At 30.4% G+C, this 66,763-nt stretch overlaps 2 protein-coding genes and 1 pseudogene across 2 annotated transcripts; 2 read left to right on the top strand and 1 right to left on the bottom strand.

Annotated features, from left to right (window-relative positions):
- Window positions 1-18,296: 18,296 nt before the first annotated feature.
- LOC112707200 (uncharacterized) lies at window positions 18,297-19,498 on the top strand (annotated as a pseudogene).
- A 281-nt stretch (window positions 19,499-19,779) lies between these two features.
- Window positions 19,780-23,186, top strand: LOC112707199 (trihelix transcription factor ENAP2). Its single transcript, XM_025758839.3, has 2 exons — window positions 19,780-21,347; window positions 22,889-23,186. The coding sequence occupies exons 1-2, from the start codon at window positions 20,432-20,434 to the stop codon at window positions 22,900-22,902; spliced, it is 930 nt and encodes a 309-aa protein (XP_025614624.1). The 5' UTR covers window positions 19,780-20,431; the 3' UTR covers window positions 22,903-23,186.
- Window positions 23,187-42,672: 19,486 nt separating this feature from the next.
- Window positions 42,673-47,390, bottom strand: LOC112707198 (protein LIGHT-DEPENDENT SHORT HYPOCOTYLS 10-like). The gene is made up of 2 exons (XM_072201225.1): window positions 46,610-47,390; window positions 42,673-42,988 (listed from the first exon to the last, which is right to left on the bottom strand). The coding sequence occupies exon 1, from the start codon at window positions 47,187-47,189 to the stop codon at window positions 46,647-46,649; it is 543 nt and encodes a 180-aa protein (XP_072057326.1). The 5' UTR covers window positions 47,190-47,390; the 3' UTR covers window positions 42,673-42,988; window positions 46,610-46,646.
- Window positions 47,391-66,763: the final 19,373 nt, after the last annotated feature.

Genomic DNA, 66,763 nt, shown 5'->3' with positions numbered 1-66,763 from the left:
CTTTTATTATTATTTAATTTTTGAGTTTGGATTTTGATAAGATCATATGTATTTGGTTGATAATATTTTATGTAGTGTTTTAAATTTTGAAGATATTTTAAGATTTATATCAGACTATAATTATATTTTAGAATGTATATTTATAATTTATTTATTATTCTATTCTAAAACGGTTTTTTGTTGAACCACCGGTTGAACCGGTTAGACTAATAAATCAGTGAACCAATAACTACAACATTGATGACCGGTCCAGTTTTCTGAACCTTGATAATAATAATAATAATAATAATAATAATAATAATAATAATAATAATAATAATAATAATAATAATAATAATAATAATAATATGTGTTTAATATTTATAAAAAATTACTTTGTTAAAAAGATATGTTCATGTAGTATTTTTATTAAACGAATTTAATTCCTTTTTTTATTTTTTTGATATTTTAATCTCTCCATCGTACCATTATTTAGAAAACTCAATATTATCTTGTCAAATTTTATAAAACGTTAAAAATTAATTTATTCATTTATTTTATAAAAAAATAATTTGTTTAATAATTTAAAAGATTATAGACCAACAATGATTAGGGATGGAGCATCACTCTTATAGTCTTACTCTATTACTAAAATCATAACTATGCTTTTATAAAAGAGATTCAAAGAGAAACAACCATTTTTTTCAGGATGTTTGAAAATCTCTTAAAATTCAATTCTTATACATAGTAATAGATTCAAAAAGTTTTAATAGTAGAGACAAAATAATGAAATATATATAACATAATAATAATTTGGGTTTAGTTAATATGTACTATAAACACATATAACAAGTTTTTTATTAGTAAAATTTTTTATAATTTTTTCATTTAATAACTATAAAATAAATATATTGAAAACTTAAATTTTTTGTATTTTCAATAAAAATATTTTTAATTTGTAATCTTAATATGTTCTTTAAGATATAAGATAGATAAATTTTAATAATTTTTAATAATAAAAATATTATATATGTATAAAAATTTTTAGCTATCAAATTATTCATTAACTATTATATATTTGTGTATAAATATATTTATTATTTAATTTATTTTCAATATGTAGTTTTTATTTCAATATATATTTTATATGGATAGTTATTTTTTATGTACATATAACATAATTATTGTTATAATTATATTTTGTTATTGTAAAATATGTAGTCTTCAAAATATATAATTTATAAATTAAAATACTAAAATAGTCATTTAAATAATAATATATAATTTAAAATTTTATTTTTTAGGTTTTATATTTTTAAAAAAAATAAGTAATCTTTTTTTTAACAATACAATTGAAATGTGTCTTTTTCTATATATATATATATCATTAAATTAAATAATTATTTAAAAATTCACTTTTCATATAATTAAAAGTCAACTCTCAGTGATATTCATAGTTATTTTTTTAATTGATATAGTTGCTATAGAAAAAAACTAAAACTAAAAAGATAAATAATATCTTTTGAGTTCATTTCTAAGAAAGAACACAACTAAGCTCATTTAAATTGAGAATTGATTATTCTAATAAACATCTAATATGAAATTCTTAAATTTACTATTAAATACCAAAAGTTGAATAAAAAATTATTGTGAGGTCAAATTTAATAATTTAATGAGGGCAAATAAATATTATCATCATATACTACTCAAAAAAATTTCAAATTGTAGTGGAATACTACAATGTGCATAAATCTGTCCCTGCCTATAGATATTGAATTTAATTCCAGTATTTGAAACAAAAATAATTAATTTAGTTTAGATAGAATTCAATTTAATTCTATTATTTTCTCTCAAAATAAATTCTGACAAATTTAAAATTCCATTCTAATGAGATTTCACTTAAAATTTAAAATGTCTAAACTATCTTTAAAATTTAATTACTTCTTCATAATTTTTGTCACTCACATTTTCTCGACGCCTCCCATCTTTTAACATACATTCTCTCTTTTTTTACCACTTTCATTCTCTTCCCTTCTTTTTTCTTTCCTTCCATTCACTTAATATAATATATCATTTTTTTAAAGGTCTACTATATATGTAGATCTAAAAAAATCATCCACACATATGAATTTTATGTGTTTAACTTATATTAATAACACCAAACAATTGCTAATACGTCTGAACATTTTAAGTGAAGTTGTATCAATGATGACACTAACAAAAAATGGTATAATTTCATTCCAGTTTAATAACATGAATTAATTGCTATAATTTATTATTAATAACTAGTTTTGTTTTGTTATATCATTAGACCACTCAACAAATTGGTTATTGATAATTCATGTTTATTTTTTGTTATTGGTTTATCGTTAAAATTAAATATGAAGAACTATTTAATTTTTTAATTAATAATAATATTTTTTAAATTTAATATTGTTAGATTAATCTAATTTTTTTTAAAGAAGTGAACAAATTTTAGTTAAAAAATATAATTTTTTAATTATTTTATATAATTTAATATATAAATATATTTATTATTTAAATATGATGTTATATTAATAAAAGATAAAATTATCTATTATAAAATTTTAATTTATTTAATAAATATTTTAAATACTAAAATTTAATTTAATCCTATAATTTTACTAATTTATTTTAAATATTAAAATTCAATTCAATTCTAACTAAAATTTAATTTTGATATAATTCAATTTAATTTTATACTATAAAAATTTTTCGAACAAGCGGTTAATGTTCAAAACTTCAAATAGTTTTGAAATAAGAAGATATTTCAAATTAGCAAAATTTAGTCGTTAGTCCAGCTGCTTGTAGTTTGTTTTTCAGCAAAAGCTTATTATTTAGGTAGCTCAAAACCCTGGCAGAGTTCATATTCTCTTTGGCATAGATAAATTTTTTTTGCAGGCTAAAGATTAATCTGTCACACTCAATATTTATTTAAATAATTTTTTTACAGTATCTTTCAATTCATTTAAAAATTTATTATTGACCAATAAATTATTATTGCTTAAATAAACTAATGAATTATTCACTAAACTGATCAAAACTTAGTTGCATAGACAAATTTTATAATGTTAAAAATTTGACTCGGACCACGTTTCTGTCTGATGCCTTATTTGGGCCAAAATGGCCCATCACTCTCTGGATATTATTTATATTATTAAGATAGAGGTTAACATAAACAGTGACAAAATAAAAAAATAAAAAATATTTTGTTATAATCGAATTTTAATTTAATCTTTAAAATTTTAATTTTTTAATTATGTAAGTTCTTGCGATAATTTTTATTACAGAATAAATTAAAAAATGTAGAAATTAAACTAAGATAATTAATAAAATTTGAAAAACTAAATTGAAGTTCAAATGTAACTTAAAAAATTATAGTACTTTCTTAAAAGAAATTATTAGAAAAGGAAGTAAGACCTGCAAAGTTGGAGAAATGAAATTGGTATTTTTTTATAAATATTTTTATTCTAGATTAATTATTTTTAATATAAAAAGAGTATACAGTATACACAAATTCAAATAACATTTGTCTTCAAAATTGTATGTAGCAATTAGCAAAACCGAAACCCTATCAGCTAAGAAGCTAATATGCTATACCAATCATTCTTATTATTATTCAATTCTGACGAATCCAAAGAAACAGAAAACTAAAACCTATGCATTGTATCTAACTAACTGGAACGAGAACTGCAGAATTAACCAAAAATGGCTGTTGAAAAACTCACGAGAAAATTAAAATGGAAGAAAAAATAAAACTGCTTCAGAAGAAAAAGGGATCGGCGTAGTTGAAGTTAAACGGCGCCTTATTATTATTATTACTGGAGGTGCAGTTGGAGTTGGAGGAGAGAAGAAACTCCGGCGAATCGGGCCCAAACAGCGGCGGCGGCAATGTATTGAAGTAACTAGGCATCATCGTCATTGGCTCCATCAACGGCGGCGGCGGAGGAGGAGGTGGAGGCGGAGGAGGCGCAACACACGAGTTTATATACTCCTCCGTCAAAAGCGGCGGCGACGACGACGACGTAGTTTCATCCTCCAGATCTTCCTCCACCACCACCGGTTGCTCTTCCTGCTCCTTCCGTTTGTCGCGAGGGAGGCCGGTAAGCTTCTGAACCAATTGCATGAAATCGCGAGGGTTTGTCTCAATAACCCTAGGAGAATGCGTATAAATTATCACGGGTTGCCGTTGCTGTTGCTGCTTGTTCTGATTCTGATTCTGATTTTGATTCTTGCTGATGCAATGAGATTCCTTATTGATTTTCAGATGAGTGGTGGGGGTTTTGTTCTTCATCGCCGCCATGGCGGTGCCACCGCTTTCTCTCTTCGAGTACAAGTGCAATGGCGGAGGGGCCATTCTTGATTATTCTTCCCAAATTCTCAAACAATAACAATGAATGTTTATAGAGAGAGTGGTTTATGCAGTGTTCGTTGTTTTATCTTAATTAATTTGTTAATTGTGTTTAGAGTGGGAGATTATATTGTCAAAGCTGGAAGATTAATAATGCTAATAGGGGAAGAAGGTTAATTAATTAATTAATTAAATAATTAGTTAGTTAGTTGGAGTTTGTTTGCGAAGCAAACTCTTTCCGTTCCTATGCCGATGCAATGCTATCACTCACCAAATTATCCCTAACTTTTCGCCATTACGTGGGATTCGATCCAAATCTTTTGTCACTTCTTTCTGTTATGCCTTTCTTTTTTATTTAGTGAATACTAAATAATCTTTTTGTTATTATGTGCAGTACTTATAATAACCAATTACAAGGGATTAGTAGTAGTTGGTAAACACAAACAACCAAAAAAGAAATAGCAATAAGAGCTACTAAAGTAATCAAGTATTTTCCGAAGAGAGAATATTAAATAGGAAAAGTATAGATAGATAATGGAAATATTAAATAATATAAATAATAGATGTATTAGATGTTTATTTTATTAGATGTGTGGAATTGTAGATAGTTATTCTAATATTAAAATTTAGATGAATAATTTAGAGGTGTAGTGTGTTTTTATTTGATTGGTGATTATTCATATTATTCAAAAAAGTTATTGGTTAGAAACAAAGTATTTATTACAATTTAAAATATCATAACATTAAACACTACAAAAAAATTACGGAAGTAGCAATCGATTTTGATCATCATTAAAATTTTGGTCGGTAATTTAAAAATAAAAATGTTTGGTAATCAAAGAAAATCAACAAAAAAAATTATAAATTGTCTTATTTAGCATTTATTAATTGTTATGATAATTAATTAATGCTAAATTAATTAACGACTAATTTTCAATTAATGTTACTAAATTAATACTAAATGATATTGATCGTTAATAAAATCAATCGCAAAATAGTGACCACTTTTTTTGTCGCTAAATCTATCACCGAAAAAATCAGTCATTGCTGTCTAATTTAAAATAATATCTAAGTACTTTATTTAGTTTTTATAAAAGTGTATCTAGAGATATATTTAAATAAAATATTTTAATTTTAATTAAAAAAAGAAATTTTAACATTTAACTTTCAATTAAAATAATTTTTATATTTAGTAATTGTTAAAAAAAAAGAATGAACACGTAATTTTGACGGTGCAATTATCTGATAAAATAATTTATAGATATCTTGGCAACAAATTATCGTAAAAATAGCTTACAACTATTTTATAACATTATTAGTCAAAATAATTTTTCCAAAAGACTATTTTATTGGCAATTTATTGATAATTGTTTTTATTGGTAAATAAAAAATAAAATTTACATAAATAAAATGATATCAACTATATTTAGGAGTTTTAGTTTTTAATAAAATGTACAAACTCATTAGTTTCAACTATATTACTTTTCTCTTCTCTTTTTTGGTTTTGTATGGTATCTACAGTTTAATAGATATTGTTAATTAATAAATTATTACATACATAATAGTAGTCATTATTTATTGCTCGTATATCTGAAAATGGAAATGCCTAATATGGACTATTATTGAGACACTGAAAGAAAAGCTTATAAATTAAATTTCTTATCTAAAAGATGGTATCGAAGAGAATTGATGAAACAATGGTTATAGTTACAACGGCAACTGAGTATCTCTGCTGGTTGTTATTTCCAGAGTGAGCTTGAACATTCTGATGGTGATTATGAAGACAGTGATTGGGATTTCGAAGAAACTTATGGTATTGTGTGGAGAGTGAAAAGTGTTCAAGATAGCAATAATCCATTCTTGCAAGTATGATTAAATAAAAAATATTATTCATATATTAAAATCAGTTATTAAAATAATCACTAATATATTTATATATAAATAATATATGTGTCGTTTAATTTATTTTTAATGTGTATTTATATTTTAATATGCATTTTATTCTAATAGTTGACTTTGATGACTAATTTTAGTATACACGTAACGTAGTCATCATTAAATTAATGCAGAAGTCGTTCTCACCACAAAAATTTATCGTTCTATTGAGGCAGGATTAGAAGGGATGTATGCAAGGCCGTGAGAAGTTTCTTTAGTAGCAGCAGCACTCTAAAGAGGTTTAACGACATCCAAATTTGTTTGATACCTAAAGTGACTCAAGCTACTTCTATGAATCAAATTCGACCAATTAATCTCAGCACAGTCTTCTACAAAATTATCTCAAAGGTTCTAGTTCATCGACTTCAGCCTTTTATGAGTATGTTAATAAGCGACAATCAGAGTGCTTTTATTCGAGGAAGACTCATTAGTAACAATATTCTTGTGGCTCATGAATGCATGCATTTTCTAAAGAATAAAATCCATGGGGGAAACGACATGGCGATAAAGGTTGATATGAGTAAGACATATGATAGAGTGGAATGGAGTTTTGTGTGGTTTATTATGGAGAAATCGGATTTTTGCTCAAAGTGGATTGAATGGATGAAGGCTTGTGTCTCTACTATATCCTATTCTGTTATTGTGGATGGTACACCAACTGATTTTTCAAACCAAGTAAGGGTCTCAGGCAAGGAGACCCACTCTCACCATATCTATTTCTTTTCCGTGCCGAAGGTATATCCTATCTGCTCCACAAAGGAGAATAGAATAACCTCTTTCAAAAACTGCGATTGAACAGAAGATATCCGACTATTCATCATCTCCTCTTTACCGACAATTCACTCTTATTTTGTAAAGCTACCCAATACAACTGTTATAATCTATCCCAAATTCTCCAACTATATGGCAGACTAAGTGGACAACAAATTAATTTCTTCAAGTCTGCTGTGTTTTTCAGCAAAAACACCCTTTTACCCATCAGAACTGAACTAGCGGCATCTTTAAAAGTCTCAAATATTGGGACGCAAGATAAATATTTGGAGCTACCCTTCATAGTACATAAATTCAAAAAAGAAACATTTACTTTTATAAAAGAGAAGGTGGCGAAAAACTTTCGCATTGGAAGAAATCATTTCTATTTGCTAGTGGAAGGGAGGTGTTAATCAAAGCAGTGGGTTCAGCTATACCAGTTTATACTCTAGGTTGTTTCAAACTCCTAGATACCCTCTTGGATGAACTGCACCGAATGATGATGCAATTTTGGTGGGGACAGAAACAGAATAAAAAGAAGATGCAATGGATCAGTTGGGATACTATGACCAGAGAAAATAATTTCGAGAGTACGAAGTTTAAGGACCTAAAGGCATTCAACCTAGCCATGTTAGCTAAACAAGGATGGAGGTTGATGACTAAACTACATTCTTTTTTCTACAAAACCTTCAAGAATAAGTACTTCAGATACAGTTCCTATCTAGAAGCCAAACCATGTCAATGGCCTAAGCGTACAATGTGTACAATGAACTAAATCTTTTGGAGGGAAGAAAAATTTTGGAGAAAGGAGTTAAGTGCAAAGTTTCAATTCAAGGATCTATAAGAATCAGAGAAGACCCATGGTTTGGAGACCAACCACCATTTTGCATTGCAGTTAATGAATGTAGAGATGAATCGCTTACCTGGGTTAGACAGCTAATTACAACCGAGGAAGAATGGAATCACCAACTCCTTATGGAAGCCTTCCCACTAGACACACAGCTCAGTAAATTCAACAAATTCCTATCAGAAGAGGAAGACTCGATTATATGGTGCAACAACCACTCAGGAGAGTACTCGGTAAAATCTGGATATAGTATAGCATACCAATTCTTTTACCCTCCAGTAAATTCACTCCATCCCTAATATGCAGACTAAAAATGTGAAAGCTTATGGAAAATGAGAGTAACACCAAAGGTCAGATTATTTGCTTGGAGATTAGTCCATAAAGGCATTGTAGTTAAAGCAAAATTAAATGAGAGATTACCATAAGTTAGCAGCCTTTGTCCCCGCTGTCAATCGGCGCTAGAGACACCGATGCATGCCATTATTTTCTGCCCAAAAGTTCTTCAAATTTGGAACAGCTTCCTTAATATGCAGATTTTGTTGGCGCATAATGCTTTAGTCTTTAAAGACCAACGCCAAGAACCTGGGACTAACTAGCGCTTTGAAACTTCTTTCTCTCTTAATTGTTTTCTTTCTCTTCATTACCCATTAGATAATGTTTCTTTAACATCCATAATGTACTCCAGGTGTAAATTCACCTGAGTTTGAACTGGCACTCCTGAAATGTTAACAAACTTGTAACCACCAGGCCAACATGACTTTTGAGATTATGTATGCCTTTTTATAAATATATAATAACTTATTAGACATATCATAATTAACAACTTTATCTTATTAACACTTTTACTCATGTAAAATTTAAAATTTCCTTATACTTTTGTCGTTTTATTCTAATGAGTAATTTTATATTTAATTTTTTATTTTATATTTACTCACTTAAATTAATTATTTTTTAATTTTACGTAATTATTAAAAATATTAAATATTGTTAAATATTCTTTAAATTAAAAAGATAAATAAAAATATTTTTATTAATCTTACCATAATTTTATTATTGATAATTATATAATATTATTAATATTAACTTTTTTCAACATATATTTGATTAATATAATTAATTAATAAATTATTGAAATATTAAATTAAATTAATTTTGTATAAAAAATTTAATTATAAAAAAATTAAATTTTATATAATTATTTAATTATAACCGAATCAACCGGTTTAATCAGTGACCTAACAGTTAAATCAGTGACCCAGTAATCCAGTAGTCTCACCGGATTGATTACCGGTTCAATTCTGATATTTATTATTACAACAATAAAAAAAAGAGAGTTGACATAATCAATAGAAATAGCAAAGCGCTGAATTCAAAGGCATGTGTTAAGAAAAGGAACCTGAAAAAGAGCTTTGGTTAACGTAGGGTTCTAGATGGCGATCTGTCTGGCTTGTTGGTTCTGTTTGATGAGATTCTTCATCTCAGATATGATATCATAGAAATGGTTTTTCAATATTTCGGCCATTAAATCCTCACCGCCGATCCATTTTTTCGACATTTCTGAACATGGCAGCATTGATTAGTCCAACACGAAAATAAAAGTTTTGGCCTTTAGTGATAGACCGTTCAAGAAAAGTTGTGAGAACCAAATGAATCATAAAATTGAGTTATCAGGTCACTTATTTAATTGGTAGATTATTAGTTGAATTACTGACTTCGTTATAATTAAAATATAAATCATATCATCTAATAAACTAGCTAATTTATTATTTGAATCTTTTGGCCTTTGATGATAAAATCTTTAAGTGTTGTTTATCATACTTAATTTTTACACTATATGATATAAATACAAAAAATAGAATTTACACTTTTTTTTCTCTTACCTTTTAAATAAATTAGACACCAATTTTTCAAGTATCATAAAATTTTCCAATACAAATCTTTAAGTATCGTGTAAAAAAGTGATGTGAGTAAGTTTATTTGTAATATCTAAATTTAAAAGTTATTTAATTTATTTTACCCAAAAAAAGTTACTTTAATTTGGTATGACAAAAAAATAACTAATTTGATTTGGATAATTAGGTTGATAATTAGTTTTATTTTGGTATAATACTAAAATAAATTTAAAAAATATTGTTTTAATTATTAAAAAAATACTAATAATAAAACAATGTTTATCATAAAATGTATATACGTAGTAAAATTGAATAAATCTAATTAAATAATTAAAAATAACTCTTTGATCGTCTTAAAATCTCAATTACGTTATCTTATCACTAGAACTGCTACACTGATACTATAATATTCTATGTACAATGTACACAATGAAATAAAAATTAATTTTAAACTAATTTTAAAATTCAGATTTTTAAAAAATAAAAAAAACTCATCGTATAAACAAAATTTGTTCTATCTATTTAGTAGCCAATTCCTCTCCCTCAAAAACCCCTAATGCCACGCCGCCTTACTCCTAATAATCCGACCGCCACAGCCATTACCATTGATGCAGGAGGGGGCGCGAAGGCCATGCCATCGTTCAACGACCACTCGCCCTTCCGCCGTGACAGAATCAGCCGCAGCCATTGTCATTCACGAACGCTCATGCCCTCCCAGTCGCGATTCGCAGAGCCACCACCACTGCGTCGTCCTTTCACTCGCAATTCGCAGTCACCACTGTAGCCCCCTCTCCTCGCAGTTCGCAGATCACCGTCGTAGTCTTCCTCCCCTCGCGATTGTATCTTCGTCAATCACTACCACATTCAAAAAGGTTGTCGTTTCTCCCTTTTTTTTCAAAAGAATAAGAAGTTTTCAAGTTTAATTCTAACAAACAACTTTTCTAAGATGAGTATAGAATTTAATTCAGATTCAAACTATTTTTCAATATATTCAAATCCTTGTAATGAACAACGAAAACTTGTTTCTCAAGAACACATCAATGCATAAATCAAAAATAGAAAAGCAATAATATTAATCCATAAGAATCAACAGAGCTCCTAATCTGAACAGAGGAGATTAGTTACTCATTATGCAAAACACAAAATCAAGATTCAAGAGTGTATGGGATAAGTTAGGTCCTTAATTCAAGGTTTTCTACTTATTCTTTGAGTTCAGTGCTTCTCTGTTTTTGCCTTTGTTATTATGAAAATCTTCAATAATCTCCTGCAAAACATATAAAGCAAAGTACTCAAAGTATCTTGATGAAAAGACAAGAAAAATTACGAAATTAACCTAATTAACTAGGAAAATATTAAATGATGCTCATGCATCACCTATTAGCGTTGCCTATTAGAGGTTTTAAAAATAGGACGTTTTGGGTTGAAGAAAATAAGCACGTCAGTATAATGTTTGATGTGCATAGTCGACTAATGCCGCAACATGTGATGGGAGTTGTATGCGGAGGTTCGTGACGTGGTTGGTAGTTTTGGGTCATCTTCTTCAATACCCCATGCAATCCAGCGGGATAGTGTAGAGCTAAAGTTGAATGACTCTAATTTAGATTATATTGTCAACTCCGGATCGTCCAACGGTAGTGAGTCGTCTGGAAAGTATGTGTCGAATACTCCATTTGGTAGAGGTGTTCAATTTCTTCTTCCTCCTCCGTTGCTTGTTCTACAGTTATCAGAAGTTCCCAACCATTATCATACTCTTAATTTGGATGCAATGCAACTATAAGACCCTTTCAATCTTGGTGACAATGAGGATTATAACACGGATGGAGGGGTAGAATTTTGAATGGGTCACGGGTTTAGGAGTAGAGATGTTGTTCTCTTGGCATCGAAGAATTACAGCATTCGAAGAAATGCCGAGTATAGGGTGCTGGAGTCGGATAGATTGAAATATTATTGTCGATGCAAGCAATCCTCCACTGGTTGTCCATGGAGTCTACGTGCAGCACTTCGATAGAATCTGAATTACTAGTAAATGTTGTATTTAACAGTTTGTAGAATTAAATTACTGTACATTAATTTTTATCTTAGATGTTGGAATTTATGAGTTCTCTTGTAGGGAGGTGCGGAGGTTAGAGGGGGCATACTTGTTTGGCTCCAACTATATCTCAAGATGATGCTCAGTTAGACAGTAGTCTGATTTGCACCGTTATCCTACCAATTAACATGCTGATCCATCTGTATCCATCCTAGTGTTGCAAAATTTAGTGCAAAAAAGTTATCGTTTCAAGCCATCATATCGAAAGGTGTGGATCAAAAAGGAGAAGGCAATTGCTCAAATTTATGGCGATTGGAAAGAGTCGTACAACAAGATTCCTATTCTGTTACAAGCTTACTGTCTTCTTGGTACCATACATAGTTGTGTTGCAGTTCCACACTACAACAGAAACATGATTGATAGAGATTTTAGCCAGCTTATCATAAGGTGTTCTGGGCCTTTCCGCTGTGTATCGAATCTTTTAAGCACTACAAACCATTTGTTTTGGTTGACGGGATGCATTTGTATGGTACATACGGGAGTGCGCTGCTAATTGTGGTTGTCCAAGATGGAAACAACAACATTCTTCCCATCACCTTTGCACTAGTGGAATCCGAGTCTACTAAGTCACGGTCTTTTTTCCTGAAAAACCTTAGCCAACATGTTACTTCACAGCATAGCCTACTTCTCATATCTAATAGATCTCAAGCCATTCGCACTGCTCTTAATGCTGCCAATAGTGGTTGGCATCCTACTACAGCTTGCCATGCTTGTTGTATACGTCATATGGCTTCCAACTTCAATACCCCAGTTTAATCTACTGTGGGAAAGCAGTATCTTGTAAATGCAGTTTATAGTCCAGTAAGAAGGGATGTGATTAGTACTTGGACGCATTAAAGGGGGTTATCAAGGGATATGCTTGATTGGACACTAAGGAAGGCATGGTACCTCCAGTACTGTGATGAAGGTCGTCGAATTGGTCACATGACAATGAATCTTTCTAAGTATATCAACGTTGTTCTAAAAGAAACGAGAAACCTTCCTGTGACTACTATTGTGAAGAAAACTTATGAGCGGTTGCAACAATTGTTTGTGCATAAGGGTCTGAGCCTTTGGAGGGATGGTTCCAAATTTCATATTGTGTTAGGTTCAACATGCGGCAGTATGACTATGGAGTTTTCCAAGCCTTGCACTATCCTTATCATCATGCTTTAGCTGCATGATTTGCAGCGAGTGTTGAGTGGGACGCATTTGTTGATCTAGTATACCGGATGTGTTCAGTGTTTAAAGTTTATGAGATGGAGTTTCCTCCTAAACCATACGAGAAGATGTGGGCCCTGCGGTATGGTGCAAGGCTCAAGCTGAATCCATGCATGTGCGGGAAAGCAAAAGGATGACCAGTATCAATATGACTGCGTTATGAGATGGATGTAGTTGAGAAATCTGAGAAGGGGTGCGGTCTTTATCGTCAGGAAGGTCACACGAGGCGAGGATGTCCTAATGCTCCAACATCAGATAAGTGATATAGTATTTTAATATCAATGTAGTCTTATTTTATGTCAACTTCAAAAAGTTTATGTAATTTTAACGTTTGTGTCTAAGTCTTTAATCATTTGAATAAAAGGCGTTGTTTCCATCATTATGTTGAGTTTTTATGTTTTCAAATAGAGCATTCGGATAAATAATATAACATACATATCGAAGATAAGCAACTACTACATAATTCATCTAGTAACAAGAGTTCTAAAGGCTATAAATACCTAAAAACAAATACATGATATAAGGCACTATAAAAGAGATATAGTGAAGGAACTACAACTGTCGAGGATGGTGATCAAGTCGATGACCCGTCCCACATGCAGGTTGACGTGTTTCTCACTAAGGTCGAGTGGGTCGGTGAACAGAATGACCGATGACCAGATGGCGGGCATAACTGATAACCTGGAGGTAGAGGAGGTGGCAAAATAGTCTGGTACACCCTTGTGGGTGGTACAGGAGGATATATGAGAGCTGCATGTGTAGCCTCATACGTTGGGAATCCCTAAGCATAGTCCTACTGTGTAGGAGTCTGTTGCTGAATGATAGGGATTGCCATGTGCATAGGTCGATAAGTGGTGGCCCCAGATGTGGAAGGCTTGCCTACCTGATGAACCGACTTATCTCTCTACCATGATATCTACCTGCCAGGTCGTCCATGACATTTGGGGGCGTACACATGGGGTCATACAACTCAGGTAAGTCAATCTGACACATGAATTCGGAAATGCCATATTGTTGTGCTCCTGTGAATGATAAATCATATTACAGTGCTATTGTGGATGGATTTGACATGAATTTTTGAGCAATATCCGCCTCATGTTTAGAAAATAACGTTAGTGATGGGACATCCAGCTGGGTAGAAACCAGAAGGCCTTTCGGGATCTCCTCTTTGCGTGCATACTTTGTCTCCTCATCTGACAAATAAGCATCCTACTGGGCTGGCACCCTTCCATGAGCTCGGGCCTTCCGAGCTGGCTTACGGATATCATCTCTAACGTGTCTCCTAGCTCGTCGCCTACGACCTGGACCATCTGGTGAAAGGTCTAACACATCTTCCTGAATAAGAACTTATCGACATTGACCGGGTCCTCTGGCCGATGCTGTTGACCACCAAGTTGTCTCTTTACCTTGTCCACATGATGAAACTCCACAAAATAAAATCACACCAGTGCTCCTAATCCAGCCGGGTGTTATCTGCAGTAGTTAGGGGTCATTATACGATGTCCACCGGAACTGAAAACACGCATAATACTGTCAAAGAACTAGAAGAGTAATTTGTGTATAACATATGAAGATTCCAGATGTCGTACCTCGTCAAACCTCAGATCATCCATCCTACAACGCAATCTAAGGCCTATTTCATGATGGTTGTCCCGAGTCTACTGTCCAAGCTCTGCCAACCTAATTATTGGAAAAAAGATCTGTTAGTTTTTAATAATGCACATTCTTATTATTACAACAAAGATTCAGGAATCTATGGTAGATCCATGACATGACTAAGAGCACGCACCCAGCAATGTCCATCACATCACGCCAGACCACGCTGCACAATGAATAATAGGTGTGAGATAGCATCCCACAGCCTCATGACAACCGTCTACAACTATTAAAGACCTCCAGGAGCGGCAGCCATCTGAGGGGGCACAAGGTTGGATGACTGGTGTGTAAATGAAAATCTCCGATCAACATAAATAAGTAATATCTGGCATACTGGCAAAGAGTAGCCTTATCAGCCCCTGGTGGAATGTGGGCCACTCTGTTCATGAGCCACATCATCTTCAACCCGAAATTCTGCTTCTTGTCCTTGGGCTGGTGTGGAGGCCTCACACCGAGCAAATCCGCAACCCACTGCCATGTGGGGTTTCCCATGAAACGGTTGGAAATCTGTTATGCAACTGCCTATCAGGTCACTATCTGTGCGTAATCCAAGATAGTATGCCATATCTTGGATTGTGATGGTGACCTCGCCCTATGGAAGATGAAAAGTACGGGTCTTTGGTCTCCACCGCTCCACAAATACATAGAATAAAGTATTGTTGAAGATAAAATCTCTTAACTCCACTACATATCCGAATCCATCCTCCCAAATATAAGGTAGTAGCAACTCAGGCGGCGAAAACTCCAGAATCACAGGACATGCCAAAAGCTACCGAGGTGATTGTACAACTACTATTCATTAGTCTTCTGAAACTTATTGCCTATTGCGTTTAATATTGTTTTACAATAAAATAATTACAAAAACCAACTTGGGTTGGTCGAGTGGTCTTCTCACTCGTTCGTTTAAGCAAGTGTCTGGAGTTCGAATCCCGCCTTGTGCATCCAGCAACCTATTACTCAACGGCATACCCTTAAATGGAGTTCCGATCTACGACAAATCTGAAAAATACCGTAAACAACAAAAAAATTAAAAATAAAATAATTATGAATATAACTTAATTAAATATGATTTACTTAATAATATAATTTAATTAAACAAGCTAATGTATATGATTGTATAACTATACATAAGAGAATGCATTATTTACTTAAATTTAAGCATGATTCATTAACTAATTTAATGAACAAGAGAATATATTATTTAATTAAAAATAACCAATAAAAAATTATAATTATTTCATAATAGACTAATACAAATAAAAATTATTTTGTATCATTAACTAATTTAATGCATGAGAATATATTATTTAATTAAAAATAAGAAATAAAAATTATAATTATTTCATAATAAACTAATATGAGAAATGAAAATTATTTCATATCATTAACTAATTTAATGCACAACAGAATATATTATTTAATGAAAAATAATAAATAAATGTTGAGTTAAGAAATTAATTAAATTAATTAATGATGACAAACATTATTTTATTGGGCCAATTATCCAATTAATGTTAATTATTTGTGATTAAGTGTTACATGCCAAAATTCATTGTTGCAGCAGTCCAATACAGAACAAGCTGAACCTATTCTTGTGGGCAACAATTTCAAACAAAGCCCAATTGCATATATCAAAGAAATCAAACGGGATGAATGAATCATAACCAACCCAAGCTCGAATTGATCACTCAAAGTTGATCCCTCCAAAGTGCATTCCCCAAAGGTAACGTTCACTTTTTCCTCTTCGGTCAGAACTCTGAGAAAGAGAGAGAAAGCTTAGTTTCTAAGCTGTTCACCAAAAAAGAAAGAAAGAGAAGGATTAAGCAAGAAAGGCAAAGGTCTAATCACCCACATAAAACCATATCAAGATAAATCAGAAGTTAAAGGTGATTCATTTCCTTCTACATGCATTTTATTTTCTTCTCTTCATCTCAAACTTTCTACCAATCCAATTTGGGATACATAAAAAAGGTGATATCTGATGAACACTGCTGTGAATCAAAGGCCAAAATTATTTCTTGTGGACCAAGCAGTATCTCAAGGGTTCAGATCTGGGTTTACCATTGAAAATATTTTTTTGTTGTCCTGAAGCTTTCGGTCAAGAAAGAAGGTCAGAACCAAAGTTTCTAATTTGATGATTAATGGAAGAAAGTGAAAAAGTAAGTTGGTGAAGCACAAAGCTCGAGGATTGACTTGAAAGAGCAACTCAACATCATGCAAGGAGATACAAAAGAAGATTTTTCATCCTTTATAAATTAAGGAGAGAGAACCAGTATTTTGAAGTTTATGTTTTGAGAAGAGTTCTCTGAAGAAATTTATCAACTTGGACAGTGCTTTCTAGTCAAAGGAACATTCCGCCAGAATGAGGAACTAAATCAGAGGTAAGCAAATCTGGTTTATCACATAGCAAATAGGCTGTTGAAACTTCAATCTCCTTCATGTTTTACAGATTGTAATTTTTTTAATGTTTATCTTTCTGTAATTTCTTGAGGAAAAATGCAGAATGAGAGAGTTCAAGTAAAAGTCTAAGAGTGAAAAGAGGCGGAGAGAAACACTTGAGTGAAAAGCCTAGAGTGATTTCAGATTCCTTTAGGTTGATTATGTGTCTTGTATCTTGTACCAGTGAGGTACCCATTTCTTAGTTAGGTGAGTACTAAGAGTGAATAGTTAGGTATTAACATAACCAAGTAAAGTTAGGTTAGAACTTGAGAGTGAAAGGATTGTGTCAATCCTGTGAAATTGGTGTATGTAATATTTTAACTATAGTGAAAATTCTACCACTGTTGTGGTGGAAACTGGATATAGGTTGCATTGCACAAGGTAACCGAACCAGGATACATGATGGTGTCAGCTTCTCTCTTCCATTCTCTGTTCTGTTTTCTGAAATTCATGAGACAAAATGAAATTGTCTCATAATTTCTCCGCTACCGAGTTCAACCAGAATCAGACTAAAAGTTTGTTTTAAAAGGTTATTTCATTAACATTAAAGAATGTCATAGATTCAATCCTCCATTCTCTAAGCCTTTTAAAACCTTCGATCAAAATTATATCATATATGCCTAATCAAATTCTAATTATCTACTCTTTCAACAATTCTCATCCAAATAAATTCTAAATATCTAATTAACTAATTAATTACTAAATAAATCAAAACATATCAATTAATTCTATATTAAAAATAATAGATATATAAACTGATCGTGCGTGTGTTTTTTTTTCTTTCACCGAAAATAAGAAGACTCAAATTTACAACCTTTTAAATGAGTATATTTTAAATGAGTATATGACTGTTAATCGATAAACATAAATATACTATAGATTACACATCTCCTTAAATATTATATTTAAATAATTTAAATAAAAAAAATCCTTCCCTCAAATATGTGTTCCATATTTCCATTTTGTCATTTTATCTCCTCTTCCTTTTAGAGAATCTTAAAGGACATTAGTTTCTCTAATTTGAATGTCAACTCTCCCACTCAAATTCGGCTCCTCTTAAAAAACCCTAAAACCTTCTAACTTTTAAAACTATGCTGAATGCTTTGGCCATCTTTTTCGTCTTAAATCTTATTCAGTGCATTGTAGCTGCTCCTTTTGTGAATCTTTGAAGCTTTGCATCAGTGAGTTGATTCAACCATGTGTGGAGGTGGAGGATCAAATTAGCACTCAGAAGAACAGCCATAGCTGAACCTCAGCTTCCACCACCATGCAAAGAAATGATGCCCAATTTTCTCATTTCAAGGTTAGCTTCTTCCTTTAAAACCCTAAACCTCAACAACCCCAAATCCCAATTGAATCTTCTTCAACAGCATAAATGGCATCTCCTTTTCTTCAATTCACTCGCAACCAAAGATACCAAACGCCCAAAAGATCGCAACTTTACAATCTCCTACCTAATCGCCACATGCGGATTCTCTCCCGAAACCGCCGTGCTTTTGTCACAAAAGGTTCACTTCAAAACCCCTGAAAAGCCAAACGCGGTCTTAGCCCTCCTCAGAAAATATGGATTCTCCGAAACCCAGATCGCTAATTACATTCAGAAGCGACCCATGTTGCTCCTCACTGATGCAGAAAAGATCATTAAGCCCAAGCTCAAGTTTTTCTCCTCCATTGGGATTTTTTCAAGCGTTGACCTTCCAAAACTCGTGATTGAGAACCAAACCCTGTTAGCTAGGAGCCTAGGAGCTTGGAGAAGTGCCTGATTCCGCGCTATGAGGTCCTGAAGAGTGTTGTTCGAAGTGAGAAAGAAGTTATTAGTTCATTGAAGCGTGGTGCAATGGCTTTTGTGTTGTGTGATGTGATAAAGAATTTGATTCCCAACACAAAGATTTTGAGAGATTTGGGTGTGCCTCAGAGTTCTATAATCTATCTCAATGTTGGTTATGTTTCACCCGAGCGAGGCGTTTATGAATCATGGGTTGTTAAAGGTGTGAAGATGGCAAAGGAAATGGGGTTTGATCCTAACAAGTGCAGTTTCATATTCTCATACACGTGCTCTTGCATATAGAAAGTTCCCTGCTTTTATGTCATATTCGCCGGAGAGGATCGGGCCAGCAATGAGATTCTTGGTGGAGGATATGGGTTGGTCTTCCGAGGAGATTGCCAGGTTCCCCACAACTCTAGGATACAGCTTTGGAGAAGAGGGTTATCCCTAGATGCCATGTGATTAAACTAGTTCCTTTTTCCACTATGTATGTATTGACGACATAATACCCTGTCATAAACCAAAGCAGAGTAGCGATGCAATTAAGGTGTGACATTGACATGAGAGAGAAGGAAGGCTGTGATAAAAAATGTGTTTGGAAGCTTCTTTAAAAAAAAAAAAAAAAGAATAGAGTAAAATTAGCTATTAGAGAACTCCAAGATCCTCTCTTTTTTTTCTTTCCTGTATTACTGACCATTATTATTTATCCTCTAAAACTTATATAATCAATGAACTATTTTATAAAATATGTATTAAAATATAAATACATATTAAAAATATATAAAATAAAATAAGACATATAAATATACATAAAATGCATGATTATAAGACCTCTACATAGATAAGGAAACTGTCATTTAAGTTATAATTCGTTAGCATAATTTAACTAATCCTCATTTTAAAAGACATTTAATTGTTTATATTTTTGGTCGCTGTGGTGTTAACATCATAAATAAAGCCCCCTCCAAAACAACCAAAATTACAACTTCCAAATTCTAATAGACCTCTAATCCAACAACAGCTTTTCCATATTCTTTTGTTTTTTTGCTAAATCTTTTTGGTTTTTGGTCATGTATTTTCTTTTTTTGGACTTAGATTGTTTAGACCATATCATTGAAAATAGTAGGCCCAAATATCGCTAATCCATCCTTCGATGTCCATAGACCTCGATCTGTTTTTGGTTCAGAATCAAAAGCAGTTTTTTTATTATACAATGTTTAACTAATTTAACCCTAACATCCGTATTAAAGGCCCATAAAGAGTGCATAACTCGAACCCAGTTCTGTCCAAAGGGGCCTTCCTTCCTAGCAAAGGCCCAAAAAGAAATTCCAACGAAAAAACAAAAAGCAGTGTTTCCCGCACGTTAATGGCCTAACGAAGTACATTGCCAAAGCTTTGTCTCTCAGGCGAACCAACCAACCGTAATTTCTCTCTGCCGAACCCACCGCCACCGCCACCACACCGTTACGCCTTCCAAATACCGCAACCCGCGCCTCACCTTTTCCCCATGGGATCCCCCGCCGAAGCACCATCTCCTGATGCCGCACCCGCATCATCTCCTCCTCCTCCTCCGCCGCCGACGACGACTCGGCCCTCACCGTTCCCCGGACGGGAAGACTGCTGGTCGGAGGAGGCCACCTCCACCCTCATCGACGCATGGGGTTCCCGTTACCTCTCCCTCAGCCGCGGCAGTCTCCGCCAAAATCACTGGCAGGAAGTCGCCGCTGCCGTCAACGCCGCCCACGGCCACGACCCGAGACACCGCCGCACCGATGTCCAGTGCAAGAACCGCATCGATACCCTCAAAAAGAAGTACAAGGTCGAGAGGGCTAGGGTTTCCGATTCCACCGCCGGCGACGATGACGGCGACGGACGCGTATACTCCGGCACATGGTCTTTCTTCCACCGCATCGATTCTCTCATCGGAGACACGTATCCTTTGAAAAAGCAGTCCCCGCCGGTGAAATCCTCCCCTCGCCTTAAATCCCCTCCGGCGGCGAAGCCTTCGCCGCCGCCGTGGACGGTGACTCCGGTAGGTCCCCGATCCGGAACAAAGAAGCGACCTGCGCCGATGAGTTCCGATGACACTTATTTTCGCCGGAAGTTCTCGGCTTTTGCGGCCGCCGCGGTGGCGGCGGCTGCGGCTGAGAGTGAAGATTCAAAGGGGAGCAGCGAGAAGAGGAGAAGGGTAACAAAAAACGATGAAGAATGGGAAATTGGGTACCGAGAATTGGCACATGCTATTGAGAAAGTTGGTGAGATATATGAGAGAGTTGAAGCGGCGAAGAGGAAGCAAATGGTTGAGTTGGAGAAACAAAGGATGCAGTTTGCTAAGGATTTGGAGTGTCAGAGGTTGAAGCTGTTCATGGAGACTCAGCTTCACATACACAAGATCAATAATCACTCTTCTAATGATGCTGCTGGTGAGCTTTAATTACTTATTTTTTTGCATAGTTTTGTTTTTGCTTTTGTGTCTTTGCATCTCTCTTTGAATTGAAATGCTGCCTTTGGTTTTTAACTTTTTATTGGTGGTAACTGGTAATGTAAGATTGTAAGGTAATGTGTCGGTTGTTTTGTATCTTTAGAATTAGACATAGAATTATATATTTCTAACTCCCCATGTAACATGGAATATAAATATATGATTGAAGAAGTAGCTTTTTTATACATATTGTGCCTAAAGATATTAGAACACTTAATGTTTACTAAAAATCTTAAAGGTAATATTTTTGTTCTGTTTTGGAAATTAGAATTGTAACAGCATCATTGCTGGATGTTTGTTTTACTTCCCAGTTATATGTAATTTTTATGTGCTTGTCACTTGGCTTTGTCATTTGGATGTGAATAGCAAGGTCCACTTGTGCTGCCAAACTTTCTAGAAAAGCAAAAGGGTTGACTAAGTATTTAGTTTTTATCCGATTTTTGCTATCTGATATGAAATAATACTGTAGAATTTTATATTCTGTTTATCTTATAATAATTATACTAAAACCACAAAGCTTACAGAATATCTAAGTTCAGATGTCTGATATTTGCTATTTGTTTTATTAAATGTTGGTGATATTAAGGTAAACAATGTGATAAATTTAGTTGAGGGTTTGGGTTGCATGGTGCATGCTATGATTCATTGTTGCAATGTTTACTTATTGAGTCATTGTATACTCATCCATACAATTATAGCAAATTAAAATAAAGTAAAAGAAATACTGACAAATTCAAATTCCATGATACCAAGTCTGGGCAATAAAAGCCCAACAAAGTTTGCTAGGATAAACAATTAAAGCACAAAGATCAAGGAGAAAATAAAAATTAATGAGATAGGAAGAAAAAAAATTATTGAGATAGAGTTGAGGGGGTTGGGAACTTGTGATGTAAAGTAATAGTGTTGCTAAAGGAAAACAGTTTTCTATTTTATTTGTATACGAATTGGTCAAGCCATCCATGCCCAATTTTTCTGGCTCAGTCCCTCACCAAATTAGAGGTATCAAAATTTAAAACCTTTTTTATTTGGATTATAGGTTTAGTTGGGACCACCAGAATGGAAGGAAATTAGTGTTGGACTTTGTTTAATACAGATTGAGATCACTAAATATCAAATGTTGTTTATATAATACAACTAATAGTAATCATGATACTGAGTAAATAAAGTTTGTGCACTGCATGAATTTATACAAAAACTTTTTATGGTTTATGCAATACATGATTCATGTCTTGATTGTTCATCATCAATAAAATTATTTATTAATTATTGTTATAAATAATTTAAAATCTTATTCATTGTCTGAAAAAACAAGTGATTTTATCCAAATAATATTATAAATTTCTTTAATTATGTTTTATAAATGTCTACTAGTGTTAACATTCATGGCATGACCTTGGATAATTGTGTCTTCTGCTGTTCATTTTTTTTTTCTCTCTCTCATTAGTGGGATCAGAGATCTGATATTTCTTTCTCCTCTAACAGATAGTTTCTCATAGCAACTAGTAATGCACTGATGATGGACGAAAACTCCAATGGGTAAATTAGATAGATGTTACGTTTGGTCATGGAAGCATATTTGCCCCCTTTTTTTTAACTAAAAAAAATAAAAAAATGTCTTAGTAAGAATTTAGGTTGGCTTGTATTTATTTATAGTTATAATGCTATACTGTCCTTTGTGAAGAGAATTTACTCTATCTATCAATTTCTTAAACATGAACAAGCTGATTGTGGATAATGTAATCAATTAGAAATTGTTCTAATTCACTATTTCCAACCTTAATCTCTTTTATCAAACCTTGATTAATTAAATATGAAAGGGAATAGTTTAAATATTATATGAAAAAATTGAGTATATCATCATTTGATTAAAATATAACCTATATATATATATATATATATATATATATATATATATATATATATTAAGGAGGAAATATAAGTTAGGTTAAAAAAAAACTGAAAACAAAATGGAATTTATGTACATTTAAAACTATAAATTGATTTTGTAATTTTTTTTTTTGGTCAAGGGATTTTGTAATTTTAATGAATGAGAAACTTTGGATTATTTAGTCAACATCAACGAACACTACATGACTATATCACAACGTTTGTGTTTTTGGTTTGTTATTATAATGGACTTTAAATGTGCATACTTTTTGGTCATATGATAGAAGTGTTTGAAGCCCATAGCTACAAAACGTGACCCATATGTCCCTTTCTACCTGAATAGGTGGTTTTTTTAGGTATACCTGAATAGCTGATTTTGTAGCTTGACAAAGGTGAATTTTTCGGCTTAGGCCCAAAGAAAGAGCAAAAACCAAGTTTGTTTGAAAATGGTTTTCAAAATAGAGAATGAAAGTGACCATCAAAAACATTTTCACAAAGCACGCAAAGCGAGTTAAGTCCAGCGACCCCTGAAATTGATGGTTTGTACCAAAAAAAGTTCAATTTGTTACAACAAAGATGGATAAGGATGGATGACCATTTATGAGCGGATCAGTTTTTTCTATGTTGAACGGAGCAAGTTTTTGTGACAAAGCACAATTAATGAAATTTAAAAAGTAGAATTTGTTTGTCTATAAAAGCATGAATGTGACAAAAAGATTATACACACAATTACAAATACTCCCCTTTCTCTCTCTCTTTAGAGTAATAAAATTATCTTCTCTCTTTATACACTACTAATAGTTTTTCTCTCTATCTTTACGTTACTGCATATAAATATATAAATTATTTTATTGAGTTAATTATATTAATATTAGAGTCTTCTATTTACATATCTTTATTTAATATTTAAAACATCTTTCTTGTATTTATTTCACAACACGTTATCAATAGGAGACTCTGATCAAATTTTAGGAAAACTCATGCAACAAATTTTTATTATGTCGAAACTCTCTCATCTTGAATTTAATGCTCTTGATATATCTGAAAACAATTATTTATCATGGATATTAGCATCTTGATTCAATGGATCTTGGAGATACTATTAAGGCTGAAAATAATGCATCCCAAAAGGATAAAGCCAAAGCCATTATTTTTTTTGTCGTCATCTGATGAAGGATTGAAAAATGAATATCTCACATTAAAGATCCTGCAGATCTTTGGAAAGACCTTGAAGAAAAGTATAATCATCAAAAGACTGTGATACTTCCTCAATTCCGATATGAATAGACGCACTTGCGTCTACAGGATTTTATAAATCCATAAATGAATATAATTCTGTAATGTTTCGAATCACCTCACAAATGAAATTATGTGAAAAAAGATATCTGATAATGATATGTTAGAGAAAACATTCTCAACCTTCCATGCCTCGAATGTGCTTCTGCAGCAGCAGTATCGAGAAAAGGAATTTAAAAATATTCTGAGCTAATTTCTTGCCTTCTTGTTACTGAACGCAACAATGAGTTGCTCTTAAAGAATCACGAAGTGCGCCTAGCTGGCGCCGCCCTATTTCTTGAAGTAAATGCGGCAAATCATTACCCCAGAAGAGGTAAATGGCAAGGTTTTGGTAACAAAAAAAATTATGGAAGAAAAATGAATTATGTTCAAAAGAAAGGATCTCACCAGAAGTGGGATACAGAAAGAAATATTAGGCAAAATAAATGAACAGAGGATAAGTGTTTCCGTTATGGTGGAAAGGGCCATTGGTCGCGTACCTGTCGTACACCAAGGCACCTAGTCGATCTTTATCAAACATCTTTGAAAAATGATGACAAAGGAAAGGAAACGAATTTCGTTTCAAATGATGCTGGAAATTCTACCACTCATTATGATGCATCTGATTTCTTTGAGAATCCTGAAGGAAATATTGGTTATTTGATCAATGATGGAATAGTTTAATATGTGGGATTGTTAAGTATTCATGTAAATAAATAATGTAAGAAACTTATTGTTAAGTTTTATTTTCTATATATTTAAGTTTCAAATATGATATATATAAATAATAAAATATTAATGTTTATATTTAAAAATTTTGAAATCACTAAATGTGTCAAATTTTAAATAATAATAATAGTGATAATAATAAAATTTTAGTATATGACATCATGTATAGTGTTTCTAAGAAAAATAATTTCAATCAAGAATTTTATTTGACTATGCATGTATTACTACTCATTTTATTATTATTTATCTTTGAAGAAAATGGCAATGATATATAATGAAGATGTATGCCTTGCAGATAGTGCAAGTTCGCACACCATTCTCAAAACTGATATATATTTTACCCATCTTGTGCCAAAAGAAGAATATGTTAATACTATTATTGGCTCAGGCAATGTGGTAGAAGACTCCGAAAGAGCTATAATTTATTTTCCGAAGGAACAAAATTCATAATAAATAACGCACTATTATCTACCAAGTCTTTGAGGAACTTGTTGAATTTCAAAGATATTCACCGAAATGGATATCATATTGAAACTATGAATGAGGGGAATCATGAGTACTTATGTATCACAACTCATGATTCAAATAAGAAGATTATACTAGAAAAGTTATCATCACTTTCATCTGAGTTATATTATATCAAAATTAGTGCAATTGAATCACATGCCATTATAAACCAGAAGTTTACTAGCCCAAATGAATTCATAACTTGGCACGACCAATTGGGTCATCCGAGAACAACCACGATACGGAGAATTATTGAAAACTCCCATGGACATTCACTAAAGAACTAGAAGATTCTTACATCTGGTGAATTTTGTTGTGTTGCATGTTCTCAGGAAAAGTTAATTTTAAGGTAATCACCAGTAAAAATTGGATTTGAGTCCCCTACATTCTTAGAAAGGATTCAAGATGATATATGTGGACCTATTCATCCACCAAGTGGATCTTTTAGATATTTTATGGTCCTAATAGACGCATCTTTGAGATGGTCACATGTGTGCTTATTGTCTTCTTGCAACCTGGCATTTGCGAGATTACTTGCTCAAATTATTCGATTAAAAGTACAATTTCCAGAAAATCCAATCAAAGCAATTCGTCTTGATAATACTGGTGAATTTACTTCCCAAGCTTTTGATGCTTATTGTATGGCTAATGGAATAAGTGTTGAACATCCATTAGCTCATGTTCACACACAAAATGGGTTAGTATAATCACTTATTAAACACCTTCAATGAATTGCTAGACCCTTACTTATGAGAACAAATCTCCCAACTTCGGCTTGGGGCATGCTATTTTGCATGCCACAGCACTTATTCGTTTTAGGCCAACGAGTTACCATCAGTTCTCTCCTATACAATTAGCTTTTGGCCAACAGTCAAATGTTTCCCATTTAAGAATATTCGGGTGTGCAATATATGTTCCCATTGCACCACCTTCTCGTACCAAAATAGGACCCCAAAGAAAATTGAGAATATATATTGGATATGATTCTCCCTCTATAGTGAGATATCTTGATATACAAATTTGAGATGTATTTAAATCCCAATTTGCGGATTGTCATTTTGATGAATCAAAATTTCAACATTGGGGGGAGAGAATAAGCTTCCTGAAAAGGAACTTAATTGGAATGCATCATCCTTGATGCATTTATATCCTCGATTAGGACAATGTGAACTAGAAGTTCAAAAGATTATACATTTGTAAAGAATAACAAATGAATTGCCTAATGCATTTTCTGATACAAAGAGGATAACCAAATCTTATATACCAGCAGAAAATGTCCCAATTCAAATTGATGTCCCAGTCGGACAAATAGCCACTGAAGCAAATTCACGCCAGAAGCGTGGCAGGCCTGTCGGTTCCAAAGACAAAAATCCTCGAAAAAGAAAAGAGGTAAATACTATTCCTATTGAAAAAGACATAGTAAAGACACATGCAGTTGTCCAAAATTCTGATAAAGTTTTGACGCAGAAGACGTTCAGGTACCTGAAAATTGTGAAAATGACGAGATCTCGATAAATGATGTCTTTATAGGAGAAAAATGGGACCGAAATAAGACAATTGTCAATAAAATATTTGCATATGATGTGGCATTAAATATCATGCATGAAAGTAAGGATCTTGAGCCAAGATCCGTCGAAGAATGTCGACAAAGAAATGGTTGGCCAAAATGGGAAGAAGCCATGAAGGTTGAGTTAGACTCACTTGCAAAACATGAAGTCTTTGGACCTGTAGTTCATACACCAGAAGATGTAAAACCTATTGGATACCGATGGGTATTTGTGAGAAAACAAAACGAGAAAAATGAAATTGTGCGCTACAAAACCCGACTTGTGGCACAAGGTTTTTCACAAAGGCCCGGTATAGATTATGAAAAAACGTATTCCCCTGTAGTGGATGCGATCACATTGCGTTATTTGGTCAGTTTATCTGCATATCATAAACTGCATATGCATTTAATGGATGTGGTAACAGCCTACTTATACGGCTCATTAGATCGGGATATCTATATGAAAGTCCTTGAAGGACTAAAGATGTCTAAACCATCCAATGAATATTCGCAGGGGTTATACTCAGTTAAATTGCAAAGATCATTATATGGTCTAAAGCAATCTGGACGAATGTGGTATAATCGTCTTACTGAGTATCTGGCCAAAAATGGATTCAAGAATGATGATATCTGTCCATGTGTTTTTATAAAGAAATATGCATCTGGATTCATTATAATTGCTGATTTAAATATCATTGGAACTCCTGAAGAGATTCCAACAATTATAAAAACTCTAAAAGAAGAGTTTAAGATGAAAGATCTTGGAAAAACTAAATTTTGTCTCGGCCTGCAGATCGAGCATACAAAAAATGGGATCTTTATTCATCAAACAACATATACAGAAAAGATCTTGAAGAGATTTTATATGAATAAGTCACATCCATTAAGTACCCCAATGATTGTAAGATCTTTGGATATGGAAAAGGATCAATTGCGTCCTAAAGAAGAGAATGAAGATATCCTTGGTCCTGAAGTACCACATCTTAGTGCCATTGGAGCGCTAATATATCTTGCTAATAATACACGACCTGACAAATAATTCGTGGTGAATTTACTAGCAAGGTATTGTTCCTCTCCAACCAGAAGATATTGGAGTGGAATCAAGCAAATCTTTCGATATCTTCATGGAACGGTTGATCTGGGATTGTTTTATCCCTATGGATCCAAGTCACAACTAGTTGGCTATGCAGATGCAAGATATTTGTCTAATCCACATAAAGGAAAATCTCAAACAGGATACCTGTTAACATATGGTGGAACAACTATATCATGGAGGTCCACGAAACAGACGATTACTACAACATTCTCTAATCATGCCAAAATACTAGTGATTCATGAAGAAAGTCGCGAGTGATTTTGGCTCAGGAGTTTGATCCAATCTATTCTGTCATCATGTGGACTGATTGATCATAAGATAGGTCCAACTATCCTGTTTGAAGATAATACAACATGCATTGCTCAACTTAAAGGTGGATACATTAAAGGTGATAGAACAAATCATATTTCTCCCAAATTCTTCTTCACTCATGATCTTTAAAATCAAGGGACAATTGATATCCAACAGATCCGCTTAAGTGACAATCTGACATATTTTTTCACAAAGTCACTCCCAAAATTCTCCTTTGAAAGATTGGTACATAAGATTGGGATGCATCGATTTCGAGACATTAAATGATGTCGACAAGAGGGGTAGACTTTACTCTTTTTTCCTTAGTCAGATTTTTTTTATTGGGTTTTTCTTAACAAGGTTTTTAATGAGACAATCCCATCACAAATGATATTGTACTCTTTTTTCTTCACTAAAGTTTTTTTCCATTGAGTTTTTTTTTAGTAAGGTTTTAATGAGGCATATTCATAAATGAGCATCCAAGAGGGAGTTTTACAACAAGGATGGATAAGGATGGATGCCCATTTATGGGCGGATCAGTTTTTTTTATGCTGAAAGGAGCAAGTTCTCATGACAAAACACAATTAATAAAGTTTGAAAAGTAGAATTTGTTTGCCTTTAAAAGCATGAACGTGGCAAAAAGATTATACACACAATTACAAATACTCTCCTCTCTCTCTCTCTTTACAGCAATAAAATAATCTTCTATCTTTATACACTACTAATAGTTTCTCTCTCTCTATCTTTATGTTACTGCATATAAATATATAAATTATTTTATCGAGTTAATTATATTAATATTAGAGTCTTCTATTTATATATCTTTATTTTATATTTAGAACATCTTCCTTATTTATTTCACAACACAATTGTAATATAAAGGTTTTCAAAATAAAAAAAAAATTGCACTGATGGTCTCACTTTTTTTTCTATCGACTTGATCTTCACGCCATGAGTAATCTAGCACATTCTTTTTATGCTGGATTAGACGAAACAATGTTATAATTTTAGCATAATTTCTTGATGAACCAATATCGTTTAATCTTAATGGTCATATATTTTTTTGTGGGGCACAAGACGTTTTGCGATTTGTTAAAATTAAATAATATTGTCTCATTAAGAATTTAGTGTAAAAAAAAGAAACGTTGCTTCGTCTAGTCTAGCGTAAAAAGGTATGTGCCAAGATACTCACGGCATTACGAGTCACTTAACAAAAAGGGGGTATGGATCAACGTGGTGCAATTTGTTTAATTTTAGAAACTTTTATGGTGTAATTAAAATCTTTGAGATCTTTTTTGTTCAAACGGATAATTTTATAAACCACTTTTGCTGCCAAAAAATGATGAAACTGTCGAATTTACTGCCAAAATTCTAAAAAAAATAACGGTAATAATATTACTGTCCGACGAAATCTGACGGTATACATGTCGCTGATAACTATTTATTCGTTAATTTTATTTGCTTATTACCACTGGAAAATATTTGACGGTAAAGTTGGTGCCATTTTAAATTTTTTGCATTCTAATTACGGTGGAAATTTCGACGATAATATTATGTAACATAATAATATTAAAAAATAAATTATTATATCATCGGATTTATCACACGCAAAATCCGACAATAATATTTTTTAACTATAATTATTATAATTATAACCTGATGAAACTAAATAATTTTATGATAACTAACATTCAAATTAAAAACTAATGAAAACTAAACATGTTTTATTAAAGTAAAAAACTACAATACAATCTATTAGTAATGTCAAAACTACAAAAGAAAAACACTAAATCCTATGGTTCCTTGTTCATACCCTGGCCAATAACACAGAAATGCCCACCAATTAAGGTGGACCTCACGATAAGCGCAACCTCTTTAAGGAGGTTGGATACCGACATAAAGGTCCAACCCTACTGGACTTAACAAATAACTGCCTCCTTAAATCTCTCCTACTATCTCTACCTCATCTAGAAGGTAAATCCCAACAAACTTTCAAGATAAAGGGGAGCGCTTATCTATCAGAAAAAATAGAACTACTCAAAGGTGGTTATCTACTCTACTATAAATACACTGAAACCCCAGGTATATTCACATTCTAATCTACAAAAAACCTGCCTAAAGCCCTTGCTAACTTAAGCATCAGGGTCTATTGCAGGTACCATCCCCACCTCCTCATGAGGAACTCGGACATGCAGCACCTTGGCATATCAAGTCGAATGCTGCCACACAAAGGGATCTAGACCTCAGTTCAGACCCAAATTAATGTTTCAGGTAATCCTTAGAACATTAGTACCATTGTAGGGGACCTGAGATTCTCCCTCTGGCAGACCGCAAGCGCGGAGATGGCTACACAGCATCTGAGTCTAAGCCAGAAGTTCAACGAAAGACCAAGCTCTTTTGCTCCCACCTCCACCACCACACCATGGCCCCTACGGGAAGGTATCTTGGGAAATCCTCAAACAAAGAGGATCCAGTCCATAGTCTACCATCCCAAGGCTGAAGAACAACCCCATACAACCGAGATCCTGGATCTCGTTCATGGCCAAGGGGATCGACTATAACACCTTGAACATGAGGCTGAACGCCAACAGAAAGCAGAATGCAAGTTGCGAAAAGATGTAAGGCGACAAAAAGAGTTAGAAGACAAGCTACGAAAGCTCGAAGCTGGTATGCAAAGAAGGAATAATCGGTCGGAGCGTTAGGTGGAATCCGAGTTTGAGAAGAAATACGACCCCAACCAAAAGGCAAAATGGAAGAGATACAAATCAGAGACTATCCCGACAAGACAACGAGCATAGGGGCATACCTGGAAGAAAAACTAAAGAGACAACTCGTTGAATTACTGAAAAAGAAAAAACTCTGATATATTTGCTTGGAAAGCCTCTGATATGCCCGATATTGAACCCAACTTGATGTGTCATAGGCTTGCAATATACCCCGATTCCCAACCTGTCCAGCAAAAACGTAGAAAGCTCGGACCAGAACAAACACAAGTGGTGGAAGAGCAAGCACATGCTCTGCTAGAAGTAGGATTTATAAGAGAGGTAAAGTATCCGCTTTGGCTAGCCAATATGGTAGTGGTAAAAAAGCAAAACGAAAAGTGGAGAATGTGTGTTGATTATACCGACCTCAATAAAGCCTGCCCTAAGGACCCTTATCCACTCCCCAGCATTGATGCCCTGGTCGACTCTGCCTTAGGCTACAGATACTTGTCCTTTTTGGATGCCTACTCGGGATATAATCAAATCCCGATGTATAAACTGGATAAAAAAAGACCTCATTCATAACTCCAAAGGCAAACTATTGCTACATAGTAATAGCTTTCGGATTAAAGAATGCAAGAGCTACCTACCAGCGATTGATGAATAAGGTGTTTTCCTCTTATATAGGAAAACTCATGGAAGTATATGTGGATGACATGCTCGTTAAGACCAAAGAGGATAGAACACTATTGTCCGACCTCTAGAAAGTATTCTCTACTATAAGGTAGCATGAAATGAGGTTGAATTCCTCTAAATGCACCTTTGCAGTAGAAGCTAGAAAATTCTTATGGTTTATGTTGACTCAAAGAGGCATAGAAGAAAACCCTAACAAATGCCAGGCTATACTCAATATGAAGAGCCCGACTTACGTTAAAGAGGTTCAAAAACTAAACGGAAGGTTGGCTGCTCTATCCAGATTTCTGGAATGGTCAACTCTGAAATCACTTCCCCTTTACTCAATCTTAAGGAAATGAAAGCAGTTTGAATGGACCCCAGAATGCGAACAAAGTTCAATCACACAAAGTTCAAGCCTAGGGTTCTTACTAATCCGATCAATGTAGATAAACTAAATCTTAACTATATTAGTGATCTTTAAATCTCAATTTTCTCTTATACAAATCATCATCTCTCTTAATATCATAGATTTGCAACTCATTTAGTACTTCAATATTAAAATTTAGTTTCAATATTATCAATTCATTCTCAGTTTTTCTACAAATCTCAATCACCACCTCTCATCAAGAACAACCATCAGTGTCACCACCGTCATCATAAAGAATCTCAGTTGTGCAAACACATACAAGACAATACAAGGAATACACAAATAGAGAGAACAAATAAAGCAACTAGTTCAATGAGCATATAGGTAAATTATTCAAATAGACAAGCCAGATACAAGATGTACCCTCAAACAATACACAAAAATGCAAATGATGTATGCTTGCCATATGGCTAATAAGCTCATCTGTCGATTGTACAGCCAAACCTGACATGTCCGGTAGCTAACTTGGACAGTCCCTCGGTGTGTGCATCCCCAAGCTTAAATTCATATTCATTTATCAATATCCTTGGGAGAAACATCCGGGAAGGTATAAGTGCCCGACCACATCTTGCGACGGAGGGTTAACAAAGTCTCAAATCCGATTAGGAGCAAGCGGGACAAAACCACCATCCTTGCATATTACCCCGGAAGCTCAATTATTGACTGGGAGCAAGCGGGACAAAACTACAATCCTTGCATCTACCCCAGAAGTTCAATTACAGACTGGGAGCAACCGGGACAAAGCCACAATCCTTGCATATTACCCTATAAGCTCAATTATCAATCAAACTCATTTTCATTATCTTCTCGAATCAATTTAACATCATCATTCGATCATATAATCTCATTCATGTTATCCTCTCGAATTAACTAAATCTCATCATTAAATCACATAATCTCATTCTCATTATCCTCTCGAATAAACTCAATATCATCATTCAATCATATTATCTCATTCTCATTATCCTCTATACTCGTTATAGGAGTTATGAAAATTTGAAACATTAAGAAAATGATTTAGAGGCATAAGATTTGTTCCAAATCATAGAAAATAGTTATCAGATCTCAAATAGAGGTTGCAGAAATAAAACAGTCGAGTGAAATAGGCAAAACAATTAAAAATAAATATTTTCAGCAAAACAGGGTGGTCATATGTACGCATGCCTTCTACGTACGCATGAGTTGAAAATTTGAGAAAGTCGCGTATGCGGACCACCATCGTGTACGCGAGAATGCTGAACATAAATCTTTGCTCACGTATGCAAGCAACTTCCACGTACGCATGCGTCAAGACTTGGTGGTGTTGTGTACACAAGCCATCTCTGCGTACGCATGAATACAGTTTTTCAGAAAATTTAGTTTTTCATATCCATTTTTAAACTTCTATAACTTTTCCTACAAAATTCGATTTTTTCTCATCTTTATATGGTTTTAAAGGTCTTTTAACAAGCTTTAATTAAAATACTTTCACTTTATTTCGAACTTCGAATACCAAGTTATAGCCTGTCGAAGTTGGTTAAAAATATGTTTTTACCAAATTCACATAACCCCTCAAATTCATAAATTTCTCAATTCAATTCAATCATGGGCCATTCCAAAACCACTCATACACATCCCAAACACTCATTCATAAATCCTCAACCCTTCCAAGTCTAAATCAACCCACTTCCAACTTATTTAACCCATTCCATCAACATATCCATATCCTTCAACAACATATATATATATATATATATATCATTTCATTCTCATACAACAATTCACATCACTTATCTCAACTTAACACATTGGGAATTTCTCACTCTATCACGGCCTCCGGCCCAATTTACACAAATTACAATATTCATACACCCAATTTTCAATTAAAGCTTCAATATATATACTCATTTTCATGCAACATAGCACTAACATATATCACAATGTTCAATTGCAATAATATCACTTCTCAATTCATCAAAACACGTCAACTAACTCAATACTCATACTAACTATTATTCAAGCATATATATAAACAATCAATTCCATGCATTCAACTTATCCTAGGGGTAAGTAACCTAGGTTTTCACATAACCTTACATAATGGCTATTCAAAACTACTACCCATACCTTAATGTTGCAAATCTAAGCTTCCAAGCTTTCCTTTCCAAAATTTTACCAACCCATGAAGCTTCCAATTACCCAATTTTGGACCAAAACCTTTAAGATAAGCGTTTTAATTCGCACCATAAATATTTTTAGAGTAAAGTATACTTTTTGTCCTTGAAGATTGGCAAAAATTTCAAAAATATCCCTAAGTTTTATTTTGTTTCAATTTCGTCTCATAAGTTTTTTATTTGCATCAAATATACCCTTGAAGACTAATTTTTCAAAAAAAAAAATAGGACCAATTCGACAACAGTTTCATAAGAATAACCTTCAAAATAAGCAAATCAAGCATAATTTTCATGCATTATTGTTGGATTAGTCCTAAATTTTTTGAAAATTTAGTTGTCAAGGGTATGCTTGGTGTCAATCAAAAACTTTTGGAACAAAACTGAAACAACATAAAATTTAGGGATATTTTAAAAACTTTTTCCAAACTTTAGAGACAAAAAATTTACTTTATCCATATTTTTATTTCTCCAAATTATAAATATTAAATCTATATTCTTTTTTCATTCTCATTTAATTTATTTATTAATCGTCAATTAATTATTTATCATTTTGCAAAGTTTTATAAATGACAAAAACAATATGAGGAAACTGAGCTGTGGTTTGTGTAATGTTTTCTTTTGGGTCTGTTAGAGGTCATGTGAAGCAAGCAACCTTCTACTTTTTCCACTTTCAGTTAGCTAGCTATTCAGTTTCTCTTGTTTCTAATGCTTGCTGCTGAGCTGTACTTACAGAAGCTTCTAAAAATGTGTGTTAGTTATCTTTTAATTGGTTGCAGTTAGGTGCTAGCTGAGCTAGGTGCTAGCTGAGCTGGCAGGATGCTAAGTTAGTTAGTCCATGTGCTAGAAGCTTCCAACTGTCTATAAATGCTCTTCCTCTCTGTAACTTATGGTTAAAGTTTTCAGTTCAATGAGATTCCATTCACTCTCAACTCTACTCTCTCTTTTCTCTTTGCTCTTCTTCTTCTGACCCTGCCTCTGGGGTCTGTTACCTTTCATGGTATCAGAGCCATTGGCTTCACAGCATTCAACACACTACAAGTAACTACAAGCCGTTCAATCAGCAATGGCACAAAGCTTTGTCGCAACACCAATCTGCATAAAACTAGATGAGGACAACTTCTTGCAGTGGAAGGATCAAGCAATCTCAACTATAGAAGGAAATGATATGCTAAGTCACATCACAGGGAGAAGAATTCCTCAACAGTTTGTAGCTTTGGAGAATGGTACAGACACAGCAATTAATCTAGATTATCATCAATGGAAACGGCAAGATGCACTCCTTAAGTCTTGGTTATTGGCTTCCATGAGCAAACCTTTCACTAAAAGAATGGTAGGCTGCGTGTATACAAATCAAGTATGGAAAAGATTGGAAGATCATTTCTCCTCACAGATCAAAGCTAAGGTGATGCAGTTGAAAAACAAGCTCAGCACTCTCCAAATTGGAGGATCTGTTACTAAATATGTCTTGATGATCAAAGGTACGATTGATGCATTGGCCTCTGTAGGTGAATTAGTGAAGGAAAGTGATCATGTTAATACAATTTTGCATGGCTTGACTAAGGAGTATTCTTCAATATATACATCAGTACTTGCTAGATCTGAAAGCATAACTGTGGCAGAATTAGAGGCACTGTTTCTTGCTTATGAAAGCATGCTTGAAAAATTTAGAAAACCTGAGACATTCATACAAGCTAATGTAGCACAGTTCTGGAACTATGATAAAAATTATCAAGCAAGAAGAGGCCTTAGAGGCAGATTCAGAGGAAGAGGATGTCGAACATTCAGAGAAGGAATGAGTTATTTTGAAAGGAGACAAATGCAAGAAGAAACGAGCAGTGAATAATTCAGCAATGGACAGTTCATCAATGATGGACAGTTTGCAAATGGAAGAGGTCAATACAATAGAGGGCAAAGAATGTACAATGCAAGGGAAAACAGGCCATAGTGTCAATTACGCAATAAAGTTGGACACACTGCAAGAACCTGTTGGTACAGGTACAGTGAATATCAGTATGAAGAGGAGGATTATGGAAGAGAAGTCTACAATGACAACAACAATCAAGTGTCTCAACCTGAAGCAAACTTCTGCAACATGTTAGCAACACCAGCAACAGTGCAAGATCCCAACTGGTATCCTGATTCAGGGGCTACACACCACATGACACATGATGCAAAAAATATGATGGAGAAAAAAGAATACTGTGGCAAAGAGGAAGTTGTAATTGGCAATGGCACAGGTTTGCAGATTTCTTTTGTTGGAAATTCATGTTTCAAGACTAATTTGAGCTCTAGATTATTGCACATGAGAAAACTGTTGTGTGTTCCTGAAATTACCAAGAATTTAATGAGTGTACATCAACTATACTATGACAATCAAATTTTCTTTGAATTCCATGATGATAGGTGTTGTATAAAGACTAAAGAGACAGGGGAAGTGGTGCTTCAAGGCACTGTAAACAAAGGTCTCTATAGATTTACTAATCTTCATAACCTACAAACATCAGCTGCCTATGCCTCTTCAGTAAGAAACAAGAATGAATTTGAAAAGTGGCATGCTAGATTAGGCCATGCCAACCATTTAGTTGTCTCTAAAGTCCTAAAAGCTTGTAAAATTGTTGCCTTATCTGAGAAAATTAATTGCTTAGCTTGTTGTGTTGGAAAACCCCACCAATTACCATTTCCTTCTTCACAAACCTTGTATAACCACCCCTTAGAACTTGTGTATTCAGACATTTTGGGGCCTGCTCCTATGTCAGATAATAATGGAAACTGGTATTTTGTCAACTTTATTGATGCATTTTCAAAGTATACTTGGCTGTATCTAATCAAATCTAGAGCTCAATTGAAAACAGTTTTTGAAAATTTTCAACAAACAGTTGAATTGCAACTAAACACTAAACTTAAGATGTTACAAAGTGATAATGTTGCTGAGTACATTAGTTTATCAAAGACGCTTCAAGAAAAGGGAGTGCTGCATAGGTTCTCCTGACCCCATGTCCACCAACAGAGTAGATCAGTAGAAAGAAAGCACAGGCATGTTGTAGAGATGAGACTCACCCTACTAGTTGGAGCCTTTATGCCTATCAAATTCTGGGGAGAAGCCTTTTGCACTACTGCAAAGTTGATTAATTTCCTCCCAACACCAGTTTTAAATGATGTATCCCCAACAGAGAAGCTATTTGGAAGAAAGCAATCTTATGAAAACCTGCGTGTATTTGGCTGCCTGTGCTTCCCACACCAAAGACCATATAACAAGCATAAGTTAGATTTTAGGTCCACCCCCAGCACTTTTATTCGCTATGGAACAGTACATAAAGGATACAAATGCCTTACTCAACAAGGCAAGGTCATAGTTACTCCCAATGTTGTGTTCCTCGAAGATCAGTTTCCCTATAAGAAAAACACCACAACAGTTAACTCAGAACCCTAAGTGAATGAACTCTCAATGCCTACAACTCCAATATTACCAAAACTCCCAACAAACTTACCTGAAGCCAATCACTATTAATCTCCCTCATGTCAAAACCAGTCCTCAAGGAGTCAACAAAATCCTGTAAATGACAGTACTACTAGCACCATCCAATCACTAAACTTTTCACTCAATCAACACAGCCAACAAGCTCCTATAGCAGCATCGTCAATACCAGTCCCCATTCCCATTAATGATATTGAAATTGTCCTCCCTAGCTGTGAACCTAAACCTGCTCCCACAACAGCTCCACAAAACATCCACCCTATAATAACTAGAGGCAAAGCTGGAATTGTTAAGCCAAAACTCTTCTTGGCAAGTATTGAACCAAGAAGTGTCAAACATGCTCTCAAGGTACCTAAATGGATAGAAGCAATGGACCTTGAATATGAAGCCTTGATCAAGAACAAAACCTGGGAGTTGGTTAATCTTTCCCCAAACACAGATGCCATTGGAAGCAAATGGGTCTTTAGAATTAAGTATAATGCAGATGGCTCCCTGCAGAAGCATAAAGCAAGATTGGTTGCTCAGGGGTTTACTCAAAAGCCAGGTTCTGATTTCTCAGAAACCTATAGCCCAATGGTGAAGCCTACTTCTATGAGAGTGCTGTTGTCGATTGCATTATCAAACTCATGGACAATTAGGCAGTTAGATGTAAACAATGCCTTCCTACATGGTGATCTAGTTGAGGAAGTGTACATGAAGCAGCCCCAAGGCTATGAATAAGGAGATCCTTCACTAGTATGTAAGCTCATCAAAGCTCTTTATGGACTGAAAAGGCTCCAAGAGAGTGGTACTATAAGCTTGCTAATGGCCTCAAGGGGCTTGGATTTACAGCCACAAAGTCAGATGTAGTAGTGTTCATTCGAAATACTGCCAATATAAAAATCTACATCCTTGTATATGTAGATGACATAATTGTAACTGGTGAATCAGATGAGAGTGTTCAGGAAGTGATACAGCAGCTAAATTCAAAGTTTGCTCTCAAAGACCTAAGGGATCTGCACTATTTTCTTGGAATACAAGTAACCAAGACAAAAGATGGAGGTTTAGTCCTCACGCAGCAGAAGTATGCTGGCGAGCTCCTGAAGAAAGCTAGCATGGTGGACTGTGCAGCTTGTCATACTCCACTCCCTTCCACAACTAAGATCATAGCCCTTGGAGGAGCAAGCTTCGATGATTCGGGACTGTACAGATCTGTCATTAGAAGCCTGCAGTACTTTACCATCACAAGGCCTGAAATTTGCTATTGTGTTAACAAATTAGCACAATTTGTCCAGTCTCCTCTGGACTCTCACTGGAGAAAGGTGAAACGAGTGTTGAGATACTTGAATGGCACAGCAAGCTATGGCCTACATATAAAGAGGGACACTGATCAGAACACAGCTATGAAGGTTGTTGCTTACAGTGATTCTGACTGGGTTGGGGACCCAGATGACAGAAAATCAATTAGTGGTTATTGTGTATTCCTTGGTTCCAACCTAGTCGCCTGGGCCTCAAGAAAGCAAACAGCTGTGACCAGGTCTAGTACTAAAGCTGAATACAGAAACATGACAGACACAGTTGCTGAGCTAATCTGGATCAGAAACTTAGATGGTTGAGTTAAAGCAACCTACCCCTGAAGCACCAACAATTTATTGTGACAAATTGAGTGTTGTGCTCTTAGCAGCAAACCCTATACTTTGCTCTAAATCCAAGCATTTCGAGATAGACCTCCACTTTATCAGAAATCATGTCAACAACAAACAAATCCAGGTGAGTCATATCCCAGGAGCTGTACAAGTAGCAGATATCCTCACCAAGGCAATATCCTCAGAAACATTTCTTAATTTTCAAGACAAGCTTAATATCAATGATCAACAAGCAGTTACCAAAGAAGCCAATAGCATTAATCAGGATCGTCAGCAGCAGAAAGAAGAAGGAAACTTGAGATGATGTAAAGTGATAGTGTCCCTTCTTATATTGCTTCATGAGCAGCAGAAAAAAAGAAAACTATAGATAATGTTAGAGGTCATGTGGAGCAAGAAGCCTTCCGCCTTTTCCACTTTCAGTTAGCTAGTTATTCTATTTTTCGGTTATTCTGTTTCTCATGTTTCTAATGCTTGTTACTGAGCTGTACTTGCAGAAGCTTCTAGAAATATGTGTTGGTTGTTAGCTTTTAGTCCGTTACAGTTAGGTGCTAGTTGAATTGACAGGATGCTAAGTTAGTTAGTCTATGTGTTAGAAGGTTCCAACTGTCTATAAATACTCTTCATCTCTATAACTTGTGGTTAACGTTTTCAGTTCAATGAGATTCCATTCACTCTCAACTCTACTCTCTTTTTCTTTTTACTCTTCTTCTTCTGAACATGCCTTTGAAATTTAGTACCTTTCAGAATCTTCAAAAAAATTAATATAAAACTATGTCGGGAATATCTTAGGAAATTTTAATCAACAAATAGCAATTATATATGTCAAATTATACAGGATAATAGCGAATTAAAGAAGTTATAAAATTGACGTGGTTTAGTTATTGATGAAGTAGCTAAGCTATCAGGATTTGACTTGGGTGACAAGCAATTTAGATTTGAGAAATTGTTCCTCAAAAACTGTTGCTGAGCCTTTAATGTGTGATCATTAGAGGGCAGAGGCAAGCTATAATAAGCAATATCATATGTAATTTTTGGACAAAATGGTAAAAGGCAATTGTTTCGACTCCTTTTTAAATTAAGAGTATAAATTACATTCACTTATATAGAATAAGTCGGTTTTCTACACTTTTAATTCATAAAATAATTATATATTTAATCAATCTAATATATAGTTATAATTTTTATAAAAATAAGTTTTAAAACATGCAGTAAATATATAAGAAAATTGATAAAATAAATTGATTATCTAGAGTTTAATTGAGGCACGTCTATATTCAAATAAAATATATAAGAAAATTTATTTCATGTATTAAATACGTGTACAATTAAGCTTATTATGTCATAATAATATAATATGTAAGATATGCCTGAGTAATTTACCTTCTAATTTTCAGAGACTATTGGAATAATTGCTGTTATAAAAAAATAATGAAATAAAATTAACTTTTAATTAGCTAATATTTTTCTTTTATTGTAAAATTATTCTTTTAACTTTTATTTTTTGTGTGTTTAGATTTAGAATTTAGATTTTAACTAGATTTTAAAATTTAGAATTTCGGATACAAAAGCAATTTAAAAAAATGAGGAACATTAGAATATTAGTAGAATTTATTATTTTTTATCAGCAGTTAGCTATCAATGTTTAAAAGTATTTACTAAAAGTATAATGTTAAATTACTAAATTAAAAGAATTTGATTGATAACTAAAAGTGATCGTAAAAAATAATAAATTCTACTAACTCTCGAACATTATTTCTCTTAAAAATAGCTAATATTGGTTGAACACTACTTAATTTTATTAAATAGTTAGGCTTAATAATTTGATAAATTTTTGGAAAAAGTATTTGTGCTTACTATCTTTAGAGATACTTTTGAAAGTACTTAAGAATTTTTTTTTTAAAATTAGCTTATATTTGTCAAAATTAAAAATCTAATATAATATTATATATTAATAAATATTCAAAATTATTTTTATATTTTTGTCTATTGTGGTCGTTTTATATTTTAAAAACTATTTTATTAAATACAATTACTATTATTTTCAATTATTAAAAGATTTTTTAATTTGATTTATCAAACATAAAAAACTACAACTATTAAAAAGTTATTTTTAAAATCTAATTTTAATAAACAACTTTCGAAAAATAAAAATTTAACCAAATCAATTCTTATAGTGTTACAATAATACAGAAAGGCCATGAGCTTTGTAGTTTTGTGATAATGCCTCGGATGGGCTAGTCTTATATATTTGCACATACATGCTACTTTACATAGACAACAATCATAAAGGTTCAAGACACACACACACACACACACACACACACACACACACACACACACAAAAACACCATAAAGGCACTATATCACTTCCAGATTTTAATAGCTTTATATTGTTAACAAGCTAAATAACAAAAACTCTTGATGATGAATTATATATATTTCGTTCTTCCAATAATTTTATGTTTTTAACAACAAAATACTTTAACATTTGAAGCAAATTGTTAGCCAAATATACACAAATGCTTTTAAAATTATACTATTCATCTATTTTGTTAATCTTACAGAAAAACCTACTCACTTTAATAAGTAATAAATATAAAATCATGTATATATTTTTCCTCAAAACAACTTAAATTATATCTGTACATATGAAAAATCCAAATTTGTCAAAATACGTATTCCTTATACTTTAAAATATATCGTTAATATTAAAGAAACAAAAATTAGTTCAATCTGTCTATACTTATTTTATTTAATATCTATTTAGTACAAAGTATATTAAATAAGTCTAAAACTAATGAATTTTAATAATTTTTGTCTAATATTTTTTGTTATTAAACATTTCTAAAAATATATATTTGTGAGTGTAACGGAGGCATATATAACTGATCATTTATATAACGAGATTTTTTAATTTTTTTTTTAACCCCACTAAGAACTTACAAATTCCCCAATAAACAATACAGAAAAATTTAGAAAAACAAATGGTGGCATGCCATCAAATTATTAAACATAGAGACCAAACCTCCCATAGATTGTGCCTTGTGAATTAAGAACCTCATCCTATATTGATTATATGCTACATTATATTATTTATTATTTATATTATTAATAAACCTTGCATACATAGAGTGTGCCTTAGCTTGCAAAGAAGAACTCCTCCAATTTGATTATATGCTACATACATATATATCCTGCAACAGCGAGAAATTATCATAGCTCAGAAGACAAGCATTATTTTAAACTTATTAATCCAAATAAGGCAAATCCTTATATATTTAGAGGCCTCAATTTTTACAATAAAAGTTATAACATAGAAGCACTAATAAAGAGTAGTGATGAAACTTTAAAGGTTAGTATAGCTAATTAGAACAATAATAATCATGTTTCATGCTTTGTACTATATTTACCAAAAGAGAACGCCCTCGACACAGTAAAAAAAATAAAAAAAAAAAAAGAAGAAGAAAGAGAGGAAAGGACCAGTCTTGGATTAATAAAGTATAAATTGTCCAAACTCAAATTTAATATTAGGATGTACAATCTGGGCATAATTAGTAGAGAAATTACCCTTTTCCATCAACATCATGAAGCCTACTTTATTGCTTCTATTATAATTAATAATCATGATACATATATACAAAAAATCAGTTATTAAATCTGTTATTTATATAAAATATATATTAAAATATAAAATATAAATTAAAAATTAATTAAAAAACATATATATTTATATTTACTTAAATATGTTTTGTTCAGAACAAAAATAGGATGAAAAATTTATAAATGAGTTAGTTACTTATATATTACCTCTGTATACAATACTAATAACATATAATTTGGTTCTTCAAATGTAAAACTAACATAAAAACAGTTAATAAGTTTGAAATCACAACTTGCCCTGATCACAACTGAGATAATAATAATAATAATAATAATAATAATAATAATAATAATAATAATAATAATAATAATAATAATAATAATAATAATTTAATCAAGACGGTAAATATATATGTTATATTAAAACTAAAAGGTATTTTGGAAAAAAAAAACTATACACCCCCTCTCTCATATCTATATTATACATAATAAAAAATATTATTTGTATATATATCAAAATTAATTATTATATATTTGTATATAAATATATATATTGTATAATTTATTTTTAATATGTAATTTATATTTTAACATATACTAATTAACTGATTTAGTAGCTAATTTTAATGTACATTTATAATAATTGATACATAATATAGATACCCCTTTTAACTTAAAATTAATTAAATAATTGAAGTGAGACTTACAACTCGCACTATGAAAACGCTATGCATGACAGTACGGTATGTGACTATGTGCCTCTGAAGCATATCTTTAGTCCATTGACACTTTAATCATAATCAGGAAGCATATAACTAGTGAAAATGTATTGATTATACTACAAATTAAAAATGCATCAACAAAAATTTCAGGTTTTCAGATCTCAAAAGCTGCCACCAAATAGTTTTCACATATACATTGATCATAGCATGTATATATACAAACAAGAAAACCCTAACTTGCTGCTACCACTGAGAGCACAGGCTGTGCAACACAACTCTCCGTACACTATGAAATATTCCCTAGAAATACACACATCATTTAATTCTATACAATAAAGAAGAACTATATGTATATTTTTGAAGGGGTCCTCACCAAAAGTTCCAAGTAATAAGTAGCTTATTAATAATACATAGATGTATAATGTAATATTTTATATGCTATATATTATGCTTATTTAAATCATCGAATGTGTTATGTGTGTACCTGCAGTAACTTTTGACAAATTTGAGTGGAATCACAAGAGCATGTCTTGATTGACCAATTTATAACCCAATTCATTGTACTAAAAAAAATGTGCTTCATTCAAAATTATTGCTATTCAAGTTCCAATTTGAATAAAATAGCCGACAAGAAACATGTGAAGTGATGGGATAACTTCAATTGCACAATGCTCAAGTTGCATTTTTGCCTTAAACCAAATTAACAAGATGCTCCAAATAATTAACCTTATTAATAGTTCTCAAGGTACAATTGAAACCAATAGAATTTGTCTATATGAAAGAGAATATAAAAACCATTGTACCACAGAATCAGATGCTGGATACACATGATTCATGGTAAAGAAAAAAGGAACAATAGAAAAGAAATAAAGACATATACATGTATATCCCAATCAATTTTGCATGGATCTGCTAATTAAAAGTAGCATAATGCTAAGCAAAAATAATGTATATACCAAAATCAGTTACAATATATTGGTGTATAAATATATGTATATTGTTTAATTTATTTTTAATATATATTTTGTATTTTACTATATATATTTTATACTAATTATTAATTTTAATGACTGATTTTAATATATATCTAATATAATTTAATATTAAGTGGGACTTAATAGATATGAACATGATGGTAATTATGAAATTTAATTAACAAAAGCATTAAACATTTGATTAAACTATAGGAGATTCCATTCAATCATGACCTGCTAGCTAGTATTAAATTGTGAAATAGAAAAGCAATACAAAAGGCATGTGTTTATCAACAATTTTTTCTGTTAATATGTTTGATTTTTTTGTTTTATGATATTTCTCGTTTTGGCATATCAAGAACTAATTTGTTGCTACATGCACAAGGTGGGATTCTAACTTTCGATATTTATAATAGTAAATCAGTAAACTAACCACTAAATCAAGTCAAGTTAATTTATGTTAAAATGTTTGATTTAATGTTACCTAGTAGAATCTTAATAAACTATGAGATGATATCAATCATTTTATTCACATGACAGACTATACTCATTATTCTTTCTCAAGAAAGTTTTATGCCATCTCCATTTCAACAACAACTTAAAGTAAAAAAATATAAATAAAAAATTAAGAAAAGAATCCACAAAACCAAAAAAAAAAAAAGACTACTGTGCATGTCATTTTATTAGTAAAATCTTCATGGGACACAAAATCTGCAGAATCTTAAAAGGGAAAAAAATTAAGGGAAAAGCTAACATGCTAATTAAAAATATTTAATTGAAGTGACACGAAATAGTGACTAGATTTTGTTGCATAATTAATTCCCCTTAATTAAGTGGGTATTAGAGCGCATGTGCGCGTAGAGAATAATGTAATCTATATACAGCCTAAAGAATACATACACGATATGCAAATACTATTTTGGGTATATAAAATAATACTTATATATATATAGACTTTGTTCACAATCTAATTGAAGCCCGCCAACAACTTAAATTCCTGTCTATTTATGAGAATTGTTTGTCTTGTTCACAATTCTTAAAAGAATCTGTCCCAATGATATAGTAATGTTTCAATAATTACATCCATCCAGTTATCATCACATTTTTTTTTTCTAAACTGATCTGTATTTGTGAGTTTTTTTTTTTTTTTATGTTTTACACATATAGTCTAGAATCCATGCACCAAAACAATCAGATGCATAAAACGGATTTCCCAAGTTCATCAAATGTTTCACAGATGCATGTGAAAAATATGATTTAATGTAACATTTTTTCTTTTATTTAGAGAATAAAAAGATAATTAAAAAATGTTTATCAGAATATATATTTACTCCATAGGAATATATAGCTACTATAAGTAGTACTACCTCTTAATTAGGTTAGAAATTTAATTAGAAAATTATTAGCAATAATACATGTACATCTATAACTAGATCCTAGAAAATAACATACATTCAATCAGAAAACACAAAAGTGCATGATGAGAGTAGTGAAGATGATGAGATTAATTAATAGTTACCATCAAGTAATGAAGGAAGGAGGAATTGAAGAAATATTCAAGAGTAGTGCATGGTGGTGGAGGGTGATGAATCATCACAATTTCCCTTACTACTGCTTCCTTGGCTGGTGGTGGCGGCGGCGACCTTCTTCTTCTTCTTGTAAGGGATACCCCTAGCCTTAGCTTGGCACTCCCTAACCTCTCTGAGGTAAACACGAATAGAGCCGTTTGCAAAAGGATTAGTCTCAGGAGATCCACCGTTCTCCTCATAGGCAGCTCTGAGTCTCCCTATCAGGGCATCTAGGGAGCCCCAGGCCTGCCTAAGAGGACAAGTACAGGGTGCGGGCGGCTCTGGCTGCCCGTAAAACATGCACCCTTGGATGTGTACCTTGGTTTTACCAAATTGGTCAAGGTACCTTAGAAAATCCAAGACATGGTTGCAATTGCAATGTGATAGTGGAACTGGGGGTCTTTGATTCTTCAAGTATTGCCCAAAAGTGTTCCAATCCCTTCTCTTTTGGGATTCATAGCGGCTAAGTGTTGGTGAGCTTGATCCTTCTACTAACTCCTTCCCACTACTACCACCACCACTTGAAGACATAGTTATTATGTTGGTTGATGAGGAATAAACAAAGAATCCAAGATAGGTGAATGAATGTGAGAGAGGTTTTATTAATTTGTTTTTTTTTTTGTTTATAAATAATGAAATAGAATATAGAGAAAATTAAAAATGGGAAAAAAATTATATTATATAAAAAAAGAAATTAAAGAAAGTGAGGTGAAAGGTGAATTGAATAGGATGAGAGAAGAGAGTGGGGGAAGATGGAGATCACGTCATTGGGCTCATCAGTAGACATTTTATGGGCCATATTAGTTGCTTTCTTTTCTTCTTTTCTTCTTCTCTCATTATTTTTCCAAATATGTCTTTTTATCAGATAAATATTTCTTCATAAAAAATTAATTAGGATCTGTTTAAACACTTTTTAAATTTATAGATAAGAAATTAAATTACTAAAATATGAATAATATCCACACAGTTATAATTTCTTATTGAATAAAATCAGAATATACATATCATCATAAATAATAACGGTACAAATATTTTAATTTCTTTCTTTTTTTACTAATTATTTTGGGTATGGCGTGACATTAGCAGCTAACTGTACGTTTTCCCCCTATTAAACACAGAATTATTGTTTGCCATTTGTCAACACACATGAACCTTATCACCTAATATTCAAGAAGCCTATTCACAATTATTGTTAGAACCACACACAAACATATATAAAATAATAATTTGTTCGGAAATTTGAATAGATATAATATAACTTCGCTAGGTGTATGTATGTACTATGTACTATATATATATCGTATATAATAAGCTGAGACTATATAATCAACAGGTTAATTAGGGTTTAAAAGCTTGCAGGGGTAGGGATAGGAAAGAATTTAAACTGATGCCATTTATGGGTATCTTTTCCTTAAGTACAAATTGTATAACGTAATTTCTTTTTTTATTAAAAAAAAAAAGAAAAGAAAACTCTTACTGGATACATTGACTGCACAACATGTACATGTGACTATGTTAGCAAATACCTCAATCATTGGAAAGAATACAGTGAGTTATTTCCTGACTTATTATTATGGCATAAGAAATAATGTTAATAACATACATGATCTATGCAAAAAGATATCTTCTATATTGACATTTGAGGTCACTGTTATGGTTGTTGATATGGTTGTCATTATCAAAATGAGTGCTGGAATAATAATAATAATAATGTTGCATATATACACAGATTAAACTCTAGTGTGTATATATATATATATATATATATATATATATATATATATATATATATATATATATATATATATATATATATATATATATATATATATTAGGTATCAAACCAAGGCTAATTTATTTTTTTGTAGTAAACTTAAATTCATAAAAATTATTTATTTTTATATTTTTAAATTAAATATTAATTTTTAATTTTTTCAAATAAGTTAAATACCATCTTTTAGACACCATAACAATTACCCGTAAACAAAATACTAGATTTACATCGAAACAATAATAATGATACAAATGCACTATATAACACTTTTTTTTTAAGAACCAGCTTTTTATAACAGATTCTTTGGGACAAAACTACTTCTCTGAAACAAATTAAAGCATGCCAGGCCACAAGAAACAACATACTTAGCTTGGACACACCGTACTTCTTTGTAGCATATGCAACATATTTTTTCTCATGGACCATATCTATATCAATTTAATTAATTTTGTTAGCCATATAATTATTTATATATTTCTTCGTATCGAATTAAACTTTTTTAGAAAAATGACATAATAATATAATATCAGAACTTTTGTGATTGAAAAATTTAAAATTTGATTTTTTTTAGACAACAAAAAAAAATTTAGCATAAGATAAATCAAAAAAAAAAAACTTTGATCTATACAAAAAATTTAAGCATCCAATTTTTTATTTATTTAAGAGAGTATGTTAAAAATATAATCATTCGAATACTTTTTTTTTTATCTGATTAAAACTTTTAGAAAAAGGAAATATGACATCATCACAAATTTAATTAAATTGATATAGTTTGGTTGTTGTTTTGTTTGTTGTGAGGTCTATTTAGTTGAGATTTATTCCAATTTTATGTTTATCTCTCTTTTTTGGATGCTGTTCAAGTTTTTTATTTACGGTAATACTAGATGTATAAATTTTTTGGTAACTAAATTTAATTAAATTGCTACAAATTTGATAAAATATGCGTGCATTCTTACTTGGTTCTTTATCAACGTATTTTTTGAACACATAAATTTTATTATAAAGCACAAAAATTGTTACAAAACACAAATTTTTACACACAAATACAAAAAATTTTGCACATAATACATAAATTTATGGATATAGTATAAAAATTTTTGCATATAACATAAAAATTAATTAATATAATACAAATTTTTTGTGCTATACATTAATTTTTTTATGCTATAAACTAAAATTTTTGTATTATATATCAAAATTTTATGCTCAATACTTTTGCTTAACATATATGAGAGGAAGAGAAAAGAAACAGCAAGACAACACATATATACGTACATTCGAAAAAAAAATATGCTATGACTTGGTTAAAGATTTAATTTTAAAAAATTTGAACGCCTAACTTTATTGCTTAATTTATACTATTTTGTTATAATGGTCTCTTAATAATAAAAAAATTATATATACATGATAAATTAATTATTTATATAAAAGATATAATAAAATATAAAATATATATTAAAATAAATTATAATATATATTTATACACGAATATTCGATAGTTTATTTATAAACATGTATTTATGCTTCTCCTATTTCGGTTTTTGGTGCACTATATCTTGGAAAAAATTAAAGGGTTCATTAGTTGTCACTTTAAAGAAATGCCTAAATTACTTTATTAGCTTGCTACACCTATTTGTGAAATTAGGTAGGCATGTGATGCAATTTTGGCACTAATATCATAGTGTGGAATTTTGATAATAAAAAATTCAAGAGATTAATTCCTTGGTTTCATGATTTTGGAGAGAATATGGAAAATGATGCAATAATTTTTCTTTTAAGAAAAGAAAAAAAAAAATTGTACACCTCAATTTGATGGAGATGACAAACCGACCAATCTTGTGAAGCGAGGGCCCCATGAAGATGCCTGTGGCCAACAAGTCTAATATACTAAGACTATATTTCTTTCAATTCATATCAAACGATGCAATTTGATGCGAGTTAATTCAAAATTGGATGGCCCTATATATAACAATGTCTTTCCATCGGCATGAATGACGTTTTTTATTTATATATAAAAAGTTAATATCATAAAGAGAAACACAAAATATTTCATGATAACTAGTGAGCAAGGTTAATGCTTCTTTTATGGCATATTTATTAAATTATTTTTAATATGTCTTTAATTTCTAGTGCAAACTCTTCTAATTTAAAATGGATTTAGAATTTAGTATTTAGAATTTAAATAAAAAATAGATTTAATTTGTACTAATAATTATATGGATTTGTGTTTTTGTTTGATAAACTAGTATCTGGTGGTGCTTTAATATTTCTGTTAAATTTTATTTATTTATTAGGTGAAATTAAAATTTTAAAAATCGAATTAGTAGTGATTAGTCTGATAAAAGTAGAAGTATAAAGATTTAGAAGTTCCTAATTGAATCGGATATAATAAAACAATATATTTATGTATAAAATATATTATTATTTTTAATAAAAATATTTTTTGTATTTTATTATTTTAAATTGGTTAATCGTTAAAAAGTTAGACAGACGATTATTCGACTGTTTTTTTATTTTTTATTAATTTATTGTTGACCAATTTTTACCTTGAATCACATCGGTTTAGTGGCTATTTTTAATTAATCCACTCGAACCAATTGATTTAGTTTGATTCTAAAAAAAATGAAAAACAATGAATATTGTGAATATTTTTTAAAATATAATCTTTTTTTATCTTAAAAAATTATATTTTAAAAAATATAACATCTAAACAAATGTTACCATTTTTTAAAATATAATCTTTAAAAGAAAAAGTTGGATGGAAAAAACTTATACATACATACTAACTAAATATACAAGCAGAAACCAAATAATCTTATTCAAATATTAAAAAGAGCAATATTAAGTGGCCAATAAAATTTAGTATTTTTAGTGGATATTTGGTTGTTTTAAATTTTAAAATTTAAATTCTAATATTATAAAAATAAGATGTTAATCTAAAATAATGACTAATACTAATAAAAAAATATTAACTCCTATATTTCTCTATTAAAAATACGAAGAGCACGTTTCTTTCGGGCTATAGAATGACTTCAAAGTGTGTTTAAGACCCATTCGGTCCTTATATGAAAATCTAGGGACTCAATATTAATTTAGCCAACATTATAAGAAAATCGTCGGACACTATCAAATTTATTGGTAAATTTATTAAAAAAAATTTGACAGAAATATAGTTATCATTAAATTTAGTAACAGAATAAATTTGACAGCATAAATTTCGTCGATAATTATTTATTGACAGATTTTTTTCGTCTGTCGCTAATTCTTAATAGATTTAGTGACGGATATAAATTTTTATTTGGCAAAATTCTTGAATTTGTTGCCGTCGGATTAATCTCCCAAAAAATTCGACGATAAATTTAAATTTTAAATTTAAAAAAAATTAAATGGTAACATTTTGTTAGATGATAACATTTCTTTTACAATCTTAACACCTAAACAACAACACTAAATTACACTTGTATTTTAATATAAAAAAAAAAAGAAAAAACTTTCATTTTATTTCTTTTCAACCAAACAAAACTTCATTTCTCTTGTTAACGCACTCTCTATTAAGTAATAGTATAAACTATATGCAAGAGGGTTAAAATAGAGCATCAGAAATATATATTTTTTATTTAAATCTTTGTTCTATATCTAATAGTTTACTAACTTTGTAATATTATATTATTATTTATAGACAATTACTCTTCTGCAAATGAGGGAGTCACTAATCAAGTAGTATTTCAAGATCCAATAGTGACCACCTACAAATGTGAAACAAATTGATGTTCAATGTTAATCAATATAGCAACAATAGTAACTTATGTCAATTAAAAAAAAAGGAAAGCAACAAGTTCACATTAATAAATTCATTCAATTTATTTGTCTGAATTAGATGAATTTTCATTTCTCGAATAATGGTAGCTAATAAGTTCGATCTATACTTTTTTTTGTATATTTTCTTCTATTTCATTTTTTTATTTCACTTTTTAGAATTATTCGTATACACCAATTTTTTTATTGTGAAAGCATATTGATAGCCTCTACTCGTGTCCTAGCTCGTCGGAGAGATAGATTTGCCTCGATTAGTTGTCTCTTACCTTCAGCTTTACTCAAGTTAGCTTCTGCTATTTCAAGAGTTTATTTAGCTTCTTCTAAATTTCAAACTAAGGTAACCTGAACCTTTTCTAAAATAGTATGAATAAAAATAAATTATCAATCATTTATTTAACTTTGTCAACAAAATAATATCAATTCAATTTTTTTCACATAAATGACATAATTCAATAGCAACAAGAAATCATTCATATATCTTTCCATATCCAAAACTTCAATGGTTAATTGAACTAAAAAAATTGACATATTCAATATTATATATACTGTTTACCTGAACATAACACAACTCGTCAGTACCTTTATATTTAATGTATAGTTCAATATTCAATTCAATAATATCTAGACGACATTTAGAAACAGACTAAAAGAACATTAGAAAAAACTAAATTAGAATAATCTAATAAGCAAATAGTTAACAAAAATGACAAGAAATTATTCTATCTAAATAACTCAACAACAACATTAATATTAGAATAATGAGATGTCCAAAAAAGTATAGCACACAAACAGCTTACTTAAAATAATTTTATGTCAATGAATAAGAATACTAAAATGAAATTTATTATGATAATAATAAAGAAAAAAACATAAACATGCATTAATAAAAGAGAGTCAAGTGAAGAAAATAAGAATGAGGTTAGGGTTAGGGTTCAAAAAGGTGTTAAGATTTTTTATTTAAAATGAAATAAAAATGAGGATAGAATAGGAAGAGAGATGAGATAAACCTACCTAGAAGAGGGAGGAGAGACGCAGCTCCAACGACGAGGGAGAAGTTCTTTTTCAGGCAACGAAACAAGATCAAAACGAGTCCACGAAGTCTTTGGAAAAGATTGTATGTGGTCGGCACTGATAGAGGGTGGCTGAAGGGGCTGTTGAAGGTAGAGAGAGAAGAGAGAAAGAGAGAGGAGAAAGTTAGAGAGAGAGAGAGAGAAAGAGAGTGTTTCATAAACGAGGGGAGAAGGTTTGCATTTTGAATTTAGGGCAAGTTTACCGTCGAATTTACCTACGGATAAATATGATGGTAATGTATTGTTGGTCACCAAAATACAACGTTCCACTAATTGGATTTACCAACAGAAAAATTTTCCGATAAACCGATGCTAAATTTTGCGCTAATTTTTCTGTTTTTTCTCTAATTATTATCGGAAAATTTACCATCAAAAATATAAATCAGCCGGTAATGATTTGACCTGACGAATTTGACACCTAAAAATTGCCAATAAATAAGCCGGCAAAGCCGACGTTAATATGCAACGCTAAATCTGACGGTATTCAGCATTTTTCTTGTAGTGCAATTAATTTAAAAAATATCCAATAATTAAAAAGATGTGAACATTAAAAAAGAACATTTGAAACTAAAAAAAATAAAAACATTTGAAATTCAATTAAAAAGAACATCTAAAAGAGAAACAATGTAAACCAATTTAGAATTTAGAATTTTATTTAAGATTTAGGATTTAAAATTTAAAACGAATGTGTTAAGGCAGAAGACTTTGCTGACAAGAAGGAGTGGTGAGAAGTACTATTTTACCCCTACCTTCTAACAATCAACATATGTTAGAACACCATTAACACATGCATCATCACATATTTTATTCCCTACATCACATTCAGACCTACCATCACCTCCAATTATATATCCTCACCATATCAATATTTGGAACAAAAATTGACCTTCTACCACTACCTAAATCATCTTCATCCACGCCAGACAATACTAATACTCACCGTATGATTATCAGATCAAAATCTAGTGCAACCAAACCCAAAACCTTCATTCTCAAAGCTGAAACAAACATTCATTTGATCAAATAGTTCAACAAGCCTTACATTGTGATCATTGAAAAATTGCTCTGGATAATGAAATACAAGCATTATCCAAGTGCAAAACTTGTAGATTGGATGAACTGATGAAGCACCACACAATGCAACTATTGTGGGTTGTAAATAGGTATTTGCTATTAAAAGAAATCCTCAAAGTGAAATCCTAAGGTAGAAAGCAAGGATAGTTGCCAAATTAAAGGATTTTATTAAATTGAAGGAGTTGATTATGAAGAAGTTTATAGTCCAATTGTTAGGCCGATTACAATTCGAATTGTCATTACCATAGCTTTAACACAAGGTTGAGTGATGAGACAATTCAATTTTAATAATGTATTCTTTAATGGACACCTTAAGGATCGTATTTACATGAAACAACCCCCTGGTAATACTATCTCTAAGTCACCATTGGTGTGCAGACTCCAAAACCTTCATTGATATTGCTTTGTTTATAAGGTCAGCAAAATCTGTAATCTACATGATCATCTATGTAGATGATATTATTATTACTGGATCAGATTCCATTGAGATTAATATTCTTGTTACTTCTTTAAATACAATATTCTCTCTAAAAGACCTTGAAAATTTTAATTACTTCTTAGGATTAGAAGCTGAATTTTTAAACAATCATACATTACTACTAAGTCAAGCTAAATACACTAACAATCTTTTGTAGAGAGCAGAAATGCAGACTTCCAAACCAATGCCTACTCCAGTGATTTCTTCATTGAAACTTCACCAAAATGACTGCGAGACATTTGAAGATCCAAAGAAGTATAGATCAATAGTGGAAGCTCTTCATCAAACTTACCACTGATTTATCCAATCATGGCTTTCGGCCCAAATATAATCAACCACGGCCTCCGATCCAATACAATATCAAATCACATTTCAACCATCATAATCTGAAACAACAGCCACAAACACAAGTAATGCAGTTCAAACGCAATCAAGAATAATTACATCAAGTTTAGCAATTAGTAGTTAAACAGAATTATTCATATAGAGAAATCAAGTACAATATACATATCCAAATAATATCACATAGATACATACGATGGATGCGTATCCTACTGATTATGATATCACATTGTCAGTTTAAATTTGCCAACCCAACACATCCTTTCGGATGTAGCCTTTCTGCCATGTCAGGGATACAGTGCTCTGCACACTCTTTCGGATGCGAGTTAGGCGGCAACGATCTTCGAGTCCTCCTTCTCGGGGCTTCTCTTCGTGAACGGCGGCGTCAATAACGTGGAACTTCGACAGCGAGGCGTGGCGGTGGCAGCTCCTTCCTCCAGCTCAATGACGATGCAACAGTGGCTGAAGCCCTACCAGCGGCGCGCCTCCCTCTCTCGAGTCTCTTTCTCTCTTCCTCTGCTCTCTCGAGAGGGTGTGTGCGCACGCGTTAAAGATGGGGGGTGGCAGCTGTGCCTGAATTGGAAGGGTGAGGAAGTGTTTGAATGAATTAGGATTAGGGTTGTATGTGTTGGTAAATTAGGGTTTTGTGAATTAAAAAGGAGTAAAAATAATTTGTAATTTTTAATAAAATTAGGAGTAATAAAATAATTAAAAACTAATTTTAATCCAACAACTATTATATATATAGGAATACTATTTGTTCATCAATTTATAAATTAATTTTTAATAAATACTCTAATTTAAGAATTAGAGATAATATAGTTAATCTTTTTTATTTATAAAAAATAAAATATTAAATTCTAAAATCTAACTTATTTAAATTAAATCTTATAAAATTTTTATTATTTTATAACTACTAAACCTTATAATTTAAATAAAGAAAATTATCCAATAATTTTAAAATTAGATAAAAATTTTAATTTAATCATCAAAATTTGATTTAATTATCTTTAATAAAATAATTTTTGAAATTAAGGTGTTTAATAAATAAATAAATTAAAATTGATTCATAATAAAAAATTTTAAAAATTTTGGGTCTTACAATTATTGTATTTTTTCTTTCGCTAATGCAGACTCGACAATAAATTTAGATGATATGAGATCAATTAGTGGTTACTTGGTTTATCTTACAAGCAATCTCATTGTCTGAAAGTGAGAAAAATAATCGAATAAAATAAAAGAAAGTTAAATATTTATAGATAATATTTAATAAACTTTAAATATTTTATTTTTATTTTTTATTTTTTATTTTTTATTTATAAAAATATGTTAGATAATTTAGATACCAAAATAAAAAACACCATAAAATTCACCTAAATGAAACGATGGCTTCTTTGGCTTTGTCGCTAATTTGGTTAGTTGTTCGGTTTATATGAGGAGCCTTCTATGATTTACGGATTACATGGAATTATGACTATAGAAAAGTGTTGTTGGAATTTAATTTCGTGGCTGCAGTGCATTTGGTTCATTTTTAATGGATCTTTCTTTATTGATATGTAACTCATTGAAAAAATAAATAAAACTCTTTCAACTCGTAATTGAAAAATTTAGATGTGTCAGATTTATAGACAAGTTAATATGTCTATTTTAATGCTCTTAGGAGAATTACTTAGTAATGATTTGATAGGAGATTTCCTTTTCGCATCTTATAGTATAATTTTCTTTGTTGTTTGAATTTTAACAATTTGTTTGGATGCTATTTTAAAAAAAAAATTAAATAATATTTTTTTAAATTTTTTTTATAAAAATAAAAGTAATTTTATATTTTAATATTTCATGTAAAATATTTTTTATTTATTAATTATGTTTAAATAAAATAAGATAAAAATATTTTTTGTTCATTTATTATGTAAAAAATATTTTTTTATTTTTCAAGTATTTTTATTTTTACTATTAAAAATTTACTAAACATATTAAAAAATAAAAAAAATCTTTTTTTCAATTTAATAGCGTCCAAACAAACACTAAATCTATTATATATTATATTAAAATCAAATTTTGACATTTAATAATAAAATTAATGTGATATATTTTTTAGAATAATTTTAATTTATTTTTTAAATTCATTATATCAAATCAATTATAACTAATTAATAATATCAACTAATCAATTCGAACTGATATTCAAATATCATACAATTTATTATAATTTATGTAAAATAATTAACTATAATATATTTATATCAATTATAATTAATTACAATTAATTATACCAGTTAATTATTGATTTGATTAATTTATAAGATGAAGGTATACTATTTCTTAATTTATTTTTTTAATTCATTGAACCAAATCAAATATATTAGCTAATTATTTGTATCAACTAATTAATTTGATTAATTTATTAGACAATAAAATAATATATCTATGAATATAAAAAAGATAATTGAAATATTTTCAACTAATAATTAATAATAAATAATATCAATTATTAATTAACAAATTATCCTAATTATTTATATATTACCAAAATTATTTTTCATTACATTACAATATTTTTTCATTCATTGGAGATTCTTTCTTATTCTGAATTAGAATTAAAATTAATTAAATTATTTATATTTTTACTTAATTAGTCTTTTTGATCCTTTATAAATACTATTATGTGTAAATCACTAATCCTTCATCTATTTCAATTGATTCATTTTAGACTTTATAAAAACATGTGTCTCACGTTTATTATAGGTATTTTCAAATAAAGTTAATATTAATTCTGTTTTAGTTTTTTTTTTTTACTTATATTATTATCACCTAATATTGGAGGAGTAAAGTGAAGAGTTTGTTTTAAAATCTATGTATTACTCATAAAATGGAAAAGGAATTCAAATTTAGAAGACTATGGGAGCAAGAGACAGAAACAAAAACAAACAAGTTGATGCAAATGTCTTTATAGAAAGTATGAATTGCCAATGATGAACATGCGATGGCTTTATGGATGTGGGTGAAATATTTTGAGCTATTGTGTTTGTCGTTTGTGTTTAGTCGATCGTCCTCTTCATTATTAGTTCATTCTTATTGATAGATTTATCTAAAGAAATGGATTAATAATTGTTGAGGATGTCTCCTATTTTCTTTATGTAATGAGTCGAATTGTACAACACAATCTTTAAAAAACTAATATCAGTCAAAATCTGTCTCACTATTTATGTCCTTTTAGCTTTTCTAATTATTTTTCATGTATATTTTTTTCTACTCATTTATTTATCCATTTTAATCTTTTTTTTACTTTTCTTATTTTTAAAGATATTATTAACTAAAAAGAACATAAATAATTGTCAATTCATGTAAACTTTTAATCTATTTATCAATTTTTTGTGTTATTTCACTAACATCTGCTATAAACTATTATCAATAAAAATAAAAATAGTAATATAATCTATAATAATAAAATTTGACGCTATAAATGTTAACTTTTAATCATTGATATAAAAATAATTAAATATTATTCTAATCAATATATCTTTCTATCTATGTTTATTATTATTATTATTATTATTATTATTATTATTATTATTATTATTATTATTATTATTATTATTATTATTATTATTATTATTATTATTATTATTATTATTAATCAATGAGTCCCGTTTCCTAAAAGTTTAAATGAAAAATTAAAAAAAGAAAAAAGTTAATATATTTCGTGGAATTAGATTTTTTTTCTGGTTGATTATTTTTTAGCAAAAAATAAAATAAAAAGAGTTGTGGAAATTAGAGAAATAATTGGATATTTGTCAACATCATATAAGTTATATTTAATTTTTAATTTTTAACCCAATTTTTAGTGACCGAAATTTAAATAATTGAATGCTGATATTTTGTATCTAACTAATTTTGTTTTTATCGTTGAAATTAAAAAAAATTTATCTATTAACCAATTCTAAATTTAAATTTTAATAAAAAATTATTTTAATTTTTGTCTCAGCAAACAACTTTAATTTAAAATAAAAAATATTTTGTAGTTGTACGTTCTATTGTAAGGTAATAACATGGCTATAATTAATTTTAGGGTAAAATATACTTTTTATTCTTGAAGTTGACAAAAATTTTAAAAATATTCTTAAATTTTATTTTATTTTAATTTTGTCCCAAAATTTTTTGATTTATATCAAATATATTCTTGACAGCTAAATTTTTAAAAAATTTAAGATTAATTTAATAATAATGCATGAAAATTATACTTGATTTGTTTGTATTGAGAGTTCTTCTTATGAAATTGTTGTTAAATTAGTCTTAAATTTTTTAAAAAATTAGTCATCAGAAATATATTTGATATAAATAAAAAATTTTTGAAACAAAATTGAAATAATTGGATATTATCCACATCATTAATGATAAGAACTGTTAAAAGGAAAGAATTAATATTATATTAAAAAAATCAAAACTTGGTTAATCAAAATCCAACCATTTTTATTTCTTTATAGTTCGAATAGAATTTATTAGGATTCAAATATCTTTATCACCAAATCACAACGTTTTTGACAAACACAACTATCTTTATTGTTAATTCTGCATGATAAAAAAATAAAAGTTATGCTAGGTTAAAATATATATTTTGATTTTAGGATTATTTATTCATATTTTATTTATGTCAATTCTAGCCGCAAACAATATAATGAACGAATAATTTTTATGTTATTATTTAAATTATTTATTTTGTTATCTTAAAGTAATCTGATTCATATATAGATACCGAGTTCTATTAGAATTTTTTTTATTTTTGGTGTTATATTTTATTGTTGAGTAACTTTTATCACTTATTATATTAGAAAATTATTGACTAAATTTTATTATTAGAATTTAAATTTTAATAATCTAAGTAATTATATTTTTTATGTAATCTCAAAATTATATTTTATTTAATTTTTATGTTTATCCATAAAGTTAAATCTCTTTGTAATTATAATTTTTTTGTTATTTTTCACATTTCAAAGGCAAAATGAAATTTCTTACCAATATATATATAATTGTTACGTGCCTTTTTCTCCAACTAAAAATTTTTCAATAATACATATGGATGTTCAATTATTTTTCTTACATTTGTTTTTGAATCCATAACCAGAATATCTACCATAGAGTATGCCAATTAATTTTTCATTAGTTTAAACTTTAAAGACACTTTAATAGATGAAATAGCTAGATAGAAATTTAAAAAATTTTCTAACAATCGATCCTTTCACTTGAATATTAAGTTTAATAGAGACGTAAATGAAAATTGAAACAAGTATCTAATTCATTTTATTCAACTTTATTCATGCCTTTCTTGATTAATTAATAAATAAGTTAACAAATAAGGTTAATAATTACTTCATTTTAATAAGAGGATAAATTAAGAATAATCAATGTGAATAAATTTATATTGAATACCTATTCATAGACGACGTTTTATAAATAATAAACCATAAATAGAATATATAAGGTAAATACCTATTATATTAAATATTTAATGGCTAATAATTATTCAAAAAAATTTATATTATCAATGCAATAATGGTAATGAATTCAGCAAATAAAGATTACAGAAATAATTTTACAAATTTATTTTTATAAAATACAATTAGTGTATGTTTCCGTATCCTTTAGAGATAATATATAAAATTATATAAAGACTTTTATTAAAGAAAATTAAATAAATATATATATATATATAATAATAATTATTATAAATATTTTATAAAGTTATAATTAAAATCAAACTTTAAGAATTTTTAATATTAAAAATAATTAATATTTATCTTAACCAATTTGAGTTTGTTGAGTGACCATCTCACTCATCCGCTTAAGAAAGTATTAGGATCTTCGAATCCCGCTTTGCGTGTAATTCATTGGCAAGCGACTGACCCTTAATAAATGGAGTATCAATATGTGGTTAGACTTTGCAAGAGTACTGAAATCCGTGAGTATCCGACCCGTCCCTACCCGGTCAAGACGAATAATAACTCGACCCGAGGCAAGGCAGATTTCGTTCAGGGCAAGTGTTCGAGCGAGACAAAACGGGTTGGGTTTAAGGTGTACCCACCCCAGGGTATATACATATAAACACCTTATATGGATTAGAATTTGCCTCACATCACAGATTCAATGATTAGTCTGAGTCTATACTTCATAGCCACGCCAGAGAGACTCAGTCATCCTCACCCCAAGTCTTCTTCTTCTCGGCTTCTCTACAGAAAACCTCACAGCTCTCATTGTCGTCACAGCTTCCATCGTCTCGCTACCGATCCCGTCACTGCCTACCTTCATAGCTCTTGTCGTCGCCGCTACTGAGCCTGTCACCGTCGTTGTTGAGCCCGTCGCTACCTTCTTGCTAAGCCCCTTTTTCTCTAGGTAAATTCTCTAAGCCTATTGTCGCCTTCCTCCTATTGAGACCCTTTTCTCTAGGTAAATTTCTCCCCCCTCCCCCCTCTCTCCTATCACATTATAAGTCTGTTGAGTTTTTCTTTTCTTCTTCTACAGTCTCATCACTTGGTCGTCGCTACAGCTTTGTGTGAGTCTGTTACCAGAGCCCCTTTCTCCTGAACGTGTCACTGTCTTTCTCCTTTATTTATCTGTTCGCAGATAAGTTTTTCTCTCTCTCTCACATATTATGAATGACTGAATCTGTATTTTATTGAATCTCTACTTGGTAAAGTTGTGAGTTTGTATTGTAATTTTATTGGTGAAGTTGTGAATTTGTGTTGCAATTTTGTTTATATATATGTGTTGTGGGTTTAATCTAGATTTCAATTATTTCTGTCCATATTATGTACTAATATTTTTCATGATTGATTCTAAGATTATTTTATATAAAAATAAATATGTTTCATGATTGATTCTTCATTGAAGTGTGAATGTTCTCATTACATAAAGTTTATTTTGTATTTTTCATTTTAAATCGTTATTGACTTTGGGTTCTAATTACTGATGTTGGCATGTTACAATAGTTTATATATGTTGATTGAGAATTAGAGTTTTTGTGATTTTGGTTGATTTATTATATATGTGCAATGGATTTAATTACTAATGTTGTAATGGTTTGCTCAATTTTTTCAATAAGTACTTTATATATGGTTTGTTTAGATTTTTTAATTTTTTTAATATAGGTGCTTTAAGATTATTTCATGGCTAGTAATGTTAGAGAGGACGCACAAAACAATAGTGTTGCTCCTAATGATATTGAGATTGACATTTAGAGTAATGCTAATACACTTCATGTTAAATTTGTAGTGATCAGACATTAATTTTTTTATTTCATATTATTTGATATTATATGAATTTTATGTTTGCAGTTTAATTTATATGTAAATTTTAATTTTTTTTATCTTAATTTATGTATGAATATGTAAATTTTAAAGTATTATTTAATTGTTATAGGATGGGTAAGAGTGGAGAGGGTACTCACAGGAAAGAGTTAGGGTACAACATTTTACTATTTAAAGAAAAGAATTAGGGTACAATATTTTACTACCCGCAGATATAGATGGAGCCAGTAGTATAGTTGAGAAGTTTAAAGATGGCGGGTAGGATCGGGTAAGGCAAAAACCCGCCTCACTGCCAACCCTATACGTAGTGGATTAGTTCTCGATCTGTCCAGTCAAAAAAATAACATAAAAAAATAGATTTTTTTAAGTAGAATAATTTCTCATTGATAACAATATTTATGGAGATTTATTTTTGTTAAAATTTACCTGCAATAATTTTATTTGTTAGCATCATATTCATTCTTGAAGTCAAAACAATATTATCAATATTGTTACCTGTTAAAATTTCACATTTTATGATATGATTTTCAAGTTTTCAAACTCAGGCTTATGCCATTATAAAAGCTATTAAGTTAGTTAATATTCCTTAACAACATTACTGGAACACCATCGTTGAGTATCAATTTGTAGGAAGAGAAATTAATAACAATTTTTGTTATTCGATATATAATTTATTCTATTGTAAAATGAATTATTATTTTACTAAATTGATAAATACATTTTCTTTTAATTTCTTACACCATTTTATTTGACAATGTTCTCATGCAGTGCACGGAATAATTAATAAAAATATATGAAGTTTTTATTAAAAAATTAAACAAAAAAATATATAACAATTATTACTATAAATATTTTATAAAGTTATAATTAAAATCAAAGGTTAACAGTTTTTAATGTTAAAAATATTAAAAATAATTAGTATTTATTTTAATCAATTTGAGTTGGTTGAATAGTTATCTCACTCGTCTATTTACGGAAGTATTTTTGAATCTCGCTTATATATATAACAACTCATTGGCTAGCGACAGACCCTTGATAAATGAAGTTTCAATCCGTGGTGGATTAGTTCTCGGCTTGCCGAGTTAAAAATTACAGAAAAAAAAATAGTATTTGTCTTGAAAGTAGAACAATTATCATTGATAGCAATACTTGTGGAGATTTGTCTTTGTTGAAATTTAAATATAACAACTTTATTTATTGGTATCATATTCATTCATGAAATCAGAACAATATGATCAACATTATTACCGGTTAATATTTCACATTTTATGACATAATTTTTAAGTTTTCAAACTTATATATAGACTTATTTCTTTACAAAAGCCATTAGATTGATTAATATTCCTTAGTAATATTATTAAAACACTATCGTTAAGTATTAATTTGTGTAGAAAAAATTATAATAACTTTAGTATTCAATATATATATATATATATATATATATATATATAATTTATTTGAAAAAAATATTATTCTTAGATTGGTAAATGTATTTTTCTTCCATTTTTATACCAGTTTATTTAGCAATAATTATCATTAAAAAAAATGAATGAATACACTATCTTATAATATGATATATAAAATAATTTTTTATTTTAAAATTAATTTTGATCAATAAAATAAAATTAAAAATAATTTTTTACACAAATTTAAATTTGACTTTAAAATTGATTAACAACTCACCTTCTTTAAATTTTAATAACAAAAACAAAATTAGTTAACTACAAAATATTCAGTATTTAATAATTTCAATCATTTAAATTTTAATTAACAAAAATTGGGTTAGAAATTAATTATAACTTAATAATTGATAATATATATATATATATATGTAAATATTAATTAGCACACAAATAATAATATCTAATGTATAATTTATTTGTTTTTTGATAAGATTAATATATAATTTATTTATTTTTTTGATAGGATTAATGTATAATTTATTAAGGATTGATTTATTATCTAAATTTTTTTATAAATATTGTAGTATGTGAAAATAATGGTCTTATTCTTTTATTATTATTTAAAAAATTATTCATAATTTTTTATTACATAAATAACTTAATTAATAACGTTTATTATTATTTTTCTACCAAAAAAATTATATTTTTATTATTTATATATTTTTTAATACTAATAAATAAGTAAATATTTATATTATATTTATTGTCCTAGCTTAAGTTGTTTATTTTGTATTTTAATAATATAAATAAAAAATATGTAATAAATTATATGTTATAAAAATTAGTTAATTTACACATAAATTAACTTTATTAAAAGTAAAAGTTTTTTATATATAATCATATTTAATATATATAGTATCATGTATATATTACGATGTCATTTTAATTATTATGTGAGTCATTATTATTATTATTATTATTATTATTATTATTATTATTATTATTATTATTTGTTTATTTTATTGCTTTAGTAAATAATATTTAGATTAAAAGAAAAAAATATAATTAAAATTTTTTAGTTTGATTAAAAATTTCTTGTAAGCATATCTAACTTTTATACATATTAAATGTAATAATATTTAATAGTATAGTATGTTTTGCAACAATGACTCAAAACATTAACTCAAGTGAGAAAGATCAACCTAGATCTATTGTCTGGATTTTATATCTGAATTAGGTTCATTATCTTGGTCTGCTATACATACAAGTTATTTTGTCATACAAATTTATACAAGGTGGCCCAAATCCAACAAAATCAACTCTCAATTTAGATTACGTATAAACACGTGCTTTCTCAACTCTTGAATAGCACAAACAGTTCTTTTTCCTTAATCAAAACTACAACGTTCAAACTTTAAACAAGAAGACGAAGGAAGTTTCAAAACTGAATTCAAAAATAATTATGAGAAAATGAAATAAGAAGATGAAGAAGAAGAAGAAGAAGTAGAAGATAAGGAGGAGGAAGAAGGGGAGCTTTAAATTAATCAGAATTTATCAGTACAAATTTACCAAAAATTCTTAAACAATACAAATAAATGTCTTAGTTTTACACCAAAATTTGCTGTAACTACACAAAAATATTTTCTCTAATGCTGCATTTTTTCTTCTTTTTTTTTCATTATTTCTTTCTTCCTTTTAGTTGAATGAATGTAAGTTCATCCTCTTCCAACTAATTTTGTAGCATTATGTGTTTCTTCTTCTTCTTTGTTTGATTTTTTTGTTTTTATTATTATTAAGAGAGTAAAATAAGAAGAAACTTGAGAAGGTAAAACAAGAAAGAAAAGATGAATAAGAAAAAGAAGAAGAAGAAGAAGGTGATGATGATAAAAAAAAAAGAAGAAGCAGCAGAAGATAAGAAAGAGAAAGATGGAGAGTTTTGAATTATGCAGAATTTATCAATATAAATCTATCAAAATTTCTTAAACAATATATATAAATGTCTTAATTTTACATTGAAATTTGTTGTAACTACACAGAAATGTTTCTTTTAATGCTACATTTTTTTCTTCTTCTTTTTTTTTATTTATTTCTTTCTTTTAGTTGAATGAATGTACGTTCATTCTCTTCTAAGTAATTTTGCAGTATTATGTGTTTTTTCTTCTTCTTTGTTTGATTTTTTTTGTTTTTATTCTTATTAAAAAAGTAAAATAAGAAGAAATTTGAGAAGGTAAAATAAGAAGAAAAAGATGAATAAGAAAAAGAAGATAGTGATGATAATGAAAAAGAGAAGAACAAAAAACAACAGAAGATGAGGGAGGAGGAAGAGGAAGAGTTTTGAATTATGCAGAACTTATCAGTACAAATCCACCAAAAATTCTTAAACAATACACATAAATGTCTTAGTTTTACACTAAAATTTGCTACAAATACACAAAAATATTTTTTTTAGTGCAGAAATCCTATATTACATTCAATAATTCAAATAATCAACGATAAACAATAATGTTCACAAACAAAAATATTATTTACCTACCAAATCATAAACTACTAACGAAAATATTAACTAGAATCGAACCACACATCAACCAGTTGATTGGATTCAAAATAATAATCTACTTCCCTCTGATTCAATTGACAATCTAAATTTGAATCATTCATTATCTTCAACAACGAGATAAATGTTCAAAACTGATTTCAAAGCTTGATTTCAAAAACTTAGAGAACGAAGGAAATCGCAAAAAACGAAAAAAGATAACGTAGAGAACGAACGAAGAGAAACACAGAGAATGTAGATCAAAATTGCTAAGGAAATTTGAGAAAAAAATGAAATCCTTTTAAAAAAGGCAA

This window comes from Arachis hypogaea, chromosome 8 (genome assembly GCF_003086295.3).
Source record: "Arachis hypogaea cultivar Tifrunner chromosome 8, arahy.Tifrunner.gnm2.J5K5, whole genome shotgun sequence".
Lineage (NCBI taxonomy): Eukaryota > Viridiplantae > Streptophyta > Magnoliopsida > Fabales > Fabaceae > Arachis > Arachis hypogaea.
Note: the sequence above shows the minus strand (reverse complement) of the source record. Positions and strands in the feature narration are given on the sequence as shown.

Excerpts from the sequence above, each read along its gene's own strand:
- LOC112707198 (XM_072201225.1), bottom strand. The coding sequence starts at position 47,189 with ATGTCTTCAAGTGGTGGTGGTAGTAGTGGGAAGGAGTTAGTAGAAGGA.
- LOC112707199 (XM_025758839.3), top strand. The coding sequence starts at position 20,432 with ATGGGATCCCCCGCCGAAGCACCATCTCCTGATGCCGCACCCGCATCA.